At 42.9% G+C, this 72,089-nt stretch overlaps 2 protein-coding genes across 5 annotated transcripts; both read right to left on the bottom strand.

The window, feature by feature from the left end:
- Positions 1–2,082: 2,082 nt before the first annotated feature.
- On the bottom strand, positions 2,083–11,165 carry LOC120032424 (grpE protein homolog 2, mitochondrial-like). Its single transcript, XM_038978530.1, has 4 exons — positions 10,999–11,165; positions 5,123–5,282; positions 4,892–4,973; positions 2,083–4,528 (listed from the first exon to the last, which is right to left on the bottom strand). The coding sequence occupies exons 1-4, from the start codon at positions 11,079–11,081 to the stop codon at positions 4,203–4,205; spliced, it is 651 nt and encodes a 216-aa protein (XP_038834458.1). The 5' UTR covers positions 11,082–11,165; the 3' UTR covers positions 2,083–4,202.
- Positions 11,166–35,400: 24,235 nt separating this feature from the next.
- On the bottom strand, positions 35,401–71,503 carry LOC120032410 (actin filament-associated protein 1-like 1). Of its 4 annotated transcripts, none has more exons than XM_038978501.1 (18): positions 71,355–71,503; positions 44,388–44,513; positions 44,119–44,202; positions 43,891–43,976; positions 43,681–43,801; positions 43,470–43,568; positions 43,148–43,359; positions 42,704–42,976; positions 40,313–40,406; positions 39,561–39,716; positions 39,066–39,277; positions 38,760–38,905; positions 38,539–38,611; positions 37,683–37,812; positions 37,365–37,538; positions 36,998–37,188; positions 36,480–36,608; positions 35,401–36,296 (listed from the first exon to the last, which is right to left on the bottom strand). In XM_038978501.1, the coding sequence occupies exons 1-18, from the start codon at positions 71,455–71,457 to the stop codon at positions 36,270–36,272; spliced, it is 2,436 nt and encodes an 811-aa protein (XP_038834429.1). In that variant the 5' UTR covers positions 71,458–71,503; the 3' UTR covers positions 35,401–36,269. The 4 variants fall into 4 exon arrangements, with proteins under 4 accessions (XP_038834429.1, XP_038834421.1, XP_038834438.1 ...); XM_038978493.1 differs by having other exon boundaries at positions 37,683–37,815; positions 71,355–71,502; XM_038978510.1 differs by having other exon boundaries at positions 37,698–37,815; positions 71,355–71,501.
- Positions 71,504–72,089: the final 586 nt, after the last annotated feature.

The following is a 72,089-nucleotide window of genomic DNA, read 5'->3' as shown; positions in this document are numbered from 1 at the left end:
ACAACCGAATAATTTCTGCACAAACTGTCAGAAACTGTCTCAGGGAAGCTCATCTGCATGCTTGTCGTCCTCACAGGGGTCTTGACCTGACTACAGTCCGGTGTAAATGCTCACCTTGGATGGCCACTGGCACACTGGAGAAGAGTGCTCCTCACAGATGAATCCCGGTTTCAACAGTACAGGGCAGATAGGGAAGATGTTAGACAACGTGTATGGAGTTGTGTGGGCGAGCGCTTTGTTGATCAACTTTGTGAACAGAGTGCCCCATGAAGGCGGTGGGCAGGCATAAGCTACGGTCAATGAACACAATTGCATTTTATCCATTGCAATTTGAATGCACAGAGATACCGTGATCAGATCCTGAGGCCCATTGTCACGCCAACCATCCACCGCCATCACCTCATGTTTCAGCATAATGTCACAAGGATCGGTACACAATGCCTGGAAGCTGAAAATGTCCCAGTTCTTCCATAGCCTGCATACTCACCAGACATGTCACCCGTTAAACATGTTTGGGATGCTCTGGATCGACATGTACAACAGTGTGTTCCAGCTCCCCACAATATCCAGCATCTTCACAAATCCATTGAAGAGGAGTGGGACATTTCACAGGCCACAATCAACAGCCTGATCAACTCTATGCGAAGATGTGTCATGCTGCATGAGGCAAATGGTGGTCACGCCAGACACTGACTGGTTTTCTGATCTACCCCCCTACCTTTTTCTAAGGTATCTGTGACCAACAGATGCATATATGTATTCCCAGTCATGTGAAATCCATAGATTAGGGCCTAATGAATATATTTCAATTGACTGATTTCCTTTTATGAACTGTAACTCAGTCAAATCTTTGAAATTGTTGCATGTTGTGTTTATATTTTTTTGTTCAGTGTATATACCAGTATCCCCAACACACCTCACCACCCCTTCCCACTACCTTGGTCCCAACAGAACTTACCCCAGCCCATCGGCCTGGGAGGCTGGTACCCCTTCTCTCAAAACCCCTGTAGTTCTCATGCACTAAAATCTCTGATATACAAAAATGTCTCTGCTGCTGCTACCATCAATTCAGTCTTCTGGGATTTCCTTTCCATCTGTGTGGTACAATTAATAACCATACCAATATCGCCAAGAAGCCTCCTTTACTAAAGCACAAACTGTTCGGGTCACTCTGTACTGGCCTAATACTCACAGGGATCATCTCCCTCACCCTTTGCCCACCATCGTCTACTTTCCTCACTGCCTCAGCATGACACTTTCTGTACTGCTCTCACCCTGGAAATGTCAATCCGTCTCACTCGCACAGGACATTTCTGATCCCCAGATGTCTCCCAATTCCGTGGTATCCAATTGGTAATTACAGTTGAAACACTCCACCTTTTCCACCGAAACTACACTCTTTCGTCCCATGCCCTCCTGCACACAGCAAAATAATTTATATTTGTCAAATGGCAGTCAAGCATTGATTATCATGTCACCAGAATAAGACCCTCAATATTTATTGGAAAGGTACATTAAACTCATCACTGTGCACTTTAGCTACACTGTGAAGTTCATCATAACTTATGTAAACATCAGCCTAATAGTACCACATACCATATTATCATGTCACTCAAAGTTTACTTCGATATGATGGTTATTATATAAATATTTGCACACAAAGGTGTTTCCACCGACATTTCTCACATTAGACAGACAAAAAGATCCCACCATGTCAAACAAACACTATCTGTCATCCTTTATAAAATTGTACCAAAACTTTGTTTCCATCACAGCTGTCATTTAAAAAAATATATATACGGTATGACTTTACTTGCATAAAAACTGTGGATGGTTAATGACAAAGTCCACTTCACAAATAATGTTAGATACTCAGGCTGCGGAGTAGGACTACCGATCTTCACTACCACCGGCCCTTCAGAAAAACTCAATCTTTCTACCCTTTTCGACGAGCAAGTAACTTCATGTTCCTGGTGTTCTCTTCTTCCAACTTTAGGACTAGCTTCAAACTTTCTTTTTCCAAATCTAAAAACTGATCACCTTGCAGAACCCACCTCCACATTTCAAATTATTAAACTGAAGTGACAAACAATTTTCCGATACATTTATTAAGGCAATAATGTGGTAATAATAATAATAATACTGTGGTAGTCTGAAAGCAAAATAGTTTGTTAGAGAACACCATAACTTCTCAACCACACATGTGTGGTGCTTCATTTATAGGCAAAATTACTTGACAGAAAATGTTATCCATACTATCTATATGTTTTAAAAGGCTCTAAGATCCTTCTTAAAAGTGCCTTTACCTGAACCTATTTCGTAGCTGCATCACACACAATACTCTTTGGGTAATGCTAAACAAACATTTGTCTATATAAATACATAAATCCCAACATTTTCAATGTAAAAGGTGCCACCTTCATCATAAGGGACAATTACAGGTAACAGCACATCACATTCTACGTAACCATCCCATCCTGTAATATCACAGATTCTCTCAAACTTCTTAAGAGAACAGATTCTCTCAAGAACTTAATTCTTACTTGCTCACATACAGAAAAAGAAAAACAATTCCGAAGTGCAGTGTGAATAATGCGACCTCCAGAAATGTACACAGTCCACATAATAATGTGGGAGAAATGTATGTGGACCTGAAACCAGAGACGTTCACAGTAACACAAGGGGTCCTTAAAAGAAACCTATCTTCCATTCACATTAGTAAACAAAAGGTTTTCATCAACCAGGTCTTATGCAAATATGCAGTATAACAATATCCTCAAGTACCTTTACATATCTTTAAATGTTAGTAAAATAGCTAACACCAGTGTTTTCCGTAAGTACATGGAGTAGCCAGCCAAATAGAAAAAGCAGCCAGCCAGGGAGATCCGGGCTGGAGGGGTCAAGGTGGGCATGCCCCCTGAGATTTTTTTTGCAAAACAAGCTCTATTTTGGTGCCCTCTGGTACATTCTAATACCCTGATTCAATCCGAAATACACAGCTAAATTATTGAATACTTTAACAACTTTACCTCCCAGGGCCCGGTTTCCCAATGGAACTTAGGCTTACGTGTGTTTTAACTATGCATCTTTCCTACAACCAAAGATGTAACGTTTCCCAAAACACCACGCAGAAAGAACATTCGCCAAGTGCATCGTTCGAGCATGTGTCAATACTGATAGGATCAAAAGAAAGGCGGCGATTTGTTTCCGTTCACCAAACAAATCCGTTCGAAAAGAGCCATTCGTACGCGAACAACCCATCACTACACTGGCAAGTCTTGACATGGGCTACGAATCCTAGGAAAATAGAAAACAAGATATTTTGTTTCCTTGTCCCGATGCGAAACAATGGACATATAACTTACGTTGTATTATTTATGAATAGCAACGGGATATAGGAGATTGACTATATTCAGTCAGTTCGACACCTTTTATAAACTAGTAAACACTTGCAGTTCGGTCGTCAATCAAAGCACAGTAAATAGCCTATGCGCCTGTATTGGCCTATGAAACACGCACAAGAAAAATGAATGTGCCATGAAACAATAAGTGGATTTCAATTCATTGTTACCACTTTATATGGGACGTGTTAATTCACTCACAGGAGACGAAAAATAAGCATCATGCTCTCCCTCATCCGTGAAAAGAAATTAGACTGCAGCCAACCAATGTACAAAAATAATAGGTACTGAGAGCTGGGAAAGACAGCAGACTGACAAACCATCAGTTTCCCTGTCATTGCTCACTTTTTGACTGACCTGTCCTATCAATAAGTCACTAGAAGATGCATGTTGTTCATTCAAGTGGGAGAAGGCTATACAGACTTTCTGACTAGCGAATTGAAACTTTTAAATGAAAAGCCTAGTTAGTTTATGAAGTAGCCGGCTTACATTGAGTCTTATTTAGCCGACGACCGGCACTTATGGAAAACACCAACACATTCACATGATTAGGCACAATCTAAAAATTATTATATTCTAGAAGAATGTGAACAAGCCCATTATTTTCAGATTGTAAAATACAGAAAAAGGGTCAAATAAATTGTTATATATACATGACTGTACATAATGAGAAAGTAACCAAATTGGAACAACACACTAAAATATTAAAATCATTCAAAAACTGAAAGTATTGCTGCAAAACTAGAACTGTAAGGTGCCAATAGTAAAGTACTACAGCGAGGGCAGAGACTAGCACAAGCCCTAGTCCTGCTCCTGCTTCATCACAGCGATGCCCACTTGGGCATGACGAATGGTGCGTCCGTGGAGCTTGTACCCATCCTGTTTCACTATAGTAACGGTGCTGGGCTCCCCTCCCTCAGCAGGAGTGTGGCACACTATCTCATGCTGGTAAGGGTCGTATTTATCCCCAACAGGGCTCATCTTATTCAGGCCGTGCTTTGTGAAGATCCCCTGCAGCCTGTCCTGGACCTGAGCCAGCCTCTGGCCCTCCTCTTCCTGCAGGTTGTCTGTAGTCTTCTCTAGCAGGTCAGCCACCTCAACCAGTTCACGGCAGAAACTCTGGATCCCTGTTTGAGTGGTGGTGAGGGAGAGGAATTAGAACTGCACAAAGTAGAGCAGTGGGGTATTTTTGGGGGGGGGAACAATATACAAAAGTTGAGAACTATCATTGGAAAAATACAATTTTTATTGAGTAAATGTATTTTGTAGTAAATCTAGTTTATTTTCATTTTATGAATTGAAGGATATTTATTGATGTAAAAATAGGATTTTACAGACTTTAAGGTTGTGTCATTAGATTTGGGGAGGAATCGCCAGAAATTCTGGTGGGAAAAAATTGGGGTCCCCAGAAATTCAGGCGAAAATGAATACCACTGAAGTAGAGGGACCAAACTCGGTATGACGTCAGGGTAGGAGAAAAAACATCTCACCAAAAAGCTTGGCGTCTTGGACAAACTTCTGAGTTCTTTTTCGAACGTTGTCAGAGTCAGCCATGGCCCTTTTGTATCTTTCCTGAAATACAATACAGTATAGTACATCATACGTGATTTAATTATTTGTATTTCCAGGGAAAAATCTAAACAAATCTATGCCGGCTGTAGGTAGCACCAGTCAAGCCAAAGAATCTTCCTCCTTACTCTCACCGCCATCGAGGCTCTTACCGTGAGCTCCCTGACCTGCTCCTCCAGCTTGCTGGCCCTCATCTCCAGCAGTCTCACATTGGTCATCGCATGGCTGGAGTCATCTGTGGTGTCATCACCATTGCAATTATCACCTGTTCCCCAATGCTTTGCCGCTGTGCTGTACAGGCCAATCAAAGCCCTGGAAAGCAAAACACTATTCAATTGTGCACCTAGCAAGAGACCATTTGGCTAGCGGTGTGTCTGTAGTGTAGGCTACAATGTAGGCCTACATGTAATGGCAGAGTTTGGAAAATAAATGCCCTCCTGATGAATACAAATCATCATGAAATCCTTCTGCCAGGAAGGCCTACTTTGCAAGTCAACATTTAGTTGAAGGTTTTTTGGGAAAGGCTTTAGAAATTAATTCAAACAGCACATGACTGAATTGCGCGTCTCGAAGATTTAACCAATACTTCGGACCAATTTTTTTGTAATATTTTTTGTATTTTATCCCCCTTTTATCCTAATTCCAATTACAATCTTGTCTCATCGTTGCTACTCCCCAACAGGCTCGGGAGGCGCAGGTCGAGTCATGCGTCCTCCGAAACATGAACCGCCAAACCGCGCTTCTTAACACCAGCCCGCTTAACCCGGAAGCCAGCCTCAATGTGTTGGAGGAAATCAATCGATGACTGAGGTCAGCCTGCAGCCGCCCGGCCCGCCACAAGGAGTCTCTAGAGCGCGATGAACCAAGTAAAGCCCCTCTGGCCAAACCCTCCCCTAGCCCGGACAATTCTGTGAGCTGCTCCATGCAACAACCAGTTGAAAGCTGCGCGCTCTTGCTGCCAATGCCGCCTGATATTCCTCTGAAACTAGCTATGTGTGTGGCACGCATGTTAATATATTTCACGTGCTTTGCGATTGTGTAGGCTACTTTGTGCATAATTTCCCTATTGCACTACATAATTGATACGGCATACACCTGCACTACACTGCTTTGATACACATCAGTGGGGATTAAGAAGTGAGTATATGCAAAAATGTGGGTATACGGCAGCATATACCCTCCACTACACCACTGGAGCGAGGGATAAATACCCAAGACGTGGAGATGATGGGGAACAGTGTGTATATCACTGTCTTTGCCAAAACTTTGCAATATTTAGATACATTTTTAGATGAACTTCTCTGAGTATTGTTCCGTTACCTTCTTTCAGTATGTTGTCAAAAACGCTTTCTGAACTATTGGGATTTTCGTAGATGATATGTAGCAAAGCCTGGAGTATATCCACAGATGATGCAATCTCTATTGTACTCAACACTGCCCTTTCCCACCTGGACAAAAGGAACACCTGTTCATTGACTACAGCTCAGCGTTAAACACCCTAGAGCACTCAAACTGCATCACTAAGCTAAGGACCATGGGACTAAATGCCTCCCTCTGCAACTGGATCCTGGACTTCCTGACGGCCCCCCCCAAGTGATAAGGGTAGGCAACAACATCTGCCACGCTGATCCTCAACACGGAGGCCCCTCAGGGGTGTGTGCTCAGTCCCCTCCTGTTCTCCCGGTTCACCCATGACTGCGTGGCCAAGCACGCCTCCAACACCATAATAAAGTTTGCTGATGACACAACGGTGGTAGGCCTGATTACCGACAACGATGAGACAGCCTATAGGGATGTGGTGCCAGGACAACAACCTCTCCCTCAACGTGATCAAGACAAAGGAGATGATCGTGGACTACGGGAAAAGGAGGGCCGAGCACGCCCCCATTTTAAATCCACAGGGCTGTAGTGTAGCAGGTTGAGAGCTTCAAGATCCTTGGTGTCCACATCACCAACAAACTATCATGATCCAAACACACCAAGACAGTTGTGAACAACAACACCTATTTCCCCCCAAGAGACTGAAAAGATTTGGCATGGGTACTCAGATCCCCAAAAAGTCCTACAGCTGCACCATCGAGAGCATCCTGACTGGTTGCATCCCCACCTGGCATGGCAACTGCTCGGCCTCCGACCGAGCAGCTCAGCCTCCGGCGCTACAGAGGGTAGTGCGTACAGCCCAGTACATCATTGGGGCCAAGCTTCCTGCCATCCAGAACCTCTATACCAGGCGGTGTCAGCGGAAGGCCCTAAAAATGGCCAAAGACTAGCCACCTTTGTAATAGACTGTTCTCTCTGCTACCACATGGCAAGCGGTACCAGAGCGCCAAGTCTAGGTCCAAAAGGCTTCTTAACAGCTTCTACCCCTAATCAAATGGTTACCCGGACTATTTGTTGTGGGTTTTTTTTACACTGCTGCTACTCACTGTTTATTATCTATGCAGTCACTTTACCCCTACCTACATATTACCTTAATTGCCTCAACTAACCTGTACCCCCCACACATTGAATCAGTATCAGCCTCGTTATTGTTACTTTAATTTTTTTTACTTTTGTTAATTTAGTAAATATTTTTCTTAAAAACTGCATTGTTAGTTACGGACTTATAAGAAAGCATTTCACGGTACAGTCTACACCTGTCGTATTTGACGCATGTGACAAATACAATTTGATTTGAAGAGGGGGATCCCAGCTTTCTATCCCTACTTTTTTTCTGAAATTCGAAATATGCGCTTACTGCACCATTTTAAACAAATACTTTTTAGCTGCATGGTTAAGCATATTACCCCTTGGCAATTCACAGTGAGTGTATAGAGGAGTGGGGCAAAATGTAACACTGGTCAATTGTAGAGTAACTTTGGATAACACGCAACCCTACCTCAACATTTTTTGGGCGTGACTTAAACTGTGATGAGACAGATTACATATTTAGAGTGCAAGAGTAGTGGCAACCAGGGAAAGTGTTGGGTGAAAAGATTGTGACATGAAGTGATTTCTATGTGAAGTACAGGCAGGGGGCTTGTTACCCCGGGTGGCGGTTTACCCCAAGTTACCCTAACAGGTAGGCCTACATTATATTCACTGTGTTTATGCAAGTTTTTGGGGAAATCTTTGCCTGTGTAGATTACCCGCCCCTCCGAAGCATGATTCTGTAATTAGGGAGATTTTTAATTAGAGAAGAAATAACTAGCATTGAAAAAGTGAATTGAGGATACTATAGTTATCACATTTCACATTGCATTTATTAACTTAAAAAAAGGTAAGAAGTGTTTTTAATTCTAGTGCTGCTCTGCACCCAGAAGCTTGTTAGCTAGCTAGCTAACATTAGATCTGGTCACACGTTAAGCCAACTCTCTGAAGTTCAAAGCATACACATTAAAACCAGTAGATAGTGACGTCATCCACTTATTCCTATGGAAAACGGCCATAACTAGCAAAGGATCATGGTCGATGTAGTCGTTTTCATCCTGCCTGAGAGAGTCAACCCAAAGCTGCTAGACGTCAGCATCAATACGGGTAACATTTGGCTCGGAAAACGTACCTCAATCCAGGGATGAGAAATGCATGGCACTCCAAATTGTTCCACTATCCCAACTGTTACACAGAAGATTGGACTTTAAAAACGATCAGTCGTTTAATCTTCTTGTGTAACAGTTGAGATAAAGGGCAATTCGGAGTACACCGCATTTCTCATCCCTGGATTGAGGTATGTTTTCCAAGCCATTTCTCGCACCGGCTCCACAATGTCTTAATATACATAGAAACGCTGTCCGACCCTAGTGCAGGCTGTAAGCAAGCGGGTCAGATCTGCTGGCTAGACTTGCCATAGGATATCAACAGTGAGCACAGTTACATGCATACAATAATGCGTTATTGTGAATAGTCAGATTAATATAATAATTTGTTTAAAACGTTTACATCCTTTGCAAGAATAACTTTTTCCCTAATAATCCTGTTTACATGGACACCTCTGAAATCAGTCTAGACTTTGATAAATGCAGAAAATCACCAATCAAAACAAACTTTCCACCACATTGACCATGTTATTTTTGTGAATCATTTTTTATTTGTATGTGAAAACTATTTCTAAGATGCATACTTTCAGTTTTTCCAAACCCACTTCACTCACACATAAGAGGGAGACTTATGCTACCGGTGCTGCACATGTGCAGATCAAATTTGCCACTGCAACGCCCAATTACATGTTCTAATAGTTTGAAAGATTGCTCAGAAAACCAGGTGTTTTAATTGGTGTATGCTTACTTCGATTTTGACCTTAAGCCAAACAAGATAAGCAGAGTATGGTGTTTACAAGACTACTTCCATAACTGCCATAATCAGTTTAATATAGAATTATTAGTGTGTATGTAAACATAATCTGTGACAACAGTTGGCTGCTATTTAACTGATAGTTTGTCTGTCAAATCTGTGTATTGGTGTGTGGCCGGCAACTTTCATAGAGAAACACCCCTGAATTATTTGTGCCATTTGACAAAGAAAATGACAGCTGCGTTGTAAGTCCTGCGACCCCCAGCACATATGACAAAATCAACAGTACAAAACAAAAGATATTGATCTGTTTTAAGCAAATGATCTTGTTGAACAAAAACCTTTATACTAACATCCCCCATTTTTGGTCAAAAGGGATGTGTAATTCCCACTGAGGTATAAAGAAAGGTAATTCCCCCCAATTTGATGTGGTCAAAACGTCTGTTTATGTAATGTAACAACATACTGTCCACATCATGGAAAAGAGCGTAATATAAATTAAATACCTATTCAATTATTTTGCTATATCTTAATTTAAGATGATAGTAAATGAAGCAAACTGAAGATTTTTCTTCTATAATCACATTTCTCACTAGTTTAACCATTTAGCTAATGATTTTAAAAATGCACAATTTAACTGGGCGCTCTAGTCTAGAAATAGCTCTCATATTGAATGTGCAGCAGCTCCTGGTTCTAATGTCAGTAACCAGGTTTCCATACAACCTTTTTAGAGTAAGGTACATGTAGGATAAACAATGTAATCACAGACTTGGTGGAACTACAGATGTCGTAAACTTTCCAAATGTCAACAAAACAAAATTTGCTAGACAATGTGGGATCTTTATATGTCGGTAAAATTAATTATGTGAGAAATGGCGGTGGAAACGCTTTTATGCGCACATATTGATATAATAACCATCATATCGAAGTAAATTTAGAGTCACGTGATGACATGTGTGGTCCTCCCACTACGACTCGGTAAAGTATGCAGTTTATTATACTACAGATCAAATAAGTTATTAACTTCACAGGGTGGTGAACGTGCAAGGTGATGGGCTTGATGCCCCTTTTCATAAATATCGAGGGGCTTTATTCAGACGCTGAATGACAAATAAAAATAATTTCGCTCTTTTGTCCATACTAATCTCATCATATAGGCTATACCCTACACCCGCACTGTATATGCAAGATGTTGGCTAGAGTGCATTTGCCAACATCAGTGAGCACATTCGCTATATAACGCACATTTTCTTTGTGACAAAATCGCCAGTAGAGTTAAATGCGATAGAAACCCATTTAACTTGTATTTGTTATTCGGTACATAGTAATTTAACTCCATGTTAAATTACTATGTTTATGTTTAAATCATCACGCAAAGACGAGTCAATTTGATGGAAACATTTATGGTGGGAAAATGCACATTATTTTTATGCGGATTTTAGAATATTCGCATGAAAATCTGTCGCCAATTGGGATGGAACGCTATTTTATGGCAGCAGCCCATTCCTTCGACTTCCCTACAAATAGCTAGTTAACTCGTTATGAAGCATAAATTAGCTAGCTAGCGACCACTGACTTAATCTAAAACTGTCAAAAGTGAGCTAACCGTTAACGCTATTAAACGAACTAATTTAGCTAAAAGCAACGTTAGCTAGCTAGCTTTTGTACAGCAAGCTTGTTCCCGCAGCGTTGAAAGTTGTTTCTTTACTTTACACTGCATTTTTTTGAATAGCTAGAGGGATATGTTGACAAACCTCACCTGTGATCATTCGACAAAAATAGTTGTAATCTGCCGACGCAGTTGAGACATTTCCCAGCCAAGAAAAGACCGTGCATGGCCATATTATTCAGACTGTTTGCTAGTTACATTAAATTACCTCAGAACAAAGCCAGACCTGCGGAGAGAAAACCCTTGCGGGGGCACACGGAACGGTTCGGCTGTGGGCGGGGTCGTTCCCCACCACCACAAGTTTTCATTTGCGGAGGCTTTCCAGACAGACAAGCGATGGGCAAAGCTTCGTTCGCTCAGTGTGTTCTTATTCGATGAGGTTTAACGGTGGTTGGCATCCAATAAATGTTGCATTACCGCTACCTACTAGACTGGAGTATAACTCCCTTTACTATTGTATTTTTAAATCAACAAAAAAAGAAAATACAACAAATACGCTACCATCTAACACTACACTCACAAATAATAATAATAACCATACTCCCCTATTTAACCCTCCTGCTGTGATACGGTCGAATTGGACCAATTTACTATTTTTCATTTAATCTGATTGTCATAAGGTTCCATGACTTTGTCCACAAAGGGCATCTGAACACACAAAATAAATGTTGATGATTTTGGGTGTTTTATTTAACTTTTGTACACCTGTGGTGTTCCCGGTCAAAAATGACCAGTCAATAGAAATGAATGGGTGAGATTACAATTAGTGTATAAAATTGAGTTCAGGCACATGCTCATTCATCAGATGAACACACTTCCTCTCCCAGACCCCCACACGCGGTGGCGGCTCAGGTGCGGGATGCAGACCCCGCTCCACCACTGTCTCACCCCACTTTGGAGGCACCTCTGGTGCGTGGACCCTCGTCGCCGACCCTGGACTAGGGACCCTCGTTGCGGGCCCCGGACTGGGCACCCTCGCTGCGGGCCCCGGACTGGGCACCCTCGCTGCGGGCCCCGGACTGGGCACCCTCGCTGGAGGCTCCGGACTGGGGACCCTCGTTGTGGGCCCCGGACTGGGGACCGTCGCTGGGGGCACCGGACTGGGGACCGTCGCTGGGGGCACCGGACTGGGGACCGTCGCTGGAGACTCCGGACTGGGGACCGTCGCTGGAGACTCCGGACTGTAGGCCGTCATGGGAGGCTTCGTGCCGTGACTCCTCACTGGAGGCTTCGTGCCATGGATCATCACAGGAGACTTCTTGCCATGCATCATCACTGGAGGCTTCGTGCCATGGATCATCACTGGAGGCTTCTTGCCATGGATCATCACTGGAGGCTTCGTGCCATGGATCATCACTGGAGGCTTCTTGCCATGGATCATCACTGGAGGCTTCGTGCCATGGATCATCACTGGAGGCTTCGTGCCATGGATCATCACTGGAGTGAGGAGACGTATGGGCAGTCTGGTACGTGTAGCTGCCACAGGATTCACCAGGCTTGGGAGACATACAGGAGGCCTGGTTCTGGCAGCAGGCACAGGACTCACCAGGCTGGGGAGACATACAGGAGGCTTAGTTCTGGGCACAGGCACAGGACTCACCAGGCTGGAGAGACATACAGGAGGCTTTGTCCTTGGCAGAGGCACCGGATACACTGGGCCGTGGAGGCGCACTGGAGGTCTCGAGTTTAGAGCTGGCACAACCCGTTCTGGCTGGATGCTCACCCTAGCCCGGCAGATGCGGGGAGCTGGGATGTACGGTCCCGTGTGGCTCAGTTGGTAGAGCATGGCGCTTGCAACGCCAGGGTTGTGGGTTCATTCCCCACGGGGGGACCAGGATGAATATGTATGAACTTTCCAATTTGTAAGTTGCTCTGGATAAGAGCGTCTGCTAAATGACTTAAATGTAAATGTAAATGTAGCGCACCGGGCTGTGAACGCGCACTGGAGACATTGTGCGCTCCACCGCATAACACGGTGCCTGACCAGTACGACGCTCCCCACGGTAAGCACGGGGAGTTGGCTCAGGTCTCCAACCTGACTCCCCGTGTGCCCCCCAATTTCTTTTGGGGGGGGGGGGGGGGGCTGCCTCTCGGGCTTCCTCGCTAACCGTGTACGTCTCGCCGACTCCATTCTCCGGTATCCCTCCTCGCACTGCTCAATTGAATCCCAGGCGGGCTCTGGCACTCTCCCTGGGTTAACCGACCACCTCTCTACTTCCTCCCAGGTTGTCTCATACTCCTGGCCACGCTGCTTGGTCCTTTTGTGGTGGGAAGTTCTGTCACGGCCGTCGAATGAAGTAGACCAAAGCGCAGCATGGTGAGCGTACATATTCCTTTATTAAGAATGAAGCCGACAAAAAACAATAAACAATACAAAACGACCGTGAAGCTTAAGAGGGCTATAGTACCCCAAACAAAGACAACTTCCCACACTGAAAGGAGGGAAAAGGGCTACCTAAATATGGTTCCCAATCAGAGACAACGATAGACAACTGTCCCTGATTGAGAACCATACCCGGCCAAAACATAGAAATACAAAATCATAGAAAACAAAAACATAGAATGCCCACCCCAGATCAGTCCTTGTTAAACTTTGACACAAAGTAGTCTGTGATAAATAGCACAAGATGTTTCATCTGAGTATTTGTTATAGTCAAAATAATCTATACATTATGCTTTTTTAAAACTCAAAAACGAGTTGTATGAGCTCAGGTCAATGAGGCCAACAGGCCATAAATAGAAAATAGAAGTTCAAAACTTGTAATGTTCACAAGAACTTAAGTTGATAAAAAGATCTAACACAACATTAGGTGATAATAGATGTATTATTATGGATTTATAATCAGCTATAATGAGGTGGCCATTTTGGACTGGGAACACAGAATTAATTTACATGAAATGAACACAACAGGAGGGTTAAATCTATTTAGTCATACTTCAGGCCAACAGCATGAAAGGATGGGACACCACCACTTAACTGCCCTTCTGCTCACCTAGGAACCTCCCTCCTTTACACTGCTGCCACATGCCCATTTTTATTTTACCAGGTAAGTTGACTGAGAACACATTCTCATTTACAGCAACAACCTGAGGAATAGTTACAGGGGACAGGAGGGGGATGAATGAGCCAATTTTAAGCTGGGGATGATTAGGTGACAGTATGAGGGACAGCTTGGGAATTTAGCCAGGACACCAGGGTTATCACCCCTACTCGTACGATAAGTGCCATGGGATCTTTAATGACCACAGAGAGTCAGGACACCCATTTAACGTCCCATCCGAAAGACACCACCCTACACAGGGCAGTTTCACTGATTCACTGCCCTGGAGCAATGGGATAATTTTTTTTACACCTGAGGAAAGAATGCCTCCTACTGACCCTCCAACACCACTTCCAGCAGCATCTGGTCTCCCATCTAGGGACCAACCAGGACCAACCCTGCTTGACTTCAGAAGCAAGCCAGCAGTGGGATGCAGGGTGGTATGCTGCTGTCCCATAAGCTTAACACCTGTAGCAACGTAACATAGTCAACATAAAAGCTTGTATAGGATAACTTATATATCCTAACATCACTTTGTCGGGAAAAGACTAAACATCAAAATTCAAAAGAACAAACAATGACTCTTTTGTTTCTCTGTTTCTGTTTCTGTCTGCGTCGCACCAAACGACGAGCATCACAAACACGGGGAATCTTCCCCTTCAGTTGGTCAGCTTTCACATTTACCGCTACCAAAGTAATCACTCCTTTCAATGGCGTCCTTTTCTTGAGAGCAAAACAATTCACATCTCTTGTCCCCATTCGTTTAACACGGAGCGCCTGCTCCCTCTGACCAGCAGAAACACATACAATTATCACAAGACAACCTCTGGTTACCCTCACTGATTCCACAGCACCCAACTCTGTTTTCATCCGTGCTGAAATCTCAAATGAATCAGCCAAAAGGCAAGGGTCCACTTTTTCCAAAAACTTCACTCCTACCATCACAGACTCATCTTTATTCTGACCCTCTGAGCAAGCCTCGGTTTCCGAGAACTTCGCCACACCTACCAAGTCTTCTTGAACTGCACTGTTGGTTAAGGGCTTGTAAGTAAGCACTTCTACTCTAGCTGTACTCGGCGCATGTGATAAATAAAGTTTTATTTGATTTGATTTTGTTCTTGCCTTGTCAAGGGACACCATTTAACCGGCTGTCACAATCTTCGTACAATCAGCATGAACCCCTCTTTCAGTGGGTTCGCCTGTGCATGTCAGTACAAAAACGTTTTGCAACGTTGCAGTTAGAAATGCCATGCATAGAACTGACATGATTCCTTAGAATCAGAGAGGCATGTTTGCAGTGGTGGAAAACGTACCAAATTGTCATACTTGAGTAAAAGTAAAGGTACCTTCATAGAAAATGACTCAAGTAAAAGTCACCTAGTAATATGTTACTTGAGTAATAGTCTAAAAGTAGTTAGTTTTAAATATACTTAAGTATCGAAAGTAAATGTAATTGCTAAAATATACTTAAGTATCAAAAGTAAAAGTATAAATCATTTAAAATTCCTTATATTATGCAAACCAGACGGCACAATTTTCTTGTTTCTATTTTATTTACGGATAGCCAGGGTCACACACCAACACTCAGACATAATTTACAAACGAAGCATGTGTGTTTAGTGAGTCCGCCAGATCAGAGGCAGTAGGGATGATGTTCGGTTGATAGTGCATGAATTTGAAAATGTTCCTGTCCTGCTAAGCATTCAAAATGTAACGAGTACTTTGGGGTGTCAAGGAAAATGTATGGAGTAAAAAGTACATTATTTTCTTAAGGAATTTAGTGAAGTAAAAGTAGTTAAAAATATGAATAGTAAAGTAAAGTACAGATACCCCAAAAAACGACTTAAGTACTACTTAAAAGTATTTTTACTTAAGTACTTTACATCACTGCATGTTTGTTTAACATAATACATTTATATTTGAACGTTGGACAACGTTGTGTCCGTCCTCCTGCTGAACGCGGCCCTGGCCTTCTCCCTACCTATGTGAAGCTAGCCACAATAACGAATTTGAGGTTCCCCTTCAAAATAAATGTCCTTCGTTTGAAAGTGATGCAAACAGATAAAAATTTGAAAGATACAAATAGTGGAATCATTCCATATTTGTACTAGATATAGCCCTTGATCATGACTCTAAGTTCCATTACATTACACATACGAGTCATTGGACGAAGGCGTCTTCTGTAGGTGGGAGTTTTGTTTACAGCCACAACGCTCGGTCTGAACATTAACACGCATCGCTTGCAGTACGGTTTTGAAAGCAGAAATAATAATAATTTTTAAAAGTTTAATTATACCCACCCTTACGGTTCTTGCATGGCCATATTTCCTTGTTACAGCACTTGTTAACGGAAAACAGACGGAAGACAGAGTGGATTACCTGTGCTAATTAGCTATCTGCATCTTCGAACACCTGTGTGTAAACGGTGTTGTCACTGAAAAATATGGTCGGCTGCAACTGTTAAAACCGGTTATGTAAGTGTGTATTTTGTACAGTAAGTGTGTATTTTGCATTTGTGAAATTATTTTGATGTGATATTAAAGTACAGGGATTTATGTTTCTAGAACCGTATTGCAATTGAGAATCGACTCACTGTTTTGGCTTCCAGAGCCAATTTTCCCTTTACACAGAACAAGTAAGGTCCTTGGACTAAGGAGTAACGTTAGGCTCCTTTCGTCCAATATTGGGCTAGACTAGATAATGCTAGAGAATGTTACATAATTTAAGATTAAATACAATAATGAATGAGTTTGACAATAAACAGAAAACACTGTTTAAATTACACTGTACTGCACTATACAGCCTTAGCTATGAATTGTGCACCCTGAAACAAGGAATCAGCTTAGACAGTGACACCCACAGAAAACAATTCTCAGGACTTTACACAAATATTAGCACTTTAGCTCTTATTGCAGGACTTTGACTGTGGGAAATCACCTTCACAGTCAGCCTATTGAATATTCAAATTGCACTGTACAGCCTAACCTATGGACTGTGCACCCGTGGAATGGGGTATCAGCCTACTCAGTGACACCCACTGTAGCTCATTTCACAGTGGTTTCAAAGTCATCCAGTAAGAATTAAGATGCAAATATTTGTGTAAACTCTACATAGTTCTGATCTGTGGGTGTCACTGAGTAGACTGATGAAAAAACATTAACACAAATTAAGATTACTATTTTTTTTTAAATGTATATGACAATTTAAAAACACAATACAACCACACATGTGGACACAATGCATTTTAAATAATCGTGGATTCCACAAAATAAAATAAAATAAATACTATTTCCACTTATAAAAAATGATCTAGATTAATAAAACAAAGAAGTTGATACAAACGCCATCATAGAGTTCCTTCACAGTGAGGATTGCTGGTGCTACTGCTGACAATCCACTTGAATAAGATGATAGTTTGGTATCAATGTTCAGTTTGCTTAGGATTCATTTTGAAATGTATGTTATATGCAATGTGTATGCTTAGCCTCAGTTCTACAAACACTGTACTAGGAGATGGGAATAGGTTTATGTTTTGGAACTGGGTAATTCTTTTCAATCCAGTGTGACCGTGACCCTAGACTCTACTATCTGTTTACTTGTTAAAATTTTGGCATCTCTTTCAGGTAAATTACCCACTCTTTGTTTGTTGACAGGATGGGTGCACAACACATAGGTAAAGCTGTACAGTGCATATACTGTAAGTATGCCCATACCCGATTCCACAAGGCTTAGCCCTCTCAGTTGAAACTTGTGTCCCTTCAGTTTTAGTTTAATAGTGCCTTCAGAAAGTATTAACACCCCTTGACTTTTTCCACTTTTTGTTGTGTTACAGCCTGAATTTAAAATTGATTAGATTGAGATTTTGTTTCGCTGGCCTACAGACAATACCCCACCCATAATGTAAAAGTGGAATTATTACATTTTTAACAATTAATTAAAAATAGAAATCTTAAATGTCTTGAGTCAATAAGTATTCAACCCCTGCGTGTGGAGTTGCCTCGATGCTGACTAGTCTCCCAGTCCCTGCTGCTGAAAAACATTCCCACAGCATGATGCTGCCACTACCATGATGCTGCCACTACCATGCTTCACCGTAGGGATGGTGCCAGGTTTCCTCCAGACGTGACTTTTGGCATTCAGGCCAAAGGGTTCAATCTTGGTTTCATCAGAACAGAGAATCTTGTTTCTCATGGTCTGAGTCCTTTAGGTGCCCTTTGGCAAACTCCAAGCAGGCTGTCATGTGCCTTTTTAATGAGGAGTGACTGCTTTATATAAAAGTACCATGTATGTCAAATGTATATGAAAAATGCATGTACACTACTGGTCAAAAGTTTAGAACACCTACTCATTCAAGGGTTTTTCTTCATTTTTACTATTTTCTACTTTGTAGATTAATAATGAAGACATCAAAACTATGAAAAAACGAATAAAATAATAAGTGTTAAACAAATCTAAATATATTTGAGATTTGAGATTCTTCAAATAGCCACCCTTTGCCTTGATGACAGCTTTGCGCACTCTTGGCATTCTCTCAACCAGCTTCAACTGGAATGCTTTTCCAACGGTCTTGAAGGAGTTCCCACATATGCTGAGCACTTGTTAGCTGCTTTTCCTTAACTCTGCGCTCCGACTCATCCCAAACCATCTCAATTTGGGTGAGACCGTGGGATTGTGGAGGCCAGGTCATCTGATGAAGCACTCCATCACACTCCTTCTTGGTAAAATAGCCCTTACACACCATAACACCTTCTCCTCCATGCTTTACAGTGGGAAATACACATGTGGAGATCATCCGTTCACCCACACCACATCTCACAAAGACACAGCGGTTGGAACCGAAAATCTCCAATTTGGACTCCAGACCAAAGGACAGATTTACACCGGTCGAATGTCCACTGCTTGTGTTCCTTGGCCCAAACAAGTCTCTTCTTCTTATTGGTGTCCTTTAGTAGTCGTTTCTTTGCAGCAATTCAACCATGAAGGCCTGATTCACACAGTCTCCTTTGAACAGTTGATGTTGAGATGTGTCTGTTATTTGAACTCTGTGAAGCATTAATTTTGGCTGCAATTTCTGAGGCTGGTAAATCTAATGAATTTATCCTCTTCAGCAGAGAAACAACAGTCCATCACTATTTTAAGACATGAAGATCAGTCAATACGGAAAATTTCTAGAACTTCGAAAGTTTCTTCAAGTGCAGTCGCAAAAACTATCAAGCGCTATGATGAAACTGGCTCTCATGAGGACCACTTGAAGAAACTTTCGAAGTTCTAGAAATTTTCCGTATTGACTGATCTTCATGTCTTAAAATAGTGATGGACTGTTGTTTCTCTTTGCTTATTTGAGCTGTTCCTGCCATAATATGGACTTGGTATTTTACAAAATAGGGCTATCTTCTGTATACCCCCCCTACTTTGTCACAACACAACTGAATGGCTCAAACACATTAAGAAGGAAATAAATTCCACAATTGTTTTTATATATTTTTTTATTGAACCTTTATTTAACCAGGTAGGCAAGTTGAGAACAAGTTTTAATTTACAACTGCGGCCTGGCCAAGATAAAACAAAGCAGTGTAACACAAACAACACGGAGTTACACATGGGATAAACAAATGTACAGTCAATAACACAATAGAAAAATCTATATACAGTGTGTGCAAATGAAGTAAGATTAGGGAAGTAAGGCAATAAATAGGCCATAGTGGCGAAATAATTACAATTTAGCATTAACACGAGTGATAGATGAGCAGAAGATGAATGTGCAAGTAGAGATACTGGGGTGCAAAGGAGCAAAAAAAAAATAACAATATGGGGATGAGGTAGTTGGATGGGCTATTTACAGATGGGCTGTATACAGGTGCAATGATCGGTAAGCTGCTCTGACAGCTGATGCTTAAAGTTAGCGAGGGAAATATAAGACTCCATCTTCAGCGACTTTTGCAATTCGTTCCAGTCACTGGCAGCAGAGAACTGGAAGGAAAGGCGGCCAAAGGAGGAGTTGGCTTTGGGGATGACCAGTGAAATATACCTGCTGGAGCGTGTGCTACTGGTGGGCGCTGCTACGGTGACCAGTGAGCTGAGATCAGGCGGGGCTTTACCTAGCAAAGACTTATAGATGACCTGGAGCCGGTGGGTTTGGCGACGAATATGAAGCGAGGGCCAGCCAACGAGAGCATACAGGTCACAGTGGTGGGTAGTATATGGGACTTTGGTGACAAAACGGATGGCATTGTGATAGACTACATCCAATTTGCTGAGTAGAGTGTTGGAGGATATTTTGTAAATGACATCGCCGAAGTCAAGGATCGGTTGGATAGTCAGTTTTACGAGGGTATGTTTGGCAGCATGAGTGAAGGATGCTTTGTTGTAAAATACGAAGCCAATTATAGATTTAGTTTTGGATTGGAGATGCTTAATGTGAGTCTGGAAGGAGAGTTCACAGTCTAACCAGACACCTAGTATTTGTAGTTGTCCACATATTCTAAGTCAGAACCGTCTTGAGTAGTGATGCTAGACGGGCGAGCGGGTGCGGGCAGCGATCGGTTGAAGAGCATGCATTTAGTTTTACTTGCATTTAAGAGCAGTTGGAGGCCACAGAAGGAGTGTTGTATGGCATTGAAGCTCGTCTGGAGGTTTGTTAACACAGTGTCCAAAGAAAGGCCAGAAGTATACAGAATGGTGTCGTCTGCATAGAGGTGGATCAGAGAATCACCAGCAGCAAGAACGACATCATTGATGTATACAGAGAAAAGAGTCAGCCCGAGAATTGAACCCTGTGGCACCCCCATAGAGACTGGCAGAGGTCCGGACAACAGCACCTCCGATTTGACACGCTGAACTCTATCTGAGAAGTAGTTGGTGAACCAGGCGAGGCAGTAATTTGAGAAGCCAATGCTGTTGAGTCTGCCGATAACAATTTGGTGATTGACAGAGTCGTACTCCACGCATATAATTATCTGTATGGTCCCTCAGTCGAGCAAATTAACTTTTAAGAAGGCACACCTGTTAATTGAAATGCATTCCAGGTGACTACCTCATGAAGAAAATGCCAATAGTGTGCAAAGCTGTCATCCAGGCAAAGGGTGGCTATTTGAATCTCAAATATATAATTTATTTTGATTTGTTTAACACATTTTTGGTTACTAAATGATTCCATATGTGTTATTTCATAGTTTTGATGTCTTCACTATTATTCTACAATGTATAAATTAGTAAAAATAAAGAAAAAGTAGGTTGAGTAGGATTTCTAAAACATTTGACCGGTAGTGTATGTAGAAGAAAAGTTGTACAATAACAAAGAAATGTGTCCTCCGAAGAGGGGTTAATAGAATTATCTGTAAGGTCCCTCAGTCGATCAGTGAATTTCAAACACAGATTCAACCAGAAAGAACAGGGAGGTTTTCCAATGCCTCGCAAAGAAGGGCACCTGTTGGTAGATGGGTAAAAATAGAAAAAGCAGACATTGAGGTATTAATTACACTTTCGATGGTGTATCAATACACCCAGTCACTACAAAGATACAGTTTGTCCTTCGTAACTCTGTTGCCGGAGAGGAAGGAAACCGCTCAGGGATTTCACCATGAGGCCAATGGTTACTTTAAAACAGTTACAGAGTTTAATGGCTGTGATAGGAGAAAACTGAGGATGTATCAACAACATTGTAGTTACTCCACAATACTAACCTAAATGATAGAGTGGAAAAAAGGAAGCTTGTACATAATACAAATATTGTAAAACATGCATCCTATTTGCAATAAGGCTATAAAGTGAAACTGCAAAAAAAATTGGGCAAAGAAATTAACTTTGTCCTGATGTTTGGGGCAAATTCAACAAAACACCTCACTGAGCACCACTCTTCTTATTTTCAAGCATGGTGGTGGCTGCATCATGTTATGGGTTTGCTTGTTAATGACAAGAACTAGGGAGACTCTTAGGATAAAAGGAAATGGAATAGAGCTTAAGCACAGGCAAAATCGTAGAAGAAAACCTGGTTCAGTCTGCTTTCCAACAGACACTGGGACACAAATTCTCCTTTCAGCAGGACAATACACTAAAACACAAGGCCAAATATACACTGGAGTTGCTTACCAAGACTTCATTGAATGTTCCTGACTGGCCTAGTTACAGTTTTGATTTAAATCAGCTTGAAAATCTATGGCAAGACTTGAAAATGGCTGTCTAACAATGATCAACAACCAACCAATATTGTACAATCCAGGTGTGCAAAGCTCTTAGAAACTTACGCACATGATTCTAACATGTATTGACTCAGGTGTGTGAATACTTATGTAAATGCGATATTTCTGAATTTCATTTTCAAAAAATTTGCAAACATTTCCAAAAACATGTTTTCACTTTGACGTTATGGGGTATTGTGTGTAGATTGGTGAGATAAAAAAAAGTAATCCATTTTGAATTCAGACTGTAACACAACAAAATGTGGAATAAGTCAAGGGGCATGAATACTTTCTGATGTCCCTATATAAAAATAGCAAAAAAAGTAAAAAACGATTGAGTGACAGGTTGGCGCAAAATCTGTCTCTGCTGCCCTGTATCAACATAATGGACAGAGTGTGACGTGGTATGTGTAGGGGGGCTATGGAAAGCCACTGGAGCAGTTAGCTATGACTCCTTTGGTTTTCCATAAAAAGCGGGAAAAAACGCTTCTTATCTGTTGTAGGCTAAGTGAATAACATGATATGCCTCCGGCTGTAATATTTGATTTTGATATATAAGGGCGGGGTCAAGTTTACCGTTGAAGCTGCTTCGCTCAACTCTGCCTCACACCCCACACCACTACAGAGTTTAGTTAGTTTAGTTAGCTAGCTGTAAAAAGTGTTAGTGTTTTTAGCATTAGCCATATTTAGCTAGCTCGAACCAGCTAATCTGCCACTGCCATGCTGGATATCAGAAATTGGCTTAGCCAAAGTACCCAAACAAAGCCAAAGGAGAGCGATGAGCAGCAGCAACATCAAACCAGTGAGGCCTTCACCAAGCCCAGCAGCAATGATGCTGCCGAGCACCAGATAGCTCAGCCTGCAGAGCCTTCCCCCTCTTCCACAAGCGCTGCCAGGATAATGGCTCCACAGCTCCCTCCTCCTCTCGACTGTTCCTGACTATTTTGGAACAGAGGAGCCATCCCAGGTTAGCTTAGAATCCTACCGTAGCTGCAGGTTTTATGTCCAAAAATGTTCATTTAATAGCAACTGGATCATAGGAAGAGAGTGGCTGGAATACTCGGTGACTGTAGATGCTACCTTTTGTTTCCCATGTCGAATGTTCTGTGTTGGGTCCAATGTTAGCCTCGCTATTGTTATTTTACTGCTAGTTTTTAAGTATTTGTGGTATTTTGGTTAACTGCATTGTTGTAGACCTTACAGTGAAATGCTATAAGCATTTGACGCATGTGACAAATACAAATTGATTTGACACCAGAGGAAAGTTCAACTAATTCAAATGGCATTTGAGGGGGATCTTACAAGAATATTTCGGGGAGAATGGAATGATTGCTTACTCAGGATGTTCGATAGAGCATCAAGTAGGCTGCAACTGTTCTGAAAAGGTAAACAATCTAGCGCTGTCCATGGTGCTGATGGAGCGCAGCTGTTTGTAATAGGGTAATTCACCTATCTATCTTGTAGCCTATATTCATTACCAAAACGGCATTGCTTTATTGTGGAAGGCGCTGTCCATTGTGCTGATACAGTGCAGCAGAGATAGGATACAGATTTCGCACCAACCTGTCACTTCAAAAGCACTGAATGAGCTCGGAATTTGAACTTAGTTTGTTGTAGATAGCGTAATATTGTCACGCCCTGGCCTTAGTATTCTTTGTTTTCTTTATGTTTTTTAGTTAGGTCAGGGTGTGACATGGGGAATGTATGTGTTTTTGTAGTGTCTAGTGTAGTTGTCTAGTTATGTCTATGGCTGCCTAGATTGGTTCTCAATTAGAGGCAGCTATGGTTCATTGTCTCTGATTGAGAGCCATATTTAAGGCAGTCATAGGCATTGGGGTTTTGTGGGTAATTGTCTGTGTCTATGTTCTATGTTGCATGTGTGCACTTAGTTCATTTATATAGCTTCACGTTCGTCTATTTGTTGTTTCGTTTTTCTTCTTAATAATAAAGAGAAGATGTATTTTTCACACGCTGCGCCTTGGTCCACTCTCTCACCCTTAGACAGCCGTGACAAATATAAGCAGAATCAAATATAATTCCAATGCAAGAACCTGCCACGTTGGTATAAAGGGATCGGGAGACAGGCGCATGAATGCCTAATAGGGTTTTTTATTTACCCAAATTACAGCGTGCCATGTAAAGGCACGGGGACGAAGACCAAACAAACACGTATACAAAACACAGGGTTGAGACCCAAACAAAAGAGTGAGGAGTACCTCGAATAAATACACAAACGCACAATGATACCACACGGGACGAGACCCGTAATCATCTGTGCAATACACGTGGCACGAAATCCAAAACAACACAGCACAGGTACTCACACGACCAACGGACATTGGAACAATAATCGACAGCCCAATGGCAACCAAAGGGCACATTTAAACAATTACAATCAGTGGGAATGGGGACCAGGTGTGCGTAATGACAGTTCCGGAGGGATGCGTGACAGAACCCACCACAATTGTGTCAATTCTGTCCCCTTGCCGATTTCATTTTATCCTGGTGTCGGGTCTGAGTATGCCCCTAAGGCAATTTATAAAAACGAATACATCCACAGTGGGATTTCAAATTGTAATGATTTTTTTTTCTCAAACGAATTAATTGTTGTATTTTATTATAAATTATATAACATTCCAACCTTGTTTAGCATTATCTAGTCCAATGGCGCTCTGTAGAGTTGGTATTGTCTCAAGTTTTCTCATGTCAATTAACTCGTGACATTCCTGGATTACTCCTCATACTAATAGTCTGATTTAATAAACACCGCCATAGTCAGTTTAAAAAAAGGTTTAAGCAGGGTTTCCCAATCTAGGGGGATTTGAAAATGGGGTTGCGAGAGAAAATTTGTGCCTGGTTCATTGAACCGCGGATACATCAGTAACCTCCGGTAGCAACTAGGTGTGTTTGTAATCAACAGAGAGGTTTCTGTTTTCTTCCAATAAATGCTATATCTTTTGAATGGTTTAAGCAACAAAATATTGTGAGCCCCATCACTGGAAGATCAGACTCTCAGGAACACGTATGTAAATCAGACTGGATGTCAGAGCTGCTAGGAGTACTGGGTGGAGGAGTCAAGTGCAGAGAGCAGGTATTCAAGAACGTGGATTTATTTCCTGTAGACAGGGAAAACGATCATGCCCAAACACACGGGCGCATGAAAATACCAGTCCAAACACACAGGACTAAACTGTCCGGAAAATATAGAATCCACAATAAAAATCCAACACCAAATAACAGAGAACAAGCCCGCACAAAAGCCAGCGGGCCTACTGCCCTTAAATAGCCTACCCACAAAACTAAACTCAAAACAGGTGCACCCAATCTACCCAAACTAACAGAAACAAAAAGAAGAGAATCGATGGCAGCTAGTAGGCTGGTGACGACGACCGCCGAGCGCCGCCCGAACAGGAAGAGGCACCATCTTCGGCGGGATTCGTGACACTGGAGGAAAAAGATCATCATCAATAATGATGTTCTATTCACACAGAAGATCATACAACATTATTGGCTGATGATCTTCTGAACTTCGCAGTACCTTTCTGATGCATTTCAGTCACTTCACACCATACTGTCTTCAGACTTAAATACTGTAAAAAATACTGATTTGTAATAGGCTGTCATAGCCCAAATTTAAAAACTAAAGATTGGCCATTGATTATAAAAAAATGTACATGGTGGGGTCACAAAAAATGGTTGATATCAAAATGGGGTCGTGGGCCAATAATGTTTGGGAACCCCTGGGTTGAAGGGTAGGAAGCAGGAGTTTTTACACACCAATATAACACAGTGTGGTCAAAGACTTAACATTGTTGAGTTACATTGTTGTGGCCATGATCTGGTTACCTATACAGTGCATTCGGAAAGTATACAGACCCCTTGAGTTTTTCCACATTTTGTTATGTTACAGCCTTATTCTAAAATGTATTAAATAGTTTTCCCCCCCTCATCGATCTACACACAATACCCCATAATGACAAAACAAAAGCTGGTTTTTAAAAGTTGTTGCAAATGTATAATTTCTTTAAAAAACTAAAGTATTCAGACCCTTTACTCAGTACTTTATTGAAGCACCTTTGGGAGCGATTACAGCTTCGAGTCTTCTTGGGTATGAAGCTACAAGAATGGCGCACTTCTATTTGGGGAGTTTCTCCCATTCTTCTCTGCAGATCCTCTCAAACTCTGTCAGGTTGAATGGGGAGCGTCGCTGACAGTTATTTTCAGGTCTCTCCAGAGATGTTCGATCGGGTTCAATTTCGGGCACAGGCTGAGCCACTCAGGGACATTCAGAGACTTGTCATGAAACCACTCCTACGTTGTCTTGGCTGTGTGTTTAGGGTCGTTGTCCAGTTGGAAGGTGAACTGTCACCCCAGTCTGAGGTCCTCATTGCTCTGGAGCAGGTTTTCATCAAGAATCTCTCTGTATTTTGCTCCGTTCATCTTTCCCTCGATGCTGACTAGTCCACCAGTCCCTGCCACTGAAAACTGTGGGACCTTATACAGACAGATGTGTGCCTTTCCAAATCATGTCCAATCAATTGAATTTACCACATGTGGACTCCAATCAAGTTGTAGAAATATCTGAAGGATGATCAACAGAAACAGGATGCACCTGAGCTCAATTTCGAGTCTCATAGCAAAGCATCTGAATATTTATCTAAATAAGGTATTTCTATTTTTTTTAAATTGCAAAAATTCAAGAGCCTCAGGCCACACCTGTTTGACCTCGCTGTGATACTGTACTTTTTACTCCATCCATTTTCCCTAACACCCAAAAGTACTTATTACATTTTGAATTCTTAGCAGGACAGGAAAATGGTCTAATTCACACACTTATCAAGAGAACATCCCTGGTCATCCCTACTGCCTCTGATCTGGCGGATTCACTAAACACATGCTTCGTTTGTTAATGATGTCTGCGTGTTGGAGCGTGCCCCTGGCTATCCGTAAATTAAAGTAAATAAGAAAATGGTGACATCTGGTTTGCTTATAAGGAATTTGAAATTATTTATACTTTTACTTTTGATACTTTACAGTGCATTCGGAAAGTATTCAGACCCCTTGACCTTTTCCACAATTTGTTATGGTACAGCCTTATTCTAAAATTGATTAAAACACATTTTTCCCTCATCAATCTACACACAATACCCCATAATGACGAAAAAACTGTTTTTGCTGTGTCATTATGGGTAATCTAATCAATCCATTTTAGAATTAGGCTGTAACGTAACAAAATGTGGAACAAGTCAAGGGGTCTGACTACTTCCGAATGCACTGTAAGTATATTTCAGCAATTACATTTAATTTTGATATTAAGTATATTTAAAAACAAATACTTTTACTCAAGTATGATTTTACTGGTTGACGTTCAGTTTTACTTGTCATTTTGTATTAAGATATCTTTACTTTTACTCAAGTATGACAATTGGGTACTTTTTCCACCACTGTATTTCAGTCTTCTGTGATGTATATAAAGTGTAATATTGGGATGCAAACTCAACATTGAATATATTTCAACTCTACATCTGACATGGTACTGTGTGTCTATGTTTTTTAAGCCCATAACCATGTGTGTGCAGTGTATACTTTTGTTTCTAAGTAGATTTTTTTAATACTACAAGAATCAATCTATGTGACCCTGAGTCAGCCCATTGTAGTAAAAAGATAATCCATTGGATAATTTGTCAAATTTCACTTATTTTTTAGCTAGTCTGTTTAACAATATATATATAAATATTGAAATTGCGTGTTATGATTGCATTGTAGAACCCCGCTCCCCCAGTCGCACTAAGATGAATGGTTTTGACCACTAATGTTTTAGGCAAATTCGCTTTGCATGGCCCGGTGCCCCGGGTGTGCAGGGTCTGCTCAATTCCGTTGATCCTAAAAATAAATCTCCACCCGGGGCACTGGGCCATGCAAAACGAATTTGCATGCAAAACCATTCATCAATAGTTATGCTATCCATATTGCCAGAGATTATATTCTTTCTATTTCTATGGCCGATTCGCAGCCGCCATTTAGTTAATGCATTTATATCTAGCTTGCTGAAATGCTAAGAGAGAAAAAATATAGCTATCTGAAAATGTACGTGTGCATGTCCAAATATAAATGATGTCTGGAATCCGACACAGTTTCACTGGAATTGTCAAACAGCTAGAGTCAGACAAATGTCAACAGCTCGTATTGGCACTGTTTAGCTGAGACTCCTATCTTGACAGGTAGGTAGGCTAGTAGTCTTTTTCTGAAATAATTATTTTCACCTGTCTTAATTGAAATGGTGCTCACATGACTTTCATTAACTAGCTAAGGGTAGCATGCTAGCTAGTTACAATGACAAGCTGTCAGTCAGTGCCTTATTTGTTATTTCTCTGCTACATGTGGAAACGACCACAATGTTCCCACCCCCAATTTCTGAATATGTATTAGCAGCAAAGATTTTTTATAACTAACCCAAGATAGACCAGAGCCTGTTGTTTCCAATGGGAGCAAATGTATTGTAGTGGGCAGAACACGCAAGGAGGAGGGCAGAGCCAAGATCCTATTGGCGGTGTTCTAGCATTTATTTGCATATTTCCGTTAGAGAACATCTACTCTGAAGTATGTGTGTGCAATAACTCCATTCGCCCTTGCTCTCCTTCTAAACAACCTTTTTTTTTTTTACTTTGGTAAAGGGTAAAGTCTACGAAACACTGTTCACTCTGTTTGCTACATATTCTAGTTTTGGAAACAGAAAACTGTATGGAGTTCAAATGTTTCATCGATGAGAAAATTAGCACAATGTCTGCCAAAATCCATCTCTCTCAATCTTCTCCCACTGCTGGCTTCTGGGCTTCCTCTCATCACCATATTTGGTAGTGAGTGGAAACGCAAACCGGATGCTTCACATTTATACATCCAGTGAAATATCTGGCTCATTGTTCTATCTGTGTTAGCAGCCTGCATCAGTCTTCGAGGTGAAACCTAAACGAGAATTTCCGCTCTAGGACAGGTCGGACTTTAAGGAGAGCGAATCCTTATACAATCCCGAAATCAGCTATAACTGTCAATAGTAAAACAAAGCTTAATGTTTGAGTGAAAATAAATGGTGAAGTCGCACCCGGACAGAGTAGACTCCTCTGCACCACCACACCACTGAGAAGTAAATACGTTCCTTTTTTTCTTCCATTTTTTTTCTTCTGTTGGCTGGACTAGGATCCATCATCCATCAGCTCTGCTCCATGTCATGGCTGCTGTGTGTCTGTGTATTGCGCGGTCTGTTGTGGCTTTCATTTTAGTCTTGAGTATTTTATAAATGTTTTGTTCACGCAAGTTTCAACTGGGGGTAACTTTGCATGTGTTCTCTGCAGTTTGTTTTAACAGTGCCCCGTTGCATAATTGCTTTCCTAGTCATAACTAGGAAACTCTGAAATGTCCGACTTGCTGATTCGTTGAACACAGCACTTATATACGTAACTACAACCAGTTAACAAGTCAGACATTTCCGAGTTTCCTAGTTCCAAGTAGTACGTGAACGTGGCATAAGAACCATCACACACGGAAGACGACAGTCATCTGTGACCATAGCAACGGAGTAAACTAACACTTTCGATGTGTGGAAAAGCGAATCGCTATAACACCGTAAGCCTGCATGAAAAGTATTTACAGACTACAAAAATTATGAACCCAAAAATCGATTAGAAAACAATGATTTGTATTGTTAGATGTGACTCTGCAAACCTATAATGTTAACCAGCTAAAGTAAACTCACCCCATTCCGTACAAATGTGCGTAACCGCGACATTCAAAGGAGGCTACAAAGAAAACGAATGGGACTGTAGCGACTGTGTTGACTTCAAAATCGGGGGTGTGAACTAGGTTTCTATTCAAACGTTGATCGACATGGTAATGGCTCTATAGTATTGGAGAAAAGTTGAAAAAACTGACCCTCCGTTACATCTTGACGTGTCATGTCGTAACGTACAGCAAGCATAAAGCAACTATTTCTGTCTTACAATCTCTCTCCACCAGGTGTAGCACTTCTTTCATCGTTTAAAAACAAGAAATGGACAGTGACGGGGGTAAGGGGGGATACCTAGTCATTTTTTGCGTCATCATTGCATGCGATCATCATTCTCAAAGCCGCTGTTTACTTCTAAGATCACTTTAGCACCGCCCTAAAAACCCGATTCAAATTCAACACAAACCTTCAAATAGGTATGTAATGACACATTATATAAACTCTTTATAGTGTTTTATTTACATTTTAGAGGCGATAAGGTGATAAGTTGGACAGATCGAGTGAAAAAAGCAATTTTCCCATACGACATCTGTCCTTCTCACTATAACGCATTAGTTTCGCTTCCCCACCCGCCATTTTTAAAAAGACCCGAAGGAGCTCATTGCCTGCTTGAATTATGCAGAAACGGGTAGCGTGTAGGTCTCGGCATGAATTCTGTTGGAAAGGGGAGAAATTGTGCTTTACAATGGTATTGACATTACAGTTGATCTGGAAGTATTACGTTTTTGGGGCGCTAAAATAAGGTCAATTGTACGGACCAAGGCGATGTACGAGTTTACGTTAACTAGCTAGCTAGAGTGGCTAGCTAGCTGATCTGTTACATGTACGTGCTGACGTATATCACCACGCAGGCTACGTTGTGTCAAGCGTGGTTTAATGAGCCTCAACCAATGAAAATGTATGGTGGGCGAGACCGGCCTAGGCCAACCCCACCCAGTTCCATGTGCCGCGGCATGGGGTATTTGGACCCGCCCCAGCCGGTTCCCACTAGCTTCTATACACGTGCCAAACTCATTCCATGGAGGGCCGAGTGTCTGCAGGTTTTCGCTCCACCCTTGTAATTGATTGATTAATTAAGGTCACTAATTAGTAAGGAACTCCCCTTATCTGGTTGTCTAGGTCTTAATTGAATTGAAAAAACCCAAAACCCGCTGATACTCGGCCCTCCGTGGAATGAGTTTGACACCCGTGCTCTATAGGCACTGTAATATATTAGCACACTGAGGCAGGGATGCTCTGTAAAATAACGTTTATCTGATGTCATGGTTCAAGTGCAAGTACAGATGATCATATGTAGTAATTAGTGACAGTGCCACCATCAGGCACTCGAGGTAAATACTGTACATAATTATATATATAAACTCAGCAAAAAAAGAAACGTCCTCTCACTGTCAACTGCGTTTATTTTCAGCGAACTTAATGTGTAAATATTTGTATGAACATAACAAGATTCAACAACTGAGACATAAACTGAACAAGTTCCAAAGACACGACTAACAGAAATGAAATAATGTGTCCCTGAACAAAGGGGGGGTCACAATCAAAAGTAACAGTCAGTATCTGGTGTGGCCACCAGCTGCATTATGTGCTGCAGTGCATCTCCTCCTCATGGACTGCACCAGATTTGCCAGTTCTTGTTGTGAGATGTTACCCCACTCTTCCACCAAGGCACCTGCAAGTTCCCGGACATTTCTGGGGGGAATGGCCCTAGCCCTCACCCTCCGATCCAATAGGTTCCAGACGTGCTCAATGGGATTGAGATCCGGGCTCTTCGCTGGCCATGGCAGAACACTGACATTCCTGTCTTGCAGGAAATCACGCACAGAACGAGCATGGGAAACAGTGTTTAAACCCTTTACAATGAAGATCTGTGAAGTTATTTATTATTAAAGTATTTTCAATGTTTTATTTATTATTTTCTTCAATTTTTTATTTTAGTCTTTTCAGTACTGGTAGCGTTTTGGCATTCTGATAGTTGATTTCACCGGTGTGTCAGTGTTTACTTTGTTGCTTTCCACTGTTTGTTTTGGTGTTGTTGGTGCTGGAGAACACACAGGTGAGTAGTTTTCTTCCAGGCTGACACTTGTTTCAGGTTCTCTTTCCACCAGATAAGGTAAGTCCATTATGGTTTCTGAGTGTGTTGTTTCATGGGTTTGTAACAGGTATCTCTGGTTCCTTCTGTAGATTCGTTTTGGTTTTTGTACTATGTATGACCTTGGCTGGTCCCGTTTTCCAAGTGCAATTGCAGGTTGCCATTTGTTGACTTGTCTGATCCTTACTTGTTCTCCTTCCTTCATCACCGAAAGCTTACGTGTGCCTTGGTCAAAGTAGTGTTTTTGTCTCTGTTGTCTGCTTGTGAGACGGCTCCTGACATGCTTTAACAATGTCTTTGAATACGGAATCTTTGCCTTCAGCCTTCTTCCCGTTATTAGTTGTGCAGGTGAGACCTACTCCGTCCAGGGGTGTGTTTCTGTAGTCGAAGGAGAGCTATGTAAGGATTTCCGTTGCTGTCTTGTGCTTTTGTCTACAGGTTTTCACAGTCTGAACTGCTCTCTCAGCTTGGCCGTTTGACTGTGGAAATCTAGGGCTCGGCGTGACATGTTTGAACTCCCAGCTGACATTTATTGACTCACCAACTGTCTTCCATTGTCGGAGAACAAAACGTCAGGCACCCCATGCCTTGCAAAGATTGACTTTAGTGCTGTAATTATGTGTTTACTTGTTGTTCCACTGAGCTTGGAGATTTCTGTGTATTTTGAGTAGTAATCCACACATAGTAGATATTCTGTGTCGTTGTAATGGAGGAGGTCCACTCCAACTTTGGCCCAAGCTCTCTCTGGGACTGGATGAGACAAGCTCCCTTTGGTTGTTGTTTTTGTATGTGTTGCAGACTGGACATTAATCTGTTTAGCCATGCCTGGCCAGAACAGAACATCCCTTGCTCGTTCCTTACATTTTACGATTCCCATGTGTGCTTCATGTATTTTTTCCCCATAATTTTTTCTCTCATTTTCTGAGGAAAGACAAGTTTTGAACTTTTGAACAGCAGTCCATCTGAGTATGTCAAGTCCTCACTGAAGGTCCAGTAGTGCTTTATTTTCTTTGCAACTTTATCTCTCATGTCTGGCTATCCTTTTTTAAAAAAATTTTATTTTTTAAATAAATTTATCCCATTTTCTCCCCAATTTTCGTGGTATCCAATCGCTAGTAATTACTATCTTGTCTCATCGCTACAACTCCCGTACGGGCTCGGGAGAGACGAAGGTCGAAAGCCATGCGTCCTCCGAAGCACAACCCAACCAAGCCGCACTGCTTCTTAACACAGCGCGCCTCCAACCCGGAAGCCAGCCGCACCAATGTGTCGGAGGAAACACCGTGTACCTGGCCCCCTTGGTTAGCGCGCACTGCGCCCGGCCCGCCACAGGAGTCGCTGGAGCGCGATGAGACAAGGATATCCCTACCGGCCAAACCCTCCCTAACCCGGACGACGCTATGCCAATTGTGCGTCGCCCCACGGACCTCCCGGTCGCGGCCGGCTGCGACAGAGCCTGGGCGCGAACCCAGAGACTCTGGTGGCGCAGTTAGCACTGCGATGCAGTGCCCTAGACCACTGCGCCACCCGGGAGGCCTGGCTATCCTTTTTTAACTGTTTCTGTGACCAGTCTTAACTCTTCATCTTCTGCCGTTGCTGTTTTGAATTGCTGCCATTTCTCTTCTGAAACAGGAAGTTGATGAGCGATGTAGTTTACATCTAGCAATTTCTCGCTGTTCCTTCAGGTATGCTCGGCTCAGTGCATCAGCAATGTGCATCTCCTTTCCTGGTTTGTATGTCACATGTAGACTCTGTCTCTGTAGTCTTATCAGCATTCTCTGCAGTCTGGCTGGTGCTTTCTGGAGCAACTTCTTGAAGATTCCTTGTTTCCAAGGGCTTGTGGTCTGATTCCACCTGAACCTGGTATTGATGAAATACAGGTATTGATGAAGCTTCTCGCAGCCATACACTATCACCAGTAGCTCTTTTTCCAATTTTAGCGTCTCTCTTTTGACAGTCTGTGAGGGATCTTGACCCGTATGCGATTGGCTGACCATCTTGCAGGATGACAGCTCCCAAGCCTCCTGACCTTGCATCCACAGATAGTGTCAGTGTTTTTGTCACATCGTAGTACTTTAACACTGGCACATTGCTGATGGGTGTTTTCAAGCTTTTGAAGCTCTTCCAGCAGATGTCTCAGTGGGGTGCTGGTGGTGGGATGAACTTTTAATTTTGTGAGATAATGCAAAATTCCCATGAACCTCTGAAGCGCTGCTTTGTCCTCTAGCTTTGGCATTTCTTGTATTGCTCTGACCTTTTCGGATTCTGGTTTCAGGCCTTCTTTGCTTGATGAAAACCTGCTCCAGAGTGCTCAGGACCTCAGACTGGGGCAAAGGTTCACCTTCCAACAGGACAACGACCCTAAGCACACTCTCCAATTTTGGGCTAGATTTCCCTCTAGGTTCAGAGTAGTCGGTGGTCTCATTTGTTCCATAATGTTGAGCTTCCCTTTGTATTACTTTTTAACTTCTGACACCATGTAATATATTAGCACACTGAGGCAGGGATGCAGGTAAATTAACGTTTATCTTATGTCATCGGTCAAGTGCAAGTACAGATGATCACATGTACGGTAGTAAATACTAACAGCGCCACCCTCAGGCACTCCAGGTAAATACATGTACGTACATGACAGGCACAAAGTCAGATTCCACAGCCACAAAGTCAACATTTTAGTAATTTAGCAGACGCTCTTATCCAAAGTGACTTACAGTGGTGAGTGTAAACTTTTTCATACTTAGCTTTTTGGTCTTAATTTAAGGTTAGGGTTAGGCAGAAGGTTAGCGGTATGGTTAAGGTTAGGTTTAAAATACCATTTTAAGAGAAATTGTAGAAATGGACAGGGTTCATTACTTTGTGGCTATAGAAGCTAGCGACGACCGCCCCACCCTTGTCCTGCTCCTCCTTCCAACTGTTGGGGTTAGTGGTATACAGGGTTCCTTGGGACATCCCTACCCTAAACCCTAACCCCTACCCTTACCTAACCTTAACCCTTACCAGGAAGAGTATCTGCTGCTTTCGCAACAGCTAATGGGGATCCTAATAATATACCAAATACCGTAACCATTTTCAATTTCAACTTCAATGGGGTAGAGGCATCCCAAAGATACCGGATAGCAAGGACCCAACTGGTGGAGGTGTGTCATCCCATCATCATTCTTTCAATGAATTCTACAATAGTCTATTACAGGCGTATTAACATGTTCTTCCTGCCACACACACACACACACACACACACACACACACACACACACACACACACACACACACACACACACACACACACACACACACACACACACACACACACACACACACACACACACACACACACACACACACACCCTCTGCTATCCTTTCTGTGACATGACCATCAAATAGGTTTGAAAAAGTCAGACAATTTCAATGAAGAGCTTTTATGTACAATACACATAGAAATAAAGTAAAGTGCAAAAGTCATTAGAAGTAAAAGTCTCATTACAGTGAGAAACGGTGAGTGAATTACGTAATACGGAAACATCATTGTTTAGTCACATAATTAGTCTCACATTACCATAACAATTCATTTATACATGTGTCATAATGTGTCTTGTGTTTTTCTGTCTGTGGTCCGGCAAGTTGTTAAAACAAGATCTGGAATAATGTTTGATGCACTTCATGGAAGGTTTTTTCCCCCTCCCACTCTGAACATCTGTGCATGTTTTGAAATGACTTACGTAGTGGAGCATAAAACGGTATTTCTATGGGATACAGTATCTCTTTTAGGCAACTATTCCAACAACAAACTCTCACAGTCAATACAATATTCTCTTTCCCTTTATTATCTATTCTTGCAGATATGTGCATAATGTGTATGCATATTCACCCTCTAAAAATCTCTCCTCTCAACATCTCAAGTCCAGCCTGATGTGTCCACATGGAGTCCTCAGAACATATCCTCTTCCACACTCTGAAGGAACAACAATACCATATGCAACACAAGCAATTACTGAATCACAAAACAAGTGTCATGCTACAGAATGAGCATTCAGTGTTTCCTAGTGACTGATAGGGCTTTGAATTATGTTTTTCAACAATTCCAGGAGTTGTCTTCCCCTGTCACAATTTTTTCAGCTCAGCGATGTGCAGTAAATATTTGGCTCTCCAAGAGGGAAGTGGAAAAGTTGAAGATAATGGAGTCCCTGCTTCACCCCTCCTCCTTTTTCAAATCAACTCCAACATGTTCCAAGACAACAAGCATTTGACTGACCATCTGAATGAGCAGTGTCTTTCTAAGTCCCCTTTTTGGACTCCCATTCCTAAAAAGAAACAGGGCACACATTTAGTGTTTGTACATAAAGTACACCTACGAGGGCTGATCTTGCTGTACGTTTGTTACAGTCTGCGTTCTGATTGTGATATAGAACATTGAGACACAGTGCTACTTAATTAAACAGGTTCATGTCAATGGGTGCCCTGGATCTTGTTTTATGACAGCCTACCTTGGCTTTCTGCATGACGTTCCCCTTGCTAGATGAACAGATGGATGGGGGGCACTTCCGCATCTCCGCAACACAGTTGACTGGCATGGATGCCTCAGTGTATGTGTTGTCAACTTTACTGATCCGGACCTGGACATACAGTACGAGGAAAGAGAGCTTGAGAATATCTGTTTATGGGTAAATAATACTATTTCTACGTACAATACTCAACAAAACACCTCAGATGGAAATACATGCTAAGACAGTAAGAAATCTTCAACATAAAAACCCGAATAATGCAAAGCAGTGTTGGGGTCAATTCAATGAATTCTCAATCAACTGAAAAGTAGAAGCAATTTTTTTCAAACCTTGGCCCATTTATTTTATTTTAAATTCAAATGACTTCCTGAATTGGTTGCCTTCAATTCGAATTGACCCCAAAAGTATACGGTTTAGCTTATCTACAATAAACCATGGGCTAGAGTAGACTTGATATAACTCTTCGTGATGTGCTGTAGGCGAAGCTGTAGGCCAGGTACCTTTCTGGGGGGTTTGCTAGTGGGGGGTTTGCTCTCTGTGAGCGGCCCCAGCACCCCTCCAGCCAGGGACTTCTTTAGGTTCTCCTTCACCTCATTGAGACGCAGCTCCAGGTCCACCCGCTCCCCCTCCTTCCCCCTGCAGCTTTCCTCCAGCTGGGCCAAACGCTTCTCTAGCTGCTTCTGCTGCTTACCTGAACACAGTCACACACAGTCATCCATTTGTTAGGCTCCACAATATGTCTGAGTGATGAATTTCTATACTGTGGCCAAGCAGTAGGTGGACCATTAATCTATGCAAAAGAAATGGTCTAGGTTTGCTCTCTCTATTTAAGGAAATTCAATACAAGAATGTGTTTTACTTTCTTACCTGTAGCATCCTTCAGTTGTTCCTTCACCTCTTTCCTATCATTGCGTAATACGAGCAGGGCATTTTTTATGACCTCTCGCTCCTTCTCCATCTCTTCTTTCTCTTTCAGGTACCTCCTGGCATCCTCCTCGGCTCGTGTTTTGCCATACTTCCCTGATGCATACTGATTCGCATCTAAAGACAGAGAAACCCCGGAAATACATTTCTGAGTGGTCACATTTATACATCATATAGGTATTTTCTAGGCGTACTCTAAAAAGGTGAGATAATGTCCAATTCCCCCCTATGTTCCCAGCATCACACACAGTCTTGGCTGACCTTCGGGGGACTTACTGGAGCCGTGTCTCTTTATGGTGACTAAGGAATCCGCCTTCTCTATCTCTCTGCTGCTGGAGAAAGAAGAGTGGCGTTTCACCTGCGCTCCTGGTCTGGGTACTGGCTTCTCTGGCTGCTGTGGAGGGAAGCGTAGGGAAGGGGGAATAGGGAAAGGAGATATGATGAGAAAGACAGGGTAACAGGGAGGGAAAGGTGTGTAAGTGGAGAAAGATATGAGAGAATAAAGAGTTGAAAAGAGGTGATGGCCAGCGATGAGAGAGAGGGAGGAGAGAGGAACGAACAGATGAACTCTGTCACTAATGTGTGATATGTAAAGTTTGGTATTGGAAAACTTACTGGAAACGTACTGTTTTTGAGAAACTAGACCACAAGTTAAATAAACTAACCACTTCAAGTTGAGTAAACTGGAATGTGAGAGATGTATCACAAAGTATTACAGTCAAATTGTGAAAGCTGGATTGAATGAAAAGACTTGACACAGCTGGATACACAGTTGGATATGACTGTCATACTTTCCAGCAAAGAGTTTTCCCAAAAGAGTCAGGGCTGTGTGCGAGATCTCTGTACTGCTTTCACAACTCAGAAGTGCTCTGAAAGAAGCTCATCAGAAATCATCCCTGGAACACTATCTACCCTCCCACATACACACAGAGGAGCCGATCGACTTTCAGCAGGCCTTCAAACTGCGCTAGAATAAAAAGCCCTCTGACTCCTACTCCCTGAGATATGAGAGGATAGTGGAACAGATCATTCATCAACTGGATCCTTTAAACTTCAGCTGCAGTTAAGGGTGGACACAGACGTGTGGATTCATTCGATTTATTGTAAATCTCCTTACCAATACACCCTCATAAGGAACCTCATCATAGGTTCTGGTGTCTGTGGAGGCGCCACTGGAGGAGGTAGCCCAACTATGGGACAAGATGAGGAGGAAAGAGACATAAGCATTTACCAATAATGACCATCTAGCATTAGCAAATGTACTCCCATTACAATGTAAAGCACTTTGAGCATTTAGAAATGATCCCAGGCCAAAGGGCCCCACTCTATCAGACTCACAGGAAGGAGTGTCTTGCTGCGTCTGTGATGTTAGTGATGGTGTCCACGTCCACATAGTCGTAGTGCAGGGCCTCTGGGGTGGTGGCGCAGCCAGACTCTGCCAGCAGGACCCCCAGCCAGCGGCCCATCTCCTCTGAACAGCTGGCCTGATGGACACACAGGGACACTTACATCATCACATGTCACTGATCCCAAACGGGACTAGAACCCATGAGACAGACCGGAGATACTGGGCAAGAGATTTAAGTCTGTAATAGGGGAGAAAATATCATACATTGGGATACAAATACACACACGCAGACATACCTCCAATGCAGCCACCTCGTTGCCTCCTTGCAGGATGCGGAAAGCGAAGGGGTGCTTGGGCCCCAGTCCAGGTACGACCTCGGCCCCATGGAGGACCACAGCGCTGACGTGAGTACGCAGGTCACCCCTTTCTTTGTGCAGGTACAGTGTTCCACCCTTTACACAGCACCATCTCTCCCTCCAGCACTGGTTCACAAGCACATTCAGATAACCTGGGGACAAGGGAAAGGAATACATACATATTCTCACTGTTGGACTTTCCATAAAGGTTATTCTATGGGGAAGTGGAAAATAACAGGTTTTAAAGGTGGGAGGACAAAAGAAAGATGAGAATAGTAACATAATGCAGAGCCTGGGAGGCTGCAGAATCTCAATTTGCAACACATAAAGCTGCAGTAATAAGTAGCTACAACTAGCTATGCACAGGGTTCAGCCCAGAGATTATGACTGAGAGAGAGAAAAATGTAAAATATGACATGGATGCAGTGTGCTCACCACAGCGGGGATTGTCGTCACGGTAGGAAGAGGTCAGAGTGTCTCCTGGGAGAGGAGGCTTCTTCTTAGAGAAACTGATGATCCTGTTGATCTTCCGTCCAGCCGCTCTGCTCATAGATCCCGTCAGCTCTGTAAACGCCCCCCTCTTCCCCTTCCCTGAATAGAAACACAAAGTTGTTTACAAATGTGTCTGAAAACACCTCTTTTTGTTAGGAGTCTTATTTACCGGAAGCTAAAGTTATAATGTGGCACAATATTTTTGTTTGTTTGGAAGTCTCCCAGCTCTGTCTATCAGGTGCTACTCTCTCTGCCTTGTGTACGTACAGTATATGTCCTTTGATGTCATTGTGAGACAAAGGCAGGAAGAGGGCAGGAAGGATGTTTCTGCTCTGAGCCACACTTCCTGTCTTTTATGTGCTTTAGGTAAAACTCAAAATGTTTACCCCTCTTCTGACCCAAGAACATGGATCACTCTCCTTGTTAATTCATTTTTCTCCTTCTCTATGTTGACAATCTACTGCCCAACATAGTGCTACATTTCACTCTGCTTGGGCCTGTGACAGTTTAAAATACAGAACAGAATGTTTTTCTAAAATTAAAATACAGATCCTCCTTACATCTTGTAACTGACGTGGTCTCTCACAATGCAGAACTATCAGAATGCAGACAGGTAAATACAAAGCTGCAGTATGTATATAAGAATACAGCCATACGGGGATGTTCAGGTATTTTGAGGCAGATTGGAGCCTAACCTTGGTCACAGTTGTCCCGGAGCTGACCAGAGGGTAGGTTGTCACCAGTGGCCACGCTGTCAGAGTCGGAGGTGTGCTTGTCAGCTCCTACTAACTAAGACGGAGGGGGGGAGGGATTAGGTTAGTGGCGGCACATGCCATGCTCGCAAGAAAGGCATGTCACTGTACTTGTGCACGTGGCTTTTGAAACTTGAAACACACACACGCATCCACTCACTCTCACATACATACAGTTGAAGTTGGAAGTTTACATACACTTAGGTTGGAGTCATTAAACCTAATTTTTCAACCACTATAGTTTTGGCAAGCCGGTTAGGACATCTACTTTGTGCATGACACAAGTAATTTTTCCAACAATTGTTTACAGACAGAGTACGGTTTGCAACTGCACATGGGGACAAGGATCGTACTTTTTGGAGAAATGTCCTCTGCTCTGATGAAACAAAAATAGAACTGTTTGGCCATAATGACCATCGTTATGTTTGCAGGAAAAAGGGGGAGGCTTGCAAGCCAAAGAACACCATCCCAACCGTGAAGAACGGGGGTGTTAGCATCATGTTGTGGGGGTGCTTTGCTGCAGGAGGAACTGGTGCACTTCACAAAATAGATGGCATCATGACGGAGGAAAATTATGTGAATGTATTGAAGCAACATCTCAATACATCAGTCAGGAAGTTAAAGCTTGGTCGCAAATGGGTCTTCCAAATGGACAATGACCCCAAGCATATTTCCAAAGTTGTGGCAAAATGTCTTAAGGACAACAAAGTCAAGGTATTGGATTGGCCATCACAAAGTCCTGACCTCAATCCTATAGAAAATTTGTGGGCAGAACTGAAAAAGCGTGTGCGAGCAAGGAGGCTTACACACCTGACTCAGATGCACCAGCTCTGTCAGGAGGAATGGGACAAAATTCACCCAACTTATTGTGGGAAGCTTGAGGAAGGTTACACAAAACATTTGACCCAAGTTAAACAATTTAAAGGCAATGCTACCAAATACTAATTAAGTGTATGTAAACTTCTGGCCCACTGGGAATGTGATGAAATAAATAAAAGCTGAAATAAATCATTCTCTCTACTATTATTCTGACATTTCACATTCTTAAAGTAAAGTGGCGATCCTAACTGACCTAAAACAGGGAATTTTTAGTAGGATTAAATGTCGGGAATTATGAAAAACTGTGGTTAAATGTATTTGGCTAAGGTGTATGTAAAATTCCGACTTCAACTGTAGACCCTGCAATGACAGAACGATTTCCAGCTAGGACATACCCACATGGTGGCACACTGCCTAAAAGTCCTTATCGTCTCAGAATAATCCTGAAATGGGTTCAACAGTCTGTCTGTCCAAAGCCATATATTTAGGCTGTAATGAAATCACTCTGTTTTCCTCTATGTGGAGTTTCAGTTGCTGATTGCTAGCCCTTTACTTTGACAGCTGTTTCCTTCCCACAGTCAGCAGGCAGCATGAGCGTCAACCCACCTCTGATCGAGTGTTGACACTGAGTAAACACACCATCATTTTAACTGATAAAGATCAGGCAGTGTTACACCAGGGGTGTCAAACAGGGAGTATGTCTGTCTGTCTCTTCACTGGACTGTTTTCATTCTGCCTGGTTATTTACTATGACAACAAATGACTCCAAAGAGAAGCCATGTGGATATATCAATTAAATTCTGTATCTCAAAGAATTAGATTTCACCTCCTTCCTATAAGCCTCAATTATACTGTTATACAAGAACACTATCCATATCAGATTTTGTATGTTGTTTATTAGTTGGACACGCATATTCATGAACGGCTTTGCCAGATGTCCTTTGTGGTGGGCTAACTCGTGAATTGATGTGATGTATTCAGGTGAGCGGACACCTGGGGCGATTGATTTGTGAGTCGCCCTTCGTGCCCGCTGCCATACCCTATAATTCTCTACTTCTTCGTGGCTAATTTGTATACAGGTAGACCAGAAAAGACCCGTCCCTGATTGGCAGATGAGTGGCAACCCTGATTAGAAGCACCTGCTACTTATATGTTGTTCTTTACAAATTCTTCTTTGAATTAAAAAAAAATTGTACCTACACTCTGTAGAAGGCTGTAAAGCCGAAACGTCTGTGTACACTATCCCTGATGCAGTGGAAAAAAAGAATGCAGGAAGCTTTATGACATCTTTTTGAGTGCGGACCCATCAGACCTCTTTGTTTGTCTGGTTACTGCAGCATGGTGATATATGTGGATGTTAAACATAGCTTGTGAAAGCACCAGTCCCAGAGTGTCTGAGTCTGTTTGAGGAAAACAGGGGATCCCATAGGGGTCTATTCAGTGCAAACAGTGTGTTGGATTACAGACCTATAGGCTGAGTGTGTTAGCCAGCGGGGTTACAGAGGGGAGGCCCACCTTGTCCAGATCTTTCTTCCTCTGGATCATAGGAGAGGAGGAGCCCTCTAATCCGTCATTGCTGCTGGCCTGACTGACCACCTCCCGGATCACCTTGAGCCATCGCTCCGCCTGTTCCTTGCTCTGGACAGCCAGCACCAAGGCCTCTCCCCCAGGCAGGGAGAAACGCAGCTTGTGCTTCTTGCGGCGTGCGTCTTTGGGGACGTAGATGACGTTACACAGGTTCAGCGGCAGCTCAATGTGTGGGCTGCTGTCTTTGATGCTCTTGTAGCACTGCAGAGAAAGACGCAAACAATCGTTTTTTTATACTCTATACTTTTTTATACTTTTCACTGCATATCACTTATGTCAAAACGTGTCTTAGTTACCTCAGCCCTGGTGTGTAATAAACATTGAATAATAAAACACATGCAACAGACAGCAGAAAAGTTCCTGTTGTCCTACCTGTAATCTGTTGTCACGGACAACGGTCAGCTGTTTTGCCCACTGTCCGAAGCGTTTCTTGCGCAACAGGAAGGCACAGATGCGACAGTCCTTCATGGGGCCCACAGAGTTCTCCTCTGACTGCCACCGCCGAGTCCTGTCCTGGCCCTTCGCCTCCTCATCCTCCTCGTCATACGACTCATAGGAGCTGCTCAGCGCATCTGAATCAGCGTCTGGAGAAAAACAAAGGTTAGTGGATAAGAAGGTTCCTCCTCCCTCCCGATATGCAAATATAGCACATGTACACATTCATCTCAACAGGGTGTTATGATTTCATACTCACACGAGTTCTTGCGCGGGCCATTGATTCGGGTGGTGGGGTAGTTGTTGTCAGCGTCTTCATAGTATGCATCTTCAATGGAATTTGGGGGACTTGAGCTGACTAGAAGAAAGCAGGAGGTAACAGATTAGATGTAACCTAATAATAACAATGTGTATGGACAGTGACTTCAGATGGTTATAGGTGACTGTCGGGACGAAATGTGAGTACTCACTGCATGTGGCAATGTTGGTGATGTACTGGGGCACCGTGCCAGGGTCCAGGGGCACTGCCTCCTCATAGTAGTCCTCTGGAGGAGGGGTGGTTGGCAGAGGAGGGGGGGTGTCAGTGGGACTCTGGGGGAAAAGGGTTAGGGTGAGGCAAAATTCAATAACAAATGTGTTATAGACACAATTATACAGTATAGTCAAAAAGGCTATCTTACTTTCGACGGTGGTATTTTGGAGGTTTTCTCCTCTACCTGATCCTTCAGTTCTTCTGGGGAGGCTCTGAGCTCATGCAGGTCACAGTCTGTTGGGAGTGGGACAATAAAATATAACATAATTTTAAAGATTTCCTTTAAGAATTAAATAATGTGCTACTGTATAGTAGGATTGTCTAGCAAGTTCTCCTTCTGTCATATGAAATAATACAGATATGATATTTAACTCACCCAATTCCTCAAACAAAGATTCCACAAAGCTGGTGCCATTTCCATAAAGGGAAGTGTTCATGTATACGAAGTCTGATCCATTCACTTTAACAGAGAAGAGAACTGAGTACATGGAAAAAAATTACAAAAATCTGCCGTTCTGACCTTGAGCAAGGCAGTTAAACCCCAACAACAACTGCTTCCCAGGCGCCGATGACATGGACGACGATTAAGGAACCCTCCCCTCTCTGATTCAGAGGGGTTGGGTTAAATCTGGAACACACACTCACCTGATGGCTGCAGCTGCCCCAGTAGGCTCCGTATCACACTCATCTTCTCTGCTGTGGCTGTGCTCACACGCTCATGGTCCAGCAGCTTCAGCAACACGTTCAGTTCACTCACCAGGTACTCCATCGCTGGGGGGAAAGAAGAACACAGGTCAGAGGTCATGTATGAAACAACGAGTAACAATTTCAAGAGATTGTACAATATAATTACTGAGCAAATCTATATTCATAGGTCAGCTCTGTGCTGACAACATAAGTGGCTTTGGAAAGAGCTAACCTCAGATATCTGGTTATATAGACACGGTGGCTGGAAGACCCCAGACAATATAATAATAACATGGGGTCTGGCAGATTAATGCAATAAACGGGTATGATAGTCACAAAAGCAGAACCAGTGATTGACAGTCATTGCGCAAACGCTAGTTAGCATTGGCTCGTGAAACCACCTATAACTTCCTTCATACTGGACACAGAGACATACAAATGGCATCCATGTGTTCATCTGACTCTGGGGAAGTAGATACAATCCTGAAGTAACCCTTTAAGGTCTGAGAGGCATTCACCCATTAGGCAAGTCAGGAGTGTTTTTTGGTTGCCCGAAGATTATGATCACTTAGCCGTAAATGTTAAGTAGCTATTTTAAACTACACACAGGGAAATACACCTGGAAGACCAGACTACTGGAGTTCTTTGCATCCTGCTCAGGTCACTTAGCCCAGGAAATAGAGCAACCTTTAATGTCTATCCCTGAGAACTTCTCAGCAGTGTCCAAATTTTATACAGCTTTCCAATCTTTGGGATCTCAGACGATACGAAAGAGAGGTTGAACAGGCTAGTAATAGGGGTTGCAACAATTTCGGCTAATAATTTTAGAAAGAGAGGGTCCAGATTGTCTAGCCCAGCTCATTTGTAGGGATCCAGATTTTGCAGCTCTTTCAGAACATCAGCTGTCTGGATTTGGGTGAAGGAGAAGCAGGGGGGGCTTGGGCAAGTTGCTGCAGGGGGTGCTGAGCTGTTGGCCGGGGTAGGGGTGGCCAGGTGGAAATCATGGCCAGCCGTAGAAAAATGCTTATTGAAATGATTGATTATTGTAGATTTATCTGTGGTGACAGTGTTTCCTAGCCTCTGTGCAGTGGGCAGATGGGAGGAGGTTATCTTAATCTCCATGGACTTTACAGTGTCCAAAAAACGTTTTGGAATTAGTGCTACAGGATGCAAATTTCTGTTTGAAAAAGCTAGCCTTAGCTTTCCTAACTGACTGAGTATATTGGTTCCTGACTTCCCTGAAAAGTTGCATATCGCGGGGGCTATTCGATGCTAATGCAGAACGCCACAGGATGTTTTTGTGCTGGTCAAGGGCAGTCAAGTCTGGGGTGAACCAAGGCCTATATCTGTTCTTAGTTATACATTTTTTGAATGGGGCAGGCTTATTTAAGATGGCGAGGAAAGCACTTTTAAAGCGCAACCATGCATCCTCTACTGACGGGATGAAGTCAATATCCTTCCAGGATACCCGGGCCAGATCGATTAGAAAGGCCTGCTCGCTGAAGTGTTTCAGGACGGCCGGGGTGTTAAAACCTTTTCTCAATAGGGGGGCGCCATTTCGACTTTGTAAAAAATCGTTTCCAAATTAAACTGCCTCGTACTCAATTCTTGCTCGTACAATATGCATATTATTATTACTATTGGATAGAAAACACTCTCTAGTTTCTAAAACCGTTTGAATTATATCTGTGAGTAAAACAGAACTCATTTTGCAGCAAACTTCCTGTCAGGAAGTGAGAAATCTGAAATCGGGGGCTCTGTTCCAGGGTCAGTTTATTAATTTGCATGCAATCTATGGGTCTACATGCACTGCATACGCCTTCCCCTAGATGGCAGTAAGCAGTGAGAATTGGAATGGGGTGTCTAGGTAGATCTGAGGCCGAACAAGAGCTCTTGGAACCGGGGGTGCAATCTTTTCAACGTTCGTCATGACGCGAGACAGACCTCAGGATTGCGTTCTGAAAAGCTGTTGTTATAGGCGTTAGATATATCCGGCTCTGATTTTATTCGATATACGTGTTAAAAACATCATAATGTAGTTATTTTAAACCGAGTTATATCAGTTTATATCAGTATATTGCGATTTTCAGGATTTTCTTTGTGCTGCGTTCTGGGGATTTGGACACGTCTGCACCACATGGCTAACGTTTGCTGCTAATTCCACAGTTGAAGACGACATTCTACAACCGAGCAACGATTATTCTGGACAAATGACAACTTGTACAAGATTCTGATGGAAGCTCATCAAATAGTAAGAACTATTTATTCAATTTCTGTCGAAAAAGTTAAACTATTATTCCGCCATTAATTTCGGCGCGGTCTCGCTTTATCGTACGCTGTATGTCGTAGTAACGTTAATTTAAAAAATCGAACACAGCGGTTGCATTAAGAACTAATGTATCTTTAATTTGCTGTCCAACCTGTATTTTTTAGTCAAGTTTATGATTAGTTATTGATTAGATTAGGTGCCTCTCCCAAGATTTCTCCCAAGATTTTGTTTGCAGTTTGGCTACTATTCACAATGTATAACCACGATTTGTGCCGCTAAATATGCACATTTTCGAACAAACCATATATGTATTGTGTAATATGATGTTATAGGACTGTCATCTGAAGAAGTTTGAGAAGGTTAGTGAAAAAATTAATATCTTTTGCTGGTTTATTCGCTATCGCTAACGTTATGTTGAATGAATGGGGCTGTGTGGTAGGCTATTGTAGTAAGCTAATATAATGCTATATTGTGTTTTCGCTGTAAAACACTTAAAAAATCTGAAATATTGGCTGGATTCACAAGATGTTTGTCTTTAATTTGCTGTACACCGTGTATTTTTCATAAATGTTTTATGATGAGTATTTAGGTATTTCATGTTGGTTTCTGTAGTTATTCTAGCTGCTTTGGTGAGAGTTGTGATGGTGGCTGCAATGTAAAACTATGATTTATACCTGAAATATGCACATTTTTCTAACAAAACATATGCTATACAATAAATCTGTTATAGGACTGTCATCTGATGAAGTTGTTTCTTGGTTAGTGACTATTTATATCTTTATTTGGTCGAATTTGTGATAGCTACCTATGCAGTAAAAAAAAAAGTTGGGTCTTTTGCTATCGTGGTTAGCTAATAGAAATACATATTGTGTTTTCCCTGTAAAACATTTTAAAAATCAGAAATGATGGCTGGATTCACAAGATGTGTATCTTTCATCTGGTGTCTTGGACTTGTGATTTCATGATATTTAGATGCTAGTATTTACTTGTGGCGCTATGCAAGGCTATGCTAGTCAGCTTTTTTACTGATGAGGGTGCTCCCGGATCCGGGATGAGTACCAAGTAGAAGTTAAGCATATCCCAGTTTAGGTCACCTAACAGTACGAACTCTGAAGATAGATGGGGGGCAATCAATTCACATATGGTGTCCAGGGCACAGCTGGAGGCTGAAGGGGGTTTATAACAAGAGACTTGTTTCTTGAAAGGTGGATTTTTATAAGTAGAAGCTCAAATTGTTTGGGCACAGACCTGGGTAGTATGACAGAACCCTGCAGGCTATATCTGCAGTAGATTGCAACTCCGCCCCCTTCGGCAGTTCTATCTTGTCGGAAGATGTTATAGTTAGGGATGAACATTTCAGGATTTTTGGTGGCCTTCCTAAGCCAGATTTCAGACACGGCTAGAACATCAGGGTTGGCGGAGTGTGCTAAAGCAGTGAATAAAACAAATTTATGGAGGAGGCTTCTCATGTTAACATGCATGAAACCAAGGCTTTTACGGTTACAGAAGTCAACAAATTAGAGCGCCTGGGGAATGGGAGTGGTGCTGGGGGCTGCAGAGCCTGGGTCAACCTCTACATCACCAGAGGAACAGAGGAGGAGTAGGATAAGGGTACGGCTAAAAGCTATACGAACTGGTCGTCTAGTGCGTTCGGAACAGAGAGTAAAAGGAGCAGATTTCTGGGCGCGGAAGAATAGATTCAAAGCATAATGTACAGACAAGGGTATGGTAGGATGTGAGTACAGTGGAGGTAAACCTAGGCATTGAGTGACGATGAGAGAGGTTTTGTCTCTAGAGGCACCAGTTAAGCCAGGTGAGGTCACCGCATGTGTGGGGGGTGGAACAAAAGGGCTATCTAAGGCATATTGGACAGGGCTAGGGGCTCTACAGTGAAATAAGACAATAATCACTAACCAAAACAGCAATAGACAAGGCATATTGACATTAGGGAGAGGCATGTGTAGCCGAGTGATCATAAGGTCCAATGAGTAGCACTAGATGAGTCAGGGAGCCAATTCCGTAGTCGCTGCTACACTAGGGAAGCTGGAGACATGGCAATTCAGACAGTTAGCGGACCGGGGTCTAGCAGATGGGTATCTGGCGACGTCGCAACGAAAGAGCCTGTTGAGACCATCTCGGACGGTTACGTCGGCAGACCAGTCGTGATGGATCGGCAGGGCTCCATGTTGGCAGTCCAGGCCAATTGGTAAAAGAGCCCAAGAATTGGCTGGTGGACCTCTTTGGCTAGCCGGGAGATGGGCCTAGCTCGAGGCTAGCTCCAGGCTAACTGGTGCTTGCTTCGGGACAAGACGTTAACCAGGAGTAACCACTCGGATAGCAGCTAGCTAGCTGCAATGATCCGGTGTAAAGGTTCAGAGCTTGAGGTAGGAATCCGGAGATGTGGTAGAGAAAAAGCAGTCCAATATGCTCTGGGTTGATATCGTGCTGTGCAGACTGGCAGGAATTGACCGGGTTGAGGCCGGCTGATGTTCGAGTTAACGGTGAGGGCCGCTAGCATTGGCTAACTGACTACTAGCTAGTAGCTAGTTAGCTGGCTAGCTTCTGAAAGGGGTTCCGGTTCTAAAGTATAAAAACAGCAGATCTGTACCACATTGGGTGAGGCGGGTTGGAAAGTGAGATTAAAATCTATACGAAATCTATACGAAGAAAACGATATATACATGGGACAGGACAGGACAAGACAAGGACACAAGTCCGACTGCTACGCCATCTTGGATTGAATGAACTCCACATTTTGGATGACACATTTTGGATGACTTTCCACACCTCTCTTCCTGGCACCCTCAAACTCATGACAGGACCATTTCATTATACAGAAACATCTGTTCATCAGCTACCCTGGTGATCAGTTGTTTCTCTCAGTAGATGAGAGTCTTCATATCTCTTATCTGTAGTGGGGCATTCCTGGAGCTGAGTGGAGACACCAGAACTGCAGTACCAGTCACTGGATGTGGGTCTCTCCTGGAGAGGAGCATTACGCACACACACACACACACACACACACACACACACACACACACACACACACACACACACACACACACACACACACACACACACACACACACACACACACACACACACACACACACACACACACACACACACACACACACACCACAGTGGTAGGGAAGAGACTGAAAAACTCAGCGTGTGTAGACAGTAATCTCAGTAATCTCAAGACCACCTGTTTTTCTTTGAGGTCTCTGGATCTGAGAGATGTTTTTCCTGGTCTAGAGTAATCACTACAATATGGGACTGTTTCTTTTGCTTTACTCCAAAAGGTTGTTGTCTTTATCTCTGCTCATAGCAGATCAAATAACCTGTCGGTTAAAGTGTTTCATTTCTCTGCCCACTGGACCTTCACCATGTCTTACACCAACAAACTGAGCAGCTTCAAAGTGCAGACCTGAAGTGCTTTGTGAGCAGATGCATTCATGTGGAAACAAGTCTAATTGTAAGGTTATGTTAGCACAGTCAGGATCTTCCACAATCTTATTAAAAACTCTCTGCTCTCTGGAACGTCTGCATTGCCAGCAGTTACTCCATCATAACACAACAAAACCATTAGGCCTACCTCTGAAACAAGGGCAAACAAGTTCAGCACAAAACACAAACACTATGATTTCGCAATCCTCTGAATATAGCCCAGTAAGAGTGTTGTTTAGAAGTGGGGTGCCGTAATGTCTGGGGTGGTCAGAAAGTCAGACGTTGCCTGGTCAGCTTATTTGAACAGTTGAGGCAACATTCAGGTTATACCACACAGAAGGAACCTAATTAACATAACAGAACTCCAGCATGTAACAACACCGGATGCAGTCATAACATTTTCTTTGTACGTCTAAAGGGCCTTGACTGACAAGAATTGTTCATGAGATTAACTTGATGGTTTGTATTAGAACACAGCTATCCAGAGAAACATGGCAGGTATCAAGACGTACAACAGATATCTCTGTAATAACACACCGACGTCTAAATGAATGAACAAGCAAGGGAAATGAATTGGTCCTATCAAAACAGAACTCTGAAAAGTAGACAGGGTCAGAGATAATTATTTGAGAAAATGTCCACGTAGCCTCAGGAAGTGGAGATACAGTGTTCAGTAGGACCTCTGATAAGACTGTACACACGATCTATACACACAACTATACCACATGGCCGAAAGTATGTGGACACCTACTCGTCGAATATCTAATTCCAAAATCATGGCCATTGATATGGAGTTAGTCCCCCCCTCGCTGCTATAACCGCCTGTACTCGTCTGGGAAGGCTTTCCACTAGATGTTGGAACATTGCTGCAGGGATATGCTTCCATTTAGCCACAAGAGCATTAGTGAGGTCAAACACTGATGGGTGATAAGGCCTGGCTTGCAGTCGGTGTTCCAATTCAGCCCAAAGGTGTTCAATGGGGTTGAGGTCAGGGCTCTGTGCAGGCCAGTCAAGTTCTTCAACACCAATCTCAACAAACCATTTCTGTATCGACCTCGCTTTGTGCACGGTGGCATTGTCATGCTGAAACAGGAAAGGACCCTCCCCAAACTGTTGCCACAAAGTTGGAAGCACAGAATTGTCTAGAATGTCATTGTATGCTTTAGCGTTAAGATTTCCCTTCACTGGAACTAAGGGGCCTAGCCCGAACCATCAAAAACAGCCCCAGACCATTATTCCTCCTCCACCAAACTTTACACTTGGCACTTTGCATTCGGGCAGGTAGCATTCTCCTGGCATCCACCAAACCCAGATTTGTCCGTCGGACTGCCAGATGGGGAAATGTGATTCAGAGTCCAATGGCGGCAAGCTTTACACACCTCCAGCCAACGCTTGGCATTGCGCATGGTGATCTTAGGCTTGTTTGCGGCTCCTCGGCCATGGAAACCCATTTCACGAAGCTCCCGACAAATGGTTCTTGTGCTGACGTTGCTTCCAGAGGCAGTGTGGAACTCGGTAGTGAGTGTCGCAACCGAGAACAGATGCTTTTTACGAGCTTCATGCTTCAGCACTCGGCGGTCCCTTTCTGTGTGCCTGTGTGGCCTACCACTTCGCGGCTGAGCCATTGTTGCTGCTGGAAGTTTGCACTTCACAATATTAGCACTCATAGTTTACCGGGGCAGCTCTAGCAGGGCAGAAATTTGATGAACTGACGTGTTGGAAAGGTTGTTTGCATCCTATGATGGTGCCACATTGAAAGTCATTGAGCTTTTCAGTATGGGCCATTCTACTGCCAATGTTTGTCTATGTAGATTTCATGGCTGTGTGCTCGGTTTTATACACCTGTCAGCAACGGGTGTGGCTGAAATGGACTAATACTCTAACTTGAAGGCGTGTCCACATACTTTTAGTGTATTTCCAACTCAAATGTTACAGTCCTGAGAGACTGGGACAAACAACACACACAGACCACTGAGAGACAATAGCGGGCTGCCAAGACCAAGTATAATGCAGGCATGCAGTCAATTTGGTTACTTACCGGTTTCAACAGCTGAAGAGGAAGAGAAGCCCACCATTTTCCAAAAACAGCTCCAGTGAGAATTGCTGTGGTAATCCACACATCAGCTGTGCTTGTCTCTGGGATTGCAGAGCTCTAAACACACAGTTCGGCTGAGGTGTCACTCTCATTCACCCTCACTCCCTCTCTCCTTCCCTGGTATTGTGGTCTACAGTAGGCTGGGCTCAAATTATTGACTCTCCCGCTGTTACACCCCACCTCCTTTACTCTCTCTTCTTCCCTCTCTCTTTCCCTCTAGGGGGTGGAACTACTCAAAGAGACTTTCATCTCTACTTCTCTTTGAGGAGTTCCACTTCCCAGGGTCTGGTCTCTGGTGGTTGAAACTGGATCACACAAAAAAAGGATGGGAGATGATAGTCAAAGCTCAATGATTTATGAAGTAATTGACTTCTGCTGGAGTATGTGATGGGGTTATCGACTGGCAATTACATGACAGATCACTGGGCAATGTCTAAGAAACCACAATGGATGTCTCATTGCATGCATAGTCAGTCAGTAAAAGGTTTCCATCCAACAGGAATAGTGTTGCGTTGGGTTTCTCGATCCAGAGAGAATACCCAGTGGGGGGGTGAGGATGATCCAGTGACCTTGACACTGCTGCCTCTCTCTCTCTCTCTAACTGTTCACCACACTGAAACACTCTGACACGTCCTCACGGCTACAGCCGACACACAAGGAAACCACGGTGACCCCAAAAGCCACTGACTGAGCTGAGCCAAATACCTGCCAATGCACTCACAGCAGGACAGCACTTCCTCCAACTCACTAGACTCAACACTCAGACATACCAGGGAGCTTCATATGCATATGAATCAGCTTCACTGCTCCTTTGGTTCCATCTTTTAAAAAAAGACTTGTCGTTTGAGTGTGTCTTTAGAGAGACTGTTTGTAAGCTAATGAATGGCTGCTGACTTTTTGTTCTCTCACAGTAAGCAGATGGAATTTCACTCTAATTTATTGAGAGACGTTTGAAGGACAGCAGATGGTTTCCACAGAGAATGGTCGGTTTCCTTCCCCTTGAAACAAGGAAATGAAGCCAAACAAAATAAGAAAAAACGTAGTTCTGCTGCTATACAAAAGAGATGTGTGTGTGTGTGTGTGTGTGTGTGTGTGAAAGAGTGTGTAAGAGAGAGAGAGAGTGCATGAATATACTACAGTATGTGTGTATGAGGATACAAGGATGAGGAAAAAGAGGAAAAGGGGAGCGGAGCGGAAGCAGGCTAAGCGGTGCGGTAGGATGTGTGTGTTATTTTAGCGGTGCGGGGTGCAATCACAACTCCACCGCCCTGGGTCTCCAGGGCTCCATTGTCTGTGTGTGAACCCTACTGCCTGGGCCAGAGAGGGGCCCGTCCACCCTTCCGCCCAGTTTCCGCGCTGCTCGCGTTCCCATGCAACACCCTCAATCCTACACACCTCTGGGAAGTGTGTCAGCCTGCCTGGCCGGTGGATCATGGTGGTGTTACAGTTAGTTTAGTACAGCCACAGTGCTCAGAGAGGCCTCATCTAGTCACGTTTCCCTGCAGCCACACCTACACAGAGTGATTGAACACTATGACTTTTGACCCCTGCCGTGGTTCTGTGAGTTCAGGTCAACAAAGCCTTGCCTGTCAACTGTCAACACTCCCAGATCACAGAGCTGTCAGCTAAGACCACGAAACCTGACGTGTACTCTCTCCCCTGAGAACTTTATCCAGTATCATCAAAGTTGGCTTACGGTACAAGTAATGTCAAATCAGCCAACTGACCAGCACTGATGCTACCACTAACAAAGAAACAGACAGCCTCTTATATCTACAAGTACTTACCAAAGATCTTTGTGCTAATCCAACAGAGCCAAAGTAGACAGCGCCAAGAGGTAGTGACAACCGTAATGTCTCCAGTAATTCAACAAAGTTACATCCTACACTGGATAGGTCACAAACACAGAGAGGGGAGGTTATCCTGAGCCTTCATTCAAGCCCCTTACACTCAGCTTTTCCGCACCCTAACAATACACCATTGTCCAGACAAGGGCCAAAATTAAACAATGACAATGACAATGCTCTTGAAGAAACGGGGACAATGCAGTCCGGTGAGTTGTGGTTCTGGTGGCATGCATTGAAACGCGTGGCTTTCTCGTGGCTTTCTTTTGCAAATTACTATGAATTAACAAACGTATTTCTTAAAACTTGTCAATACTTAACATCCTATTAAGGTGTGGGACATTCATTGTGACAATAGCTCCAGCAGCTAGAATTTATCCATCCACAATTCAACTGTGGGAACATGGAGGTTCTCAACACCAGACAACAGAAAGAGCTGGCCGCTACTATTCTTGAGATTGTTCGTGAGGAGATTACCTCTGCCCTCGATTTACAAATAAAACCGGTGAATGAATCATGCTAAAGTGGATACCTATTCAACCAAAGTGGAAAGTCTGGAGAAGACAGCCAATGTGACAGAGGTGCGACTCCATGACCTGGAAACAGCACAAGCTAAGTTGGAAGGAATAACACAAACTCCTAAAAGAGAAAACGGAATCACTCGAAAATCATTCCCGTAGATTCAATGTGCTAGTCACTTCCTTCATGAGCAATGTTTTCTATGAAGTGTTCGGGCAGGAGAAGCTGGGTCCGATGCCGCTGATTAACACCGCATCGCACGGGTCAGATTACGCCATTTAAGAGTTTATTAAAAACAATGAAACTTTGTTGTCATGGCCGTCAAAAGGTGGAGACCAAGGCGCAGCGTGGTATGCGTACATTCTTCTTTATTAATAAGAATGAACACTGAACAAAAACTAACAAAATAACAAAACGAACCGTGAAGCTATACAAATGAGTGCTGAACAGGCAACTACACATTAGAGGTCGACCGATTAATCGGAATGGCCGATTAATTAGGGCCGATTTCAAGTTTTCATAACAATCGGAAATCGGTAATTTTGGATGCCGATTTAGCCGTTTAAAAAAAATATATATATATTTTTAAATTTTCAATGACGGCCTAGGAACGGTGGGTTAACTGTCTTGTTCAGGGGCAGAATGACAAATGTTTACCTTGTCAGCTCAGGGATTCAATCTTGCAACCTTACGGTTAACTAGTCCAACGTTAACTAGTCCAACGCTCTAACCACCAGGAGCCCGCCTGTTACGCGAATGCAGTAAGAAGCCAAGGTAAGTTGCTAGCTAGCATTAAACTTATCTTATAAAAAACAATCAATCAATCAATCAATCATAATCACTAGTTATAACTACACATGGTTGATGATATTACTAGTTTATCTAGCGTGTCCTGCGTTGCATATAATCGATGCAGTGCGCATTCGCGAAAAAGGACTGTTGTTGCTCCAACGTGTACCTAACCATAAACATCAATGCCTTTCTTAAAATCAATACACAGAAGTATATATTTTTAAACCTGCATATTTAGCTAAAAGAAATCCCGGTTAGCAATATTAACCAGGTGAAATTGTGTCACTTCTCTTGCGTTCATTGCACGCAGAGTCAGGGTATATGCAACAGTTTGGGCCGCCTGGCTCATTGCGAACTAATTTGCCAGAATTTTAGGTAATTATGACATAACATTGAAGGTTGTGCAATGTAACAGCAATATTTAGACTTATGGATGCCACCTGTTAGATAAAATACGTAACGGTTCCGTATGTCACTGAAAGAATAAATGTTTTGTTTGAGATGATAGTTTCCGGATTCGACCATATTAATGACCTAAGGCTCGTATTTCTGTGTGTTATTATGTTATAATTAAGTCTATGATTTGATAGAGCAGTCTGACTGAGCGATGGTAGGCACCAGCAGGCTTCATTCAAACAGCACTTTCGTGCGTTTTGCCAGCAGCTCTGCTGTTTATGAATTCAAGCCTATCAACTCCCGAGATTAGGCTGGTTGTCACGCCCTGACCGTAGAGAGCTTTTTATGTCTCTATTTTGGTTTGGTCAGGGTGTGATTTGGGTGGGCATTCTATGTTCCTTTTTCTATGATTTTGGATTTCTGTGTGTTTGGCCGGGTGTGGTTCTCAATCAGAGGCAGCTGTCTATCGTTGTCTCTGATTGAGAACCATACTTAGGTTGCCTTTTCCCACCTGTATTTGTGGGTAGTTGTCTATGTGTAGCTGCCTGTCAGCACTCATTTTTGTATAGCTTCACGGTTCGTTTGTTATTTTGTTATTTTGTTTAATGTTCGTTCTTTGAAATAAAAAAGAATGTACGCATCCCACGCTGCGCCTTGGTTTCCTCCCTTTGACGGCCGTGACACTGGTGTAACCGATGTGAAATGGCTAGCTAGTTAGCGGGGTGCGCGCTAATAGCGTTTCAAACGTCACTCGCTCTGAGACTTGGAGTAGTTGTTCCCCTTGCTCTGCATGGGTAACGCTGCTTCGAGGGTGGCTGTTGTCGATGTCTTCCTGGTTCGAGCCCAGTTAGGGGCGAGGAGAGGGACGGAAGCTATACTGTTACACTGGCAATACTAAAGTGCCTATAAGAACATCCAATAGTCAAAGGTATATGAAATACAAATCGTATAGAGAGAAATAGTCCTATAATTCCTGTAACCTAAAACTTCTTACCTGGGAAAATTGAAGACTTATGTTAAAAGGAACCACCAGCTTCCATATGTTCTCATGTTCTGAGCAAGGAACTTAAACGTTAGCTTTCTTACATGGCACATATTGTACTTTTACTTTCTTCTCCAACACTTTGTTTTTGCATTATTTAAACCAAATTGAACATGTTTCATTATTTATTTGAGGCTAAATTGATTTTATTGATGTATTATATTAAGTTAAAATAAGTGTTCATTCAGTATTGTTGTAATTGTCATTATTACAAATACATTTTAAAAATCGGCCGATTAATCGGCATCGGCTTTTTTTTGGTCGGTATTGGCATTGAAAAATCATAATCGGTCGACCTCTACTACACATAGACAAGAACCCACAAATACCCAAGGGAAAATGGCTATTTAAATATGGTCCCCAATCAGAGACAACGATAAACAGCTGCCTCTGATTGGGAACCATATCAGGCCACCATAGACATATATATACCTAGACCTACAAAACCCCTAGATATACAAAAACCCTAGACAAAACAAAACTAGCATACCCACCCTAGTCACACCCTGACCTAACCAAAATAATAAAGAAAACATAGATAACTAAGGTCAGGGCGTGACATTTGTTTGCATCTGGGCTGAATAAACCACAATTAAAGAAGATATAAGAATTGCAAAAGTTATTAGCGACATTAGAGCATTTTCAACAAAAACTTTTTTCAGAACAGGAAGCGACTACTCTCTTCAAAGTCAAGACAGAACAAAATCTATTGATAGACAGAGAGCAGAATTTGACATCCATCGAGTTAGACCCAACCATTACTTCCATGGTAATTGACCCAGTCGTCTACTGGATAACAAGCTTCGTAGTAATGATCAATTAGTGGATATTGCAACTATTGAATCTGAATCTTGTGAATTACTATCAGAACCCAAATTAATCAACCAAAGATTCTCCAGTTGAAAGAATTGTACATCTCTCATTGTAAATCCACACCAAGCCAGATTGAGTCAATTTTAAAGATATAAGAACTCCTTTTCTCTCAACTGAGGAAGACGGCTTGCTGGGAGACCACATCTCTCTCCATGAACTGAAAATGGCATTGGATAACATCAAGGCAAATCACTTTGTTTGGACGCTACTCCTCCTGAAGAACACAGACACTGGACAGAGGAACTCTGCCTAGATGGCCAGCATCCCGGAGTCGCCTCTTCACTGTTGACGTTGAGACTGGTGTTTTGCGGGTACTATTTAATGAAGCTGCCAGTTGAGGACTTCTGTTGAGGCATCTGTTTCTCAAACTAGACACTCTAATATACTTGTCCTCTTGCTCCGTTGTGCACCGGGGCCTCCCACTCCTCTTTCTCTTCTGGTTCGAGACAGTTTGTGCCAGTCTGTGAAGGGAGTAGTACACAGCGTCGTACCAGTTTCGTGGCAATTTCTCGCATGGAATAGCCTTCCTTTCTCAGAACAAGAATAGACTGACGAGTTTCAAAAGAAAGTTATTTGTTTCTGGACATTTTGAGCCTGTAATCGAACCCACAAATGCTGATGCTCCAGATACTCAACTAGTTTAAAGAAGGACAGTTTTATTTATTTTCTGCTGTGCTAACATAATTGCAAAAGTGTTTTCTAATGATCACTTAGCCTTTTAAAATGATAGACTTGGATTAGCTAACACAACGTGCCATTGGAACACAGGAGTGATGGTTGCTGATAATGGGCCTCTGTACGCCTATGTAGATATTCCATTAAAAATCAGTCGTTTCCAGCTACAATAGTAATTTACAACATTAACAATGTCTACACTGTATTTCTGATCATTTTGATGTTATTTTAATGGACAAAAATGTGCTTTTCTTTCAAAAACAAGGACATTTCTAAGTGACCCCAAACTTTTGAACAGTAGTTTATATATACACTTCATGACCAAAAGTATGTGGACACATGCTCCCTGAACATCTCATTCCAAAATCATGGGCATTAATATGGAGTTGGTCCCCCCTTTGCTGCTATAACAGCCTCCACTCTTCTGGGAGGGGACTTGCTCCCATTCAGCCACAAGAGCAGTAGTGAGGTCAGGCACTGATATTGGGCGATTATAGCTGGCTCGCAGTCGGTGTTCCAATTGATCCCAAAGGTATTCGTTGGAGTTGAGGTGCAGGCCAGTCAAGTTCTTCCACACCGATCTCGACAAACCATTTCTGTATGGACCTCGCTTTGTGCACGGGGGCATTGTCATGCTGAAACAGGAAAGGGCCTTCCCCAAACTGTTGCCAAAAAGTTGGAAGCACAGCATCGTCTAGAATGTCACTGTATGCTGTAGCGTTAAGATTACCCTTCACTGGAACTAAGGGGCCTGGCCCAAACCATGAAAAATAGCCCCAGACAATTATTCCTCCGCCACCAAACTTTACAGTTGGCACTATGCATTCGGGCAGGTAGCGTTCACCTGGCATCTGCCAAACCCAGATTCGTCCATCGGACTGCCAGATGATGAAGCATGATTCATAATTCCAGAGAACACGTTTAAACTTCTCTAGAGTCCAATGGTGGCGAGATTTACACCACTCCAGCCGACGCTTGGCATTGCGCATGCCATTGAAAGCCATTTCTTTAAGCACCCGATGAACAGAGGCAGTTTGGTAGGGAATGTTGCAACCGAGGACAGACGGTTTTTACACGCTAAACGCTTCAGCACTCGGCGGTCCCGTTCTGTGAGCTTGTGTTGCCTACCACTTCGTGGCTGAGCCGTTGTTGCTCCTAGACATTTCCACTTCACAATAACTATCAGGATAAAGGTAAAACCCAGATGCAGACTGTGTCGAAGTAACAATGTTTACAACAGGGGCAGAGGTACAGGATGGCAGGTAGGCTTAGGGTCAGGGGCATGCAGAGTGGTCAGGTGGGTGGGCTCAGGGTCAGGACAGGCAAAGGTCAAAACCAGGAAGACAAGAAAAGAGAGACTGGGGAAAAGCAGGCACTGATACAAAAAAAGGCTGGTTGACTTGACAAACAAGACAAACTGGCAACAGACAAACAGAGAACACCGGTATAAATACACAGGGAATAATGGGGAAGATGGGCAACACCTGGAGGGGGGTGGAGACAATCACAAAGACAGGTGAAACAGATCAGGGTGTGACAATAACAGCACTTACAGTTGCCCGGGGCAGCTCTAGCAGGGCATAAATTTGACGAATAGACTTGTTGAAAAGGTGGCAACCTATGACGGTGCCACGTTGAAAGTCACTGAGCCTTCAGTAAGACAAATCTACTGCCAATGTTTGTCTATGGAGATAGCATGTTTGTGTGCTCGATTATATACACCTGTCAGCAATGGGAGTGTCTGAAATAGCCAAATGCACTAATTTGAAGGGGTGTCCACATACTTTTTTTATATATACTTTTGGAAGAGGAGAGCTGTTAAGGAGCCTTTTGGTCTTAGACTTGGCGCTCCGGTACCGCTTGCTGTTCGGTAGCAGAGAGAACAGTCTATGACTAGGGTGGCTGGAGTCTCTGACAATTTTTTGGGCCTTCCTCTGACACTGCCTAGTATATAGGTCCTGGATGTCAGGAAGCTTGGCCCCAGTGATGTACTGGGTCGTAGGCACTACCCTATGTAGCGCCTTACTGTCAGATGCCGAGCAGTTGCCATACCAGGCGGTGATGCAATCAGTCAGGATGCTCTCGATGGTGCAGCTGTAGAACTTTTTGAGGATCTGGGGACCCATGCCAAATCTTTTCAGTCTTCCGAGGGGGAAAATGTGTTATCATGCCCTCTTCACAACTGTCTTGGTGTGTTTGGACCATGATAGTTTGTTGGTGATGTGGACACCTTATGTCCTGCAGCTGAGATTTCCCGTCTAGGCTGATGAAGCAGCTTCTATCAACGCTTTTGCTTCCTATTCCTATACGCTCGTCCCTTACAACATCCAAAATGCACTTCATCATCGCCTTCATCCCATCACCTTCTTTTACCTTTGCATCGCACAAAAGATCAGCTGATTCTATCTCTGTCTGTGAGTCTTAATGATATCACATTGCTGTATGTCTCCTATATCGCTGTCCAGTAATGTGCCCTCCAGACCAAAGCTTAGTGAGATATATCTGCACACAACGATGGTCTCCAGTCTAGGAGAAGAGCGAGCTATGTGAGAGAGCTGAGAGGAAAGAGAGCTATGTGGTCTGGTTTGACCTGCCCTGTCCTCCCTACAGTACACAACCAAGGACAGGACAGACTCCCTCTGAAGATGCACATCAGCTGTTGCGGGAAGGAGGCTTGCTGTTCATCACACTCAGTGAGGACCGCGGAGGGATCCACAGAGAGGGCCTTTGTGCAACCAGAGCCCGGTCACATGGAGGCCACATGGCCCTCATGGGAGAGAGGATGTAATTCAAAGTTGACAACAACAACAAGTTGGACTGGGTCAATCACAGATCTCAGACAGACAAAGAGGCCACAGCACTCAGAGGGAGGGGAAGAACAGGACAGCGTTGTAGGATGACATTGGCAACATGTGTCATTACATAGTAATGACACCAGGGCAGTCCTCAGAAGATTAAAAGGCAATGAGAACAGAAGTGAAGAATTATAAGACACGTTCAGGAGATAAGAGATATTTCCTGAGAACATCCATCTCCCAGAGGTGGTCTATGCTCCATTACAACAACTGGTCAGTGTGACTGACTTTGAGTCTTCGGGAAGTCGACAAAAAATGTTTACTTTGGCCGCATCCTCATTGTCAAGACGCCACCACCACATTGCAAGAATAACACACCATAGCATCAACTATTTTTACCATCTCAGTTGTTTTTGTGAATGTCTCTATTTAGACTCAGGATGCTGCTCTCCCATTATTTCAACACAAAGCGGTTTACTGCACATCAACAGGAAGTTTGTGACAATGCTCTGCAGAGGACAGACCTATTTATCAGCAGCACAGCCATGATATAAACTACTGGACCTCATCTGTCCGGAGGCACAGCCTGTCCTGCTCCTGCTACACTGACCCCAAGAGAGAATGATTCCCTTAGTATTCACCCCCCCCTATTCCTCACAAAACCCTTTTTAGACCATACTGCCGAAGAATGGAAGAGATACAAGAGTGTGTGTGTGTGTGTGTTTGTGAGTGGATAGACTCCTCAGCTAAAGACCCAGTCATGAGACCTCAATCATGCAGTCACGGGAGTTATATTTGTACATTTGCAGAACGACACCCCCAACAGCTCCACTGAGATGGAGGAATATTGTGAAGTCTAGAATATGCTGCACACACACACATTACACAGTATAACCAACATACTTGAGAAGTGAACAGTGAGGATGGTTGTGTAATGGGCTTCCTGGGGCGCTTTGTGAGATTTGAGGAGGGAATTCAAATCATTCATAAAATGTCTCCAAACCTCTTAGGGATGTGCGTGCTTGAGCAGCTCTCTCTACGTCTCTTATCGTTATTCTACGACCTGCTTGGCTATCCGTGACACGCTCAGAGGTTAGAGGAGGGACAAGTCATGAAAATGAGGTCTCAGTTCAGCAAACTCCCATCTATGACCATGATAAAACCCCCAGCCCAGTCAAAGTATCTGAGCCTCCCCTGCTAGGGGCCTTGACCCTGGGGTCAGCAGATACAGAGTCCTCCTTCATGCATTGGGGGCCACTCTCGGACAAAGACCACTTCGGCTCTTACATCTCTATTCATATCTCCATAATAGCATATGATTTCACCCTGTCTCTATGTGAGAGAGAGAGCTGTTGGTCAGGCTGGTCTCAGCAGGCATTCCAGTGTGTGAGACAGACAGTGTTAGGTTGTCAGGCCTTATGAGCAGCAGAAGACTGGGGGCTTTGTCTTTGTGGCCCAGGGTATTTATAGGAGTGTGCCATGTGCACAGCTGTGAGAGGGGTCTTAATCCAGACACACTCGATGAATCCTCGACGATAACCACCAAATTACTGTACCTGAAAATATGTACAACTCTATCAGAATTGACCTACCATGTGCAGTGGCTTTTGGTGTATATTATATAAGTAGGACCCAGTTTTTCCAAGTCGGGTAACGTGTTCAGGAGAAGAAGAAAAAAAACAGGGCCCCAGTTACACAGACTGTCATGGTAAGATTCAGAAGGAAATACCTTTTCATGCCCCACAGAATTCTATACGGTAACATTCTGCAGTAGATCACACTCTGTATACATTCCTAAATCAACAAGCACTATACTGTTTATCCAAAGCCCTCATCCTGTGAGACATCCCTTGTCCACTTTTACCTCTGAGTTCAATTCGACTCCACTCCAACTTTGATGTGTTTTTACATACATATGTATTGATGTGTCCCAAGTGAGTGTGAACTTCTCTCAGCGCTCAGTGCATAGGTGGAGACCTTTTGAGTTAAGCTTCTTTTATTTGGACAAGGAGAACATGAATCACATATTTATTCTAATGGGACTTATGGTGCACTCTAAAAAACCTAACTGAAACATTTGGATTTGAAAGGACAGCAGGTGCAGGCACTTAACTGAAAAATGTAAAGATCTACATTTAAGGTGCGGTTTGTCCCTTGTGTGATCTAAATTGATATTGTTTTATGATGACATCATCTATCTTTTCATACGTGTGCAAATCTTTCTAAAAACAGAAAATGGACGCAATTCAATGGATATCAATCAACAAAGAGGTAAGAATATGTACTGCAGGCTATAAGAATATGTTGAAGGCTAGCTGTATTAGGTGGAGATGACTGAACTGTTCACTTTTGTGTCTGCAGGTATACAGACGAGGAGGCATGTCAATTGCTATTGGTACGTTATGTTATGCTGATCACATTTACCATCCTCCCTTACCTCTTCAATGAATATCCCATAGGCCTCTACATTATGGACAAGGTATACCTTTTTTTCATTCGCATTCACCACAAAAACCAAGGTATGAATTCTGTCGTGTACATGTTTTGTAAATCATCTGTATAATTACTCTTTTTTTGGATTCACTGACTTCACCCTCCCTACACTGATGAATATAACAGGAAACCTGTACGATCACCATGCACTGCAAAATCATTCTGGCTGTGGATAAGGAGAACATCAACACATTAACATCAACACACCAGAGGATATACCCATTGGATGTGGGTCTCTGCTGGGAGTTTACCTCATATTTAGATTTTTTTTATTCAGCTTTGCCACTAAAATCATAATAAACACTGAGAACTAAAATATTGTGTTAGTTTGTTATTGTCATGCGTATTATTATTATTATTAATAATGATAATAATAATAATAGGGGGGTAGCTAAAAAAATGAACCCCAAAAGTTTCTTCAAAAAGTTATTTGAGGATCCATTGAAAGGGTTCTGTCACACCCTGACCATAGAGAGCCCTTGTTTCTCTATGGTGTAGTAGGTCAGGGCGTGACGAGGGGGTGTTCTATTTTAACATTTCTATGTTGGTGTTTTGGTTTGGTTCCCAATTACAGGCAGCTGGTAATCGTTGCCTCTAAATGGGGATCATATTTAGGTAGCATTTTCCCACCTGTGTTTGTGGGATATTTTTTGTGTTAGTGTGTTTGAGCACTACGTCGTCACGGTCTTTGTAAGTTTTGTTATTTTGTTTCTAGTTTCACTTTGTATTAAAGATGTGGAACTCAATTCACGCTGCGCCTTGGTCCGCTCATTTCATGACAGAATATCCCAACAACAAAGGACCAAGCAGCATGAAAATGAGGTAAGGAAGTTTTGGACTTGGGAGGACATGAGAGGACACGAGACCCTTCCTTGGCGGGAGTCGCCAAGGAGTATGGAAGGACAGCGACGACGCCGGGGACCACGGCCACAGAAACCCCAAGATTTTTGGGGGGAGGGGGCACATGGAGCTGGCGGTCAAGCAGCGGAGAGTGCCAGAGTCTGTTTGGGAGTCGGAGGAGGAATTTGATGAAAGATTCCGGATAGAGGTGGTAGCAATGAGAATGATGCCGTACAGGCGTGCTGAAGAGCGTGACACCGGTCCGGTGCCATTTGCACCGGTTTCACGCATCTGGCCTCCAGTGCGCCTTCCCAGTCCGGTACGTCCTGTGCCAGCTTCCCGCACTAGCCCTGAAGTGCGTGTCACCAGTCCTGTGCCGGATCCACGCACCAGGTATCCAGTGCGTCTCCCCAGTCCGGTACGTCCTATGCCTCCTCCGTGCACTCGCCCTGAAGTGCGTGTCACCAGTTCGGTGCCACCTGTGCCGGCTCCACGCATCAGGCCTCCAGTGCATCTCCCCAGTCCGGTACGTCCTGTGCCTCCTCCCCGCACTCTCCCTGAAGTGCGTGTCACCAGTCCGGTGCCACCTGTGCCGGTTCCCAGTCCAGAGCTTCCGGCGACGGTTCCCAGTCCAGAGCTTCCGGCGACGGTTCCCAGTCCAGAGCTTCCGGCGACGTTTCACAGTCCGGAACCTCCCGGCGACGTTTCACAGTCCGGAACCTCCCGGCGACGTTTCACAGTCCGGAACCTCCCGGCGACGTTTCACAGTCCGGAACCTCCCGGCGACGTTTCACAGTCCGGAACCTCCCGGCGACGTTTCACAGTCCGGAACCTCCCGGCGACGTTTCAGTCCGGAACCTCCCGTGACGGTCTACTGTCCGGAACCTCCCGCGACGGTCCACAGTCCGGAACCTACAGCGACGTCAATAGTCCGGATCTTCCAGGCAAGGCGTCCAGTCCTGTTCCAGGGCGGGAGTCTTCCTCTGCGCCGATGTCCAGTCCAGGCACGGCGTCCAGTCCTGCTCCATGGCCGGAGCCTTCTTCTGCGCTGGTGCCCAGTCAGGGCGCGGTGTTCAACCCAGCTTCATGGCTGGAGCCTTCCTCTGCGCCGATGCCCAGTCAAGGCACGGCGTCCAACCCAGCTCCAGGGCCGGAGCCCTTCTCTGCGCCGATGCCCAGTCCTGGCACGTCATTCAGCCCGGTGCCATGGTCGGATCCGGGGTCTGGGGGGGCTACGACCCGCACCGGAGCCGCCACCGACACTAGTCACCCCCCCTAACCCTCCCATTTGGTTTCAGGTTTTGCGCCCGGAGTCCGCACCTTTGGGGGAGGGGGGGGGGTACTGTCACGCCCTGACCATAGAGAACCCTTGTTTCTCTATGGTGTAGTAGGTCAGGGCGTGACGAGGGGGTGTTCTATTTAAAAATGTCTATGTTGGTGTTTTGGTCTGGTTCCCAATTAGAGGCAGCTGGTAATCGTTGCCTCTAATTGGGGATCATATTTAGGTAGCATTTTCCCACCTGTGTTTGTGGGATATTGTTTGTGTTAGTGTGTTTGAGCACTACGTCGTCACGGTCTTTGTAAGTTTTGTTATTTTGTTTCTAGTTTCACTTTGTATTAAAGATGTGGAACTCAATTCACACTGCGCCTTGGTCCGCTCATTTCCAAAATCGTGACAGGTTCTTCGAAGAACTTATAGGGTTCCCCCACAGTTTCAATTTTAAGGACCCCTAACGGATACTCCAGGAACTTTTTTTTTTAGAGTGTGGGAGTGATTGTTTTGTTATTAATGTTTTCCATATGTTAATGACTGGACCTCTCAAAAGGTCTTCCAAAGAGGAACAATAAGCCTTTGAGCTCAGAGCAAGTTCAAATCAAATCAAAAACAATATCATTGATCACGTACACATATTTTACAGATGTTATCACAGGTGTAACGAAATGCTTATGTTTCTAGCTCCAACAGTGTGGTAACAACTAACAATACACACGTATCTCAAATCATTCAAAGAAAGGAATTAAGAAATATCAGAACGAGCAATGTCAGAGTCAGGAATATAAATATCTATGTATTTAGGTGGTGTGTATGGACAGTATATGAATAGAAAATGTGAGTACAGCAGTAGTTATATAGCATGGTGTGTATAGACAGTATGGACAGTATATGAATAGAAAAGGTGAGTACAGCAGTAGTTATATAGCATGGTGTGTATGGACAGTATATGAATAAAAAAGGTGAGTACAGCAGTAGTTATATAGCATGGTGTGTATAGACAGTATATGAATAGAAAAGATGAGTACAGCAGTAGGTACAGTACCTTCAGAAGGTATCCACACCCCTTAACTTTTTCCACATTTTGTTGTGTTACAGCCTGAATTTTACATGGGTTCAATTGAGATAATGTCAAAGTGGAATTATGTTTTGAGAAATGTTTACAAATTAATAAAAAAGCCTATATTAGTTCAGGAGTAAACATGTGCTTAACAAGTAACAATGTTGCATGGACTCACTCTGTGTGCAACAATAGTGTTTAACATGATTTGTGAATGACTACCTCATCTCTGTACCTCATACATACAATTATCTGTAAGATCCCTCAGTCGCGCAGTGAATTTCAAACACAGATTCAACCACAAAGACCAGGGATGTTTTCCAATGCCTCACAAAGGGCACCTATTGCAGATATTGAATATCCCTTTAAGGATGGTGAAGTTAATAATCACACTTTGGACGGTGTATCAATACAACCAGTCACTACAAAGATACAGGTGTCCTTCCTAACTCAGTTTGCAGAAAGGAAGGAAACCGCTCAGGAATTTCACCATGAGGCCAATGGTGACTTTAAAACAGTCAGAGTTTAATGGCTGTGATAAGAGAAAACTGAGGATGGATCAACAACATTGTAGTTACATCACAATACTAACCTAAATGACAGTGAAAAGAAGGAAGCTTGTACAGAATAAAAATATTTGAAAACGTGCATCCTGTTTGCAATAAGGCACTAAAGTAAAACAGCAAAAAATGTGGAAAATAAAATTAACTTTATGTCCTGAATACAAAGCATTATGTTTGGGTAAAATACAACACAACACATCACTGAGTACCACTCTTCATATTTTCAGGCATGGTGGTGGCTGCATCATGTTATGGTTATGCTTGTCATCGGAAAGGACTAGGGAGTTTTTTAGGATACAAATAAACAGAACAGAGCTAAGCACAGGCAAAAACCTGGTTCAGTCTGCTTCAATAACATCAAACACAAGGCCAAGTATACACTGGAGTTGTTTACCAAGACGACATATGGCAAGACTTGAAAATGGTTGTCTAGCAATGACCAGCAACCAATTTGACAGAGCTTAAATCATTTAAAAATATTGTACAATCCAGGTTTGCAAAGCTCTTAGAAACTTACCCAGAAAGACTCACAGCTGTAATCACTGCCTAAGGTGATTCTAACATGTATTGACTCAGGGGTGTGAATACTTATGTAAATGAGATATTTCTGGATTTCATTTTCAATACATTTTTTAAAAAATCTAAAAACATGTTTTCACTTTGTCATTCTGGGGTATTATGGGGTATTAAATATATATTTAATCCGTTTTGAATTCAGTCTGTAAGACAACAAAATGTGGAATAATTTAAGAGGTATGAATAATTTCTAGAATACAGTATATATACACTGAGTATACCAAACATTAGGAACACCGTAAAACTGGCAGTATGGTATGTCAGCGTAGATGCGCCCGGCCCGCCACAGGAGTAACTAGAGAGCGATGGGACGAGGACATCCCGACCGGCCAAACCCTCCCCTAACCCGGACGACGTTGGGCCAATTGTGCGCCGCCTCATGGGTCTCCCGGTCGCTGCGACACAGCCAGGGTTCGAACCCGGGTCTGTAGTAACGCCTCAAGCACTGCGATGCAATGCCTTAGACCGCTGCACCACTCAGGAGGCCATTTCGGATACACTTGTACAGTATGTGTTAGTGGGGCGCATGTCTTTCTTGTGTTATTATATAAAACAACGGTTGTTGATGTGTACGGCTACATTTCAGATACGTTTGTACGTTTGAACCTTGTTTTATTAGGGCTCTAGTTATATTTTAAATGTCCCATCAGGCATGTCATCCTGGAGCCGGGCCTGAATGTACAGATGTAGGATCGTAATCTGAGCCAGTTTGCTACAGCAGAAAAAGAATCCTGCAGCAACAGGAAATGTGATTTATTATGTAGATTATAATGAATGGCCATTTTTTGCAAATCAAGTCTGACATTTTACAGTAGAAATTACAAACTTTAGAAGCCTTTTTGAACCTCAAATACAGTACAAGTTTGCATTTCCCGCTGTGCAGGAAAATTCCTGCAACAACAGAATGATCAAATGAAGATATGGCATCTGTATTCCCTGTGAATCTGGTGATGTTTTCTTTCCCTTTTCAGAGAAATTTGTCATTCAAAGTTGCTTGCCTTATTTCCTGTTAAACCATGTTAAAGTACCAGGTTTTGCCCTTTTTAAAGTTTGCTGGTCTCTTGTGTTTATTATTATTTATAAATGAATCACAATATTTTTTTTTTTGTATTTTGGGTAGACAACCAATAATGAAAATGAATTGTGTGGTCATCTTCACAAATCAAGCCAGTCCTCCATGAAAGCAATTCAATTTGTACTTCTCTTAGCAACCTAATGCTTCCACCCAACTCTCCTTGAATAATTGCATCTCTCTGCGAGGGCTATCTCTATGGTGCAATGGTCATATGAAGACTTTTCCTACAATCCCAAAACGTGGATGGCGAAATGGGCTAGTGACCAAAATATTGTGAAAACCCTAATAAAATAATACAATTATAAGCCATTCCATGGCAGTCATACATTTTTCAATAAAAATATGAGAAAACATCTCTATATGTAGTGTGATTAGTGACATTTACCATTAAACCCAACTTTATTACCATTGCAAAATACTACAGTGTGTGTTTGAGTCTTTTACCATAGAAGACCATTAGAGAACATAACATTGAAACCATTAGAACTGCTGTAGCCTAATGGTTTGCTTCTTCACCAGGAATGGTCTAACTAATCCAGACCTTTTTTAAAGGAATAAACCACACACAACACACGGGCCGTTTCCTGGACACAGTTTTTTCTAAGAGAAGAAAAAACTGAATTGCTTTCATGGAGGACATCACGAGATTCACAGGGAATACATTATATAGTATGAAAAAGCAATACTCCAAGCCACAGCTCCATACTACTTGTCAGACATAGAGAACTGATACTATATACTGGTTGTTGGGGTGGGATTTGGTGTGGGGGGCCTGTGGGTGGCTTTTTTTCCATTTAATTGGATTCCTCATGTCTTATTCAATGGTAGGAAGAAGTTTGGTCCAAATCGGATGTTTGGTACTATATTTATTGAATATTATATGAATCCTATAAATTAAAATAGCCAATTTGGGTGCAATCAATTAGCTTAATTTCTCAGAGTTCAAGTTATATTTCAACAAAATAATGTTTTAAACAATTTCAGCACAATCTGAGACGTGGATGTCGAAATCCTCTTTCTTGTGCTTTTTGAGGTGGAACGACCCTGTGGGAACAGAATGTGGGCCAAACACAAATGTGCAAAGACAGTACAGGGAATGTACTGTAGCTAGAACATACCATTGCAAAGCACATTAGATATGCAACATGTACTGTAGGTCACTGAGCAATGTGTGTCTTTGTGCTATGGCTGCCTATTTTGTGAATGAGTTATTAAGAGGGAGAGAAATTAAAATAATTTCCATTCAGCTGTGCATGTAAACACACACACGCACAGGCATGCTCGCATGCATGCGCTCTCTCAAACACACACACACACACACACACACACACACACACACACACACACACACACACACACACACACACACACACACACACACACACACACACACACACACACACACACACACACACACAGTGGCTAGAAACAAACAGCATGCATGGTAATGAGTGTTCTTTCCTGGTGTTTGTTGGGGCACAAGACGGACTGCCTTCCTGGATGCAGAGTAAAGTAGTTAGTTTTCACTCCAGTCATAAATAGTAATCCCAGCGGCCTGGCCTTCAACTAGGCCTTCGACTAGCAGAGCACAGAGGACAGGAGGTAGTGAGAGGAAGGGAAAAACTAGGAAACACTGATAAAGGTCAAGGTCCATGACAAAGATGCAGAGTAGGGGGAGAGGTGCACAGCATTCATAATAACACAGAAAAAAAATACAACTGTTTTCTACTAACTAGGTCTTACCTTTTTCTATTCAAATGATATTCAAACTAGATCAAGAAGTAATACCTTTGTATCTACATGGAGATAATAATGTTGTATTATTATGTGTAGGCTTTTGAAACTTCAATTGATTTTATTTTCTAGTCATTAAAAACATTCTTATAGTGCTCTGCTAAAAATACATTTAGGAAATATTTAGGAAATAAATAATTCATTTCTCCCTCCACCACAAAATACAGTGTATTGCTATGCGCAGAGATGATGCAGAGGCAAGCCAACAAGGCGCGCTTCCACATCACATACTCCAGCTCAGCTTCCCACAGGGACTCTGTTAGCATCATATTGCATCACCCCGCTGAAACTAGATGAATTAATCCGTGTTCAACTCACACAGCATCAATGCACCGACTTTACATTACTGCGATATGACACAGCCTAAATCAGACTAATATATCATGTCAGTAACAGGGAGATAGGGATAGAGATATGTCCAAACTTTCCTTCAATAGTTACCAATACTAGTTTTCGCTATTCATTGCACGCCATTATGGTAGAAATAGGACCGTTACTTACAGTTATCGCTACTGGTATCCATGTGTGTTTTCCAAGCCGGTTTTTCTTTCGCATTCATTGATTTTGGCCGAGTTTGCGATGCATTACACGATTTATCCCCCATGCGTGGCGTAAAGTGACACAGAAATGAGGCACAGCTGCGAATTCACCTCATCTGCTCGCGCTCACAGGGACCTAAGCGAATATAGAGCGAATCCTATTGGCTACTGTGCTACTACACACGATGACATCACCTTTGCACAATCAACACAGACATTTATCCACATGTAAACTGAATTTATTTAAATACAATATATACATAATTTATTGGGCAGTAGGTCTGACAGGGAAATAAATAATAAGCAGATTGCTTTGTACAGTTACAAAATGAAAACATCAATGTAAAAGTCGCCCAAAGCTTTTATAATTAATGTCGATTAAAAGATGAGATTGTGAATTCTGGAAGTACTGTTTGTACATTATTGTTAGTATTGTAAATGTCTATGATATCTTGTGACAAACACACACACACACACACACACACACACACACACACACACACACACACACACACACACACACACACACACACACACACACACACACACACACACACACACACACACACACACACACACACACACACACACACACAAACTAATCAATAAAACAAACAGCCTTTACAAAGATGGCAGTAAGAGTAGTTATACTAAATGACTGCTAGTCAGTATGACTAATATTACAGTCTGATAAAGG

Source organism: Salvelinus namaycush, chromosome 3 (genome assembly GCF_016432855.1).
Source record: "Salvelinus namaycush isolate Seneca chromosome 3, SaNama_1.0, whole genome shotgun sequence".
NCBI lineage: Eukaryota > Metazoa > Chordata > Actinopteri > Salmoniformes > Salmonidae > Salvelinus > Salvelinus namaycush.
This window is presented reverse-complemented; position numbering and strand designations above follow the sequence as displayed.

Bases quoted from the DNA above. Each gene is read 5' to 3' on its own strand.
- LOC120032424 (XM_038978530.1), bottom strand. From the start codon at position 11,081: ATGGCCATGCACGGTCTTTTCTTGGCTGGGAAATGTCTCAACTGCGTC. The intron at 5,283-10,998 runs GTGAGGTTTGTC...TTTGCTTTCCAG, and splicing joins TTTTTGTCGAATGATCACAG to GGCTTTGATTGGCCTGTACA. The intron at 4,529-4,891 runs GTGAGATGTTTT...CCACTCAAACAG, and splicing joins CCAAGACGCCAAGCTTTTTG to GGATCCAGAGTTTCTGCCGT.
- LOC120032410 (XM_038978493.1), bottom strand. From the start codon at position 71,457: ATGGGGGATAAATCGTGTAATGCATCGCAAACTCGGCCAAAATCAATG. The intron at 44,514-71,354 runs GTAAGTAACGGT...CTTTCCCCCCAG, and splicing joins GGATACCAGTAGCGATAACT to CGATGGAGTACCTGGTGAGT. The intron at 43,977-44,118 runs GTGAGTTAAATA...CACTCCCAACAG, and splicing joins ATCTTTGTTTGAGGAATTGG to ACTGTGACCTGCATGAGCTC.